This window comes from Ochotona curzoniae, unplaced genomic scaffold, assembly GCF_017591425.1.
Source record: "Ochotona curzoniae isolate NIBS_2020 unplaced genomic scaffold, NIBS_Ocur_1.0 contig_2723, whole genome shotgun sequence".
NCBI classification, from domain to species: Eukaryota; Metazoa; Chordata; class Mammalia; order Lagomorpha; family Ochotonidae; genus Ochotona; species Ochotona curzoniae.
Window position 1 is genome coordinate 17,528,250 of NW_024465573.1, and position 71,762 is coordinate 17,600,011.

Below are 71,762 nucleotides of genomic sequence, written 5' to 3' on the forward strand. Positions count from 1 at the left end.
TATTGAACTGTAAAACAATAGCTTTGCTCCAGCAGCGATTGATAATAAATAAACCAAGATAACCATTTTTTTAATATGGACATGGAACTCACATCCACTTATCACCTGTCCTATACTAAAAAAAAAGTTTACAAAGAATCATATCGGGGTGAATAAACAGCACCAAATATGATGTATTTCACTGACTTGAACCGCAGTCGAGACATACAGTGCTGCCACTTTACTGTTCTAAAGATGTCTGCAAGGAGGGTGTCCAGGCCTGTGGCAGAATAAAACTGTTGAGCTACTGGTAAGAAAGTCAGGTCATTACTATCATGCAGATATATTTTGGCTCAAATTCTCAAAGTGAAAAATACAAGCTTAGCAGTTAAGACACCAGTGTCTTACATTGAAATACTTGGGTTCAATTCTTGGCTCTGACTTCGTGCCTTGAGCTTTGCAACCATCCTGGCGAGCAGCAATGATGATGTAGCCGATTGAGGTCCTGCCCCTCATGCTAGAAACCTCACTTGAGCTTCTGGCTCCTGGTTTTGGTTCTGGTCTAACTGTGGCATGCATTAGGGAAGTAAACCAGTGGTTTGGCATACTCTTCCTCTCTGTCTCTTGAATAAATATCAAGCAAAATCTCATTTACAATCCATAAACCCTTTCCATTTTAAGTCAAAGGTAAATATGTAAAGTTCAGTTTATTATCATTATTAAAAATGTTTGTTGAGCTTATTTAAAGGCAGTTGCAGAGAGAGAGAGGTAGAGAGAGAGAGATTTCTCTTAGCTTGTTAACTTTCCAGGTGGCCTCAACGGCCAGAGCTGGGTCAGTCCAAACCCAGGAGCCTGGAGCTTCTTCCATGTCTCCCATGTAGGTCCAAGGTCTCAAGCATCTGGGACATCTTTTACTGCTTTCTCAGGAATGTTAGCAGGGAACTGGATGGGAAGCAGAGCAACCAGGACTCCAACCAGTGCCTTTATGGGATGTCAGCACTGCAGATGGAAGTTTTGCTTGCTATGCCACAGTGCTGGTCCTTATTCGGTGCATTTTGATTCTCAGCAAAAATTATCATATAAAAAATTATATGGATCCTCCAGTTTCATTCCTATTTTAGTGTATGTGCTGCCAAAGCAAGCACAGGATCTTCCAGTTTCATAACCCAGTTTTACAATCCATTTAGCCCACTTGTACTGTTTGTATTTTAAGGAAGCATCGAAGGTTGGGCTCCTGAGGCTCACTGAGTTAAGTGGCTTAGGCTATCACCTGCATTGCTGGCATCCCATATAGGTACCAATTTGGTTCCCAGATGTTCCACTTCTGATCCACTTCCCTGCTAATGTTCCTGGGAAAATGGTGGAGGATGGCCAAGTGCTTGGACCTCCACAGCCATGTAAGAGACCCAGAAGATGATCCTGGCTGTGGTCTCTGGCCTGGTCCAGCCCCAGTTATTGTGGTCATGTTGGGAGTCAATCAGCAGAAGGAAGACCTCTTTCTCTCTGTAAACTTGACTTTCAAATTAATAAAGTAATCTTAAAAAAAAAAAGAAACTCAATTTTTTTTAAAAAAGGATTGTAATTGTTCATGGAGATCAGACCCTCATCTCCCAGACATTCCCTCTTTAAATAACAAATGTAAAATATGAAAAAGTCGCTTTTCATGATCTCATTGACTCTTCATATTTTCATAGTATACTAATGCCTAATTTCACTTTTACAACAGCAAAGAATACCAGTTTTTATTCTGATAAGAAATTGTATGTTTCAACAGCATATGTTAACATCCAGCACTATCTCTAGGATCAATTTTGCAGTTTTGGAAAAAAAAAATTTCCTGAAGTCTGTGCAGGATTTATCCTCACACAATCATGAATTGCATGTTTTGCTTCAGGAACCTCAAATTCTCTCTTTGAAAACCTACAACTGCAGTGAAAAGTGCCCTTTTTGGAAATGGTGAGTACTCTGTCTGGCAATGTCAGTGTGGTCTTAAAGGAAACCTTCGGCCTGGTAGCGCTGGTCTGAACAGGTGCATTGCAGCAGCTCTGCCGAGTAGGCTTCCTTCCTCTGTGGATCTCATGATTTTGTATTGTTAAAATGTGTGTTTTTCAAAGCTTCTTTCTTCTGCACTGTAAGTGAAGCATTTGTCTAGATGGTTGCTGAACGACACCCCAAACTGGTTAGTGATGTTGCTACAGAACCCCCAAATTAGACTTACTTGCTCAGTGTGGAGGAAGCCAATCACTGGCATCAGGATGGTGAAAGAAGGAAGTTATCTGCCACAAAGCACAGGGCAGGAGCTTGGCTGCCAGCGCTTGCTGTCTACCTTCCCTAGCAGGTAGGGGCAAAGGGTGTAACAGACTGAAACTGGAACTGGGATGTTTAGGATCAGTTCATTCCCAAATTTCCTGTTGGTCAGTTATTTTCATGAAATTCCTTTGATTTGTCAGTGAGGTCATGTCCTTAGCGAATTTGTGTTGGCCAAGTGGGCATTTTCTTGGTCAGCTGCAGACCCCGAATTTTCCTGCATGTACCTGGAATGCCCCTAAACAAACCCCTCTGGACAACACTGGCCAACAAGATTTTGTCTGTTGGAGAAATCAATGACTTAAGTCTTAGGAGTAAAACCTTATAGAACCAGCTGTACAACTTCCTAAATACGGTGAATTCCTTTTGACAAGGGATAGGCGAGGATGCCTTGGGCAGGAGAGGCTAGGTTCTGCTTTTACATTATAGGAATTTGACCTCAGAAAAAAGGTTAACCTACTTTAACAATGGCAAAGACACTTATTTCTGCCCAGTGGAATTTTCCAGAAATAGACTGAGAAGTGAAGCATTTTGCCTTCCTCGATGGCACACAATTTCACTGCCTGAGGTCATACAGAAACCCTGGCTGGTAGATTGGTTCTTTCACCTCCATCATGTTATTTTATCTTGGCAAGTTATAGTTTGGCAGGTTATAAAACATATAGTGTATGTTTTTTAGGTTCTATGTATGTATGTATGTATGTATGTATGTATCTATCTATCTATCTATCTATGTATATTAGGCAGATTTATGGAGAGAAGGCGAGACAGAGAGAGAAAAATCTTCCATCTACTGGTTCTCTCCCCAATTACTGCAAAGGTTGAGGTTGAGCCTGGAGTGTCTTCCAGGCTCCCAAATATATATGTGCACACACAGAAGCACACATCAAGTTTCATTGTTTTTCAATGTTCTTTACTCCCCATCATGAAAATACTTCCAAGGAACCAAAACCCCAGACAATAACTATGCAGCACAACATGGCAAATGGTTTCTTCTTTTAAGCATATGAATGATTAAAAGGGAAACTAAAAGAAGCCATATTTAAGTTACAGAGGAAGGCAAATGCAGTTTCTGAAGGTTCACTCTGTAAGAGACCCCAACAGCCGGAGTTGAGTTGATCCCAAACCAGGAACCAGGAGCTTCTGCCAAGGTTCCCATGCAGGTGCAGAGTCCCAAGGCTTTGAGCCATCCTCTGCTGCTTTCTCAGACCACATGCAGGAAGCTGGATGGGAAGTGGAGCAGCCAGGACGTTTATGGGTACCCATATGGGATCCCGGTACATGCAAGGGAACACTGAGCCATCTCGGGGGCCCTGTTGCTATTTTCTAACCAGTGGGAATGAGTGAGGAAAGCAAGACAATCCCCTCTGTCCCCCACCCAAGGTTTCTGTCTGGTTGCACACATTACTTCCATCTGCAACCAAATAGCAAAGACGGTGCCATGGGGACACATTTAGCAGCTCAAGAAGCCAGGGTTCTGGTTGGTAAACTATGCACTCAGCTGACATTCAGTAAATTCCATTATTAAAAGGAAGGAAGGAGAAAAATTCTGTCTATAACACTCTGGTGCTTTTACCCTTTTCTTCCTGTACTGATAAGATCATAGCTATTGTTGTTTTTCAATCAATTATTTAGATTTCTTCACAGGGCTGCTCATTTTTTTTTCTTATCCTTTCTTCTTGTTTCTTACGCCTCCTTTTTGGGCTCAATTTTACTACTTTTGTTTTAAGGTTTATTTTTTGGGAAGGGGTTGCTGCTAGCATTCCATGTGAGCAAAGGGTTCATGTCCAGCTGCTCCACTTCCGATCCAGCTCTTTGCATATAGTCTGGGAAAGCAGTGAGAGATGGCTCATGTCCTTGCGTCCTCACACCCAAGTGGTAGACCCAGGAGAAACTCCTGGCTTTGGTTCAGTTCAGTTCTGGCTGCTGAACTTTCTTTTCCTATCCTTATCTCTGTCACCCTGCCTTTCAAATAAATAATTTTTTTAGTTTTGTTTATTTGAAAGACAGAGAGAGAGAGAGAGAGACAGAGAGACAGAGACAGACAGAGAGAGTGATGGATCTTTCATTTTCTGATTTGCTGCCCAAATAGTTCAGGACTGGGGCTGGCTGAGGCATGGAGCCTCAAACTCCATCTGTGACTCTCACATAAGTGACAGAGACTCAAGAACTTGAGTTATTTTTGTTGCTTTCTCAGGCACATTAGTAAGAAGCATGATCAAAGTTGGAGGAGCTAGAATTTCAACCAGCATTTTGATATGGTATAGGCAGGTTAAACCCCTTGCACCACAGTGCTGGCCCCTCATTACTTTTTTTTTTTTTTTTAAGATTTACTTATTTTTATTGGAAAGGCAGCTATACAGAGAGGAGGAGAGACCGAGAGGAAGATCTTCCATTGGATTGTTCACTCCCGAAGTGGCCACTATGGCTGGAGCTGAGCCAATCTGAAGCCAGGAGCTCTTCCAGGTCTCCCAGGCAGGTGCAGGGTCCCAAAGCATTGGGCCGTTCTTGACTGCTTTCCCAGGCCACAGGCAGGGAGCTGGATGGGAAGTGGGGCAGCTGCGATTAGAACTGGTGCTCGTATGGGATCCTGGCACATGCAAGTCGAGGACTTCAGAAACTAGACCTACATCTCTTTGCTTAAAAAACAAAACAAAAAAAACAAAACAAAAAAAACAGAAGACCCGGAAAAATCAGACAAAAATCATAAATGCAAAATTACTATTGATGTACCAGGAAAGTTTCTTTTATAATTTGTTTGTTTAAGATTTATTTATCTTTATCGGAAAGGCTGACTCACAGAGATAGACATCTTCCAAAAATGGTTGCAACAATCTGAGCTGGGCTGGTCCTAAGCTAGCAGCTACAAGCTTCCTCTGGGGCCCCTACACGGGTGCTGGGATGCAGCCTCTATTGCTTTCTCAGGCCATTAGCATAAAACTGGATGGGAAGTGGAGCAGGCTGAACTCAAATGGCACCACAGGTGGAGGCTTAGCCTGCTATTCCATGGTGCTGGCCCCACTACAAAGTTTATTTTTTTAATTAAGTAAATAACAGGAAATAATTTGTGCTAATAGATTTTAAAAAGGTAGTTGAAATATGTAATTTTCTAAAAAAAAAAACAACTTGTGAAATAAACTTTTTTTTTTAAGATTTATTTTTGGACCTGGTCTGATAGTGTAGTGGTTAAAGTCCTCACTTTGCACATGCCAGGATCCCATGTGGGCGCTGGTTCTAATCCTGGCAGCCCTGCTTCCCCTCCATCTCCTGGCTTATGGCCTGGGAAAGGAGTCGAGGATGACCCAAGGCCTTGGGACCCTGAAGCCACGTGGGAGACCTGGAAGAAGCTCCTGGCTCCTGGCTTCAGATGAACTCAGACCTGGCCATTGTGGCCACTTGGGGAGTGAATCATCGGACAGAAGATCTTCCTCCCTGTTTCTCCTCCTCTCTGTATACCTGCCTTTCCAATAAAAATAAATAAATCTTTTCTTTAAAAAAGGAAAGGCAGGTATACAGAGAGCAAATGAGACAGAGTGGAAGATTTTTGCTCTGCTGATTCACTCCCCAAGTAGCCGCAATGGCTGGAGCTGAGCCAATCTGAAGCCAGGAGCCTGGAGCTGCTTCTGGGTCTCCCACATGGGTGCAGGGTTCCAAGGCTTTGGAGCATGCTCTGCCTCTTTTGCAGGCCACAAGCAGGAGCTGGGAGGTAAGTGGAGCAACCAGGGTACTAACTGGCACCCATATGGGCAGTGGCGCTTGCACGTGGAGGATTAACCAATTGAACCATTGTGCTAGGCCCCTAGAAAGTAAAATTTTTTTTTTTTTGTTTTTATGGCTTTTAAAAATTATTACTGGTTTAACTCTTTGTTATAATTTTTTTTTGTTTCCTTAATATATCTGATATAGAAGGGGATTTTAAGGGAGAAGCCCCACCCAGTCTCCCACCTACCCCAGATCCTGGGTATGGGGCATGCTCCAAGGGTCTTGCTCAAGCGGTTTTGATAGTTCAACTGTTTTGAATTGTTGCCACTCTCACCACTCCAAGCACGATGAGGTCGTGTTTTTTTTTTTTTTTTAAGATTTATTTACTTATTTTTATTGAAAAGTCAGATATATAAAGAGGAGGAAAAACAGAAAGAAAGATCTTCCATCCACAATGGTTGGTGCTGCTCCAATCCAAAACCAGGAGTCAAGAACTTCCTCCAGGTCTCCCACACGGATGCAGAGTCCCAAAGCATTGGGCCATCCTCGACTGCTTTCCCAGGCCACAAGCAGGGAGCTGGACGGGAAGTGGGGGCACCGGGATAAGAACCACCGCCCATAAGGGATCCCGGCATGTTCAAGGTGAGGACTTCAGCTGCTAGGCCATCGCGCCAGGCCCCCTACACAGTAATTTTAATAAAGAAATAGGAACTGAGCAAATTACCTGACCCAAGGTTTTATTTGCATGCAAAGCTTTAAATGTGGGCTAAAACTGAGAGGTTTACCTGAGATGGGTGGGAGACTGGGTGGGGCTTCTCCCTTTACTTCCCCCTTCATCCCAGACCTGGACAAAAAAAATGTGTGGAAATGATGATCTTACCCACTTTCCTGTAGCCCTTGAACCTTTGTGCCCTAATAACTATGTAAAGATTGTTGAAAATATTACAACAACAACAACAGCAAACCCTGAGAGGTCTGTGGTAGGGAAGGTACCTGCAAAAGGTGTGTGTGCTGGAGAATGACTCCAGAAAGGATTCTTTCTGCACTGAATCCCTCTGGCTGGGTGACAGTCAGCCAAGGGTGAGAAGTACATTCCCAGAGGGGCAGGAAGGCCTGGGGCAGGCCGCCAGCAAAGAGCAAAGTCAGAGGGGCTTTGTGCATCCAAACGGGCAGTTTGTTTAACATCACGGTTGACAAAATGTCGTTCTAATAGTTTCATCAATATCAATCTGATAGTATCAAAATTTTGGTACTATCGGTTTATTGGCAATCTGGGGTATCCTTAGAGTAACAGAAGGTTGTAGACAGCAATAGGACTGAGCAGGCAATTAATTTAAATATCAGTTATATATTTAATTTAAATATAGGAAGGTCAGCAATATCATCAGCTATATTTAAACACCTTGAAGCAGAATGTAATTTCTTGGAATGAGATCTATTTAAATATAATTACATATTTTTTCTCTGTTCATATACATTCTGTTATTTTTTTAAAAAATATTAGTTCCTTTTTAAAAAAAATTTTTATTGGAAAAGCAGATTTTACAAAGAAGGGGAGACAAAGAGAATGATTTTCTGTTTACTGATTGACTACAATAGCTGGAGCTGTCAATCGGAAGCCAGGAGCCTGGAGCTTCTACACCCTCGAGGGGAGAAGGATGGGAAGTAGAGCTGCTTGGATACAAACTGGTGCCCACATGGGATCCTGGCACATGCAAAGTAAGGATATAGCCACTAGGCTATTGTGCTAGGCCCTATACATTCTGTTCTTATTCTTAGACTATATGAATTCTGTGGATTCTTAAGCATCAACGATCGAATACAGAATTGGAAAAACATATATGCTAGTAAAAATGGCAGTTTCTTTTTCTTTTTAGATTTATTTATTTATTTAAAAGGCAGAGTTACAGAGGGAGAGAGAAACAGAAAGGTCTTCCATCTGCTGGTTCATTTCCCATGTGGCCACACTGGTCAGAGCTGGGCCAGTTTGAAGCCAGGAGATTCATCTGGGTCTCTCATGTGGGTGCAGGAGCCCAAGTACTTGGGCCATCCTTAACTGCTTTCCCAAGTACCTTAGCAGGGAGCAGGACTAGAAGTAGAAACAGTCAGGACTTGAAGCAACACCTATATGGGAGACTGGCACCACAGGAGGCAGCTTTGCTGGCTATTCTGCAGTGCTGGCTCCAATAATTTCTTTCCTTTTAAATTGATTTATTTATTTGAAAGTCTCAGTTGTAGAAAGAGAGAGACAGATGGAGAAAGAGAGAAAGAGAGCTTCCACCTGCTGGTTCAACTCCTAGAGGGCTTCAAGAGCCAGGCCCAGCCCAGAAAGAAGCCAGAAGCTTTTTCCATGTCTCTCCTATGGGTGACAAGGGCCCAAGTACCTGGACCATCTTCTGTTGCTTAGGGCAGCCAGGACATGAACAATTACCTATATGGGGAAGAAGCTTTTCCCACTATGCCATGATTCCGGCCCCCAAGAGGAAATACATATATATAGAGATAGCAAGAGCGCATTGTTGTGTCTTATTAACAACTGTGTCTCCAACACAAGCATAATTATTTATACATTTCTAATGTTCGTGTTTATTGATCAAAGGATATCTGCTAACAAGGGTTGTTGTGATAAATACATGAGAAAAAGAAAAACCTGTGGAAGTTCCTAACATGGATCCTGAGAGTATGCTCTGCTCGGGGCCCTGTGCCAGGTGCTGGCAACATTCCTGGGAATGAACAAAACAGTCTCCCTACTCTTTGGAAACTTGAATCTGGAGGAGCTACACACATTTTGTGAGTGAAGACAGAACACATCAGGAGGCTCAGAGTTAGGTGTTCAGTGGATGCTTGATTGTACTTAATACTTGACAAAGCACTTTCACAGACAAAGGCCTTAGGTCACAGTAAAGGATAAGAAGGTCTGTTGGGGTGGTTTCACCATGTGTGACAAAGGTTGCTATAATTTGAATCTTTGGGTCCCTTCCAAAATTCATATTGCAACCTGACTCCCATTGCAACATCATTAAGGGCTGGGGCTTTTAGCAGGTGATGGGGTGGTGAGTATCTCATTGTGGCTTTTATTTGCATTTTCCTGATAATGACCCTTGAGCATTGTTTCTAATGTGTTTGTGGTCATTTGTAATTTTGCCTTTGAAAATGTCTCTTCAAGCTGTGCCTGGGTTGAAACATCTAACAGTAAGAACCAGATGGGGTTGAAGGCCAGTCAGGAAAAGCCACTGTCCCTGCTAGGACAGGAGGAGAACTGAGTAGGGCTGGCTCATGGACCCCCTGGTATGCACGAAATCTGGCACTGGGAGAGTTTCTGATGGAGGAGCCTGGACAACTTCTCTGGCAGGACACAGTCCCTGCAGGTAAGCGCAAGAAGCACAATAGGGAACAACCCAGAACAGGCAATGGAAATTATTCCACTGGCATACAATTGGCAGGGGTCGGGGGCAGACCAGGCTGAACCTATTCACATCACCCACTGGCGAATCTGAGCACCAGAACAGAGTGTGAATCGAGCCAGGTTCAGTTGTGACATATACCAGTACACATTAAGGAATGCCAAGGTGAGATGAGCCATACCAGATGTGGTTGAGGCACCCAAACAGCACATGTGAAAATCAGGGGGAGGAGGCAAAGCTGACAGGGGAATGTGGGCTCCCCTGCTGGACAACTACTTCCATTGGAAAGCCTGAAATGGGATGGGGGCAGATCAGACTAGGCAGGGCTATAACACCTGTGGGCCTCATGTGAGCTGGATAAGGGAAGGGCCACAGAGTGCTGACTGTTCCAACTGGTGCAAGCAAAAATTCAAATGGGTGAGGGGTGTTTGGGCTTAGCCGCAGCATTAGCTGGCAGAGGCTGGCACTGGGAGCTAATTCTGTCAAGTCAAATGCCAGAACAACCTGGAGAGTGCATAATCTGGGAGTGGGAGTGCCTTAGTAGGGAAATAGTGGGCTCCTCCCTCAGGGCTACCACTCTCACTGGAGAGCACAAAAACCAGGTCAGGGGCAGGGGTGGCTAGACAGAAAGGCACCTGCCAGTAGGTGTATGGGCTGGATAATAGGTTGGTTGGGTTGAACTAGGCTTCAATGCGTATTGACATATATGAGAGCTAAATGGGACGTGGGACAGACTGGGCAAGCCTGTGATACATACTGGCAAGCATGGGAACCAGGGTAGGGTGCAGAACTGGTGGGGGTTATGGGGAGTCACCCCAACTAGGCTGCTGCTCCCACTGGTTTGCGTGAGGACTGAGTATGAAGTGGGTAGAACACCCATTGGTTCACGAGGAAGACAGGGCTGGAAACAGAATGGACCCAGCAATCGCAACAACCAGCATGTGCATAAGCTGATTGGGGCCACCGACGGTGCTGTACTAGCAAACTCGCTCAAGAATCAGATCTGGGATCATCTCAGATGAAGTTTCTTTGGAGAGCCCTCCAACTGCACTGCTGATCTTAGAACCCCAATCATGAAGAGACTATTAGCTAGTGGATTCTGAATAGGTTTCATTGCGATTGAAACTGTGAGATTGGCAGCAATCCAGAACTGATGAACTATCAAAACTGTTTGAGCAGGACCCTTGGAGCGCGCCTCATGTTGGGGATCGGGGATGGGTGGGAGGTTGGGTGGGGCTTTTCCCTTTGTTTCTCCCCTGACCCCAGATACAGGGCAAAATGATAATATTAGTGTGGAAACAATGGTATTACCCACTTTCACCCTGTAGCCCTTGACGCTTTGTACCCTAATCAACTAAGATTATTAAAATAAATAAATTTAAAAAAAGAAAGAAAATGTCTCTTCAGACCTTCTGCTCAATTCCTAACTGAATTGTTTTCCTTGTTGTTAAAATTTCTTGAGCTCCTTATATATTCTGGATATTAACCCCTTATCAGATGCATGATTGAGAAGAGTTCTCCCATTGTGATGGCTGTCTCTTCACTGTTGTTTTCTTTGCTGGCCAGAGTCTGGCTTGACGCAATCCCACTTGTCTTTGCTTTCAATGCCCATGCATTTAGGGTCCTATTCAAAGCTCATGGTGCCAATGTCTTGGAGTGTTGCCCTATACTTTTCTCTGGTAGTTTCACAGTTTCAGGTCTTCCCTCTAGATTCTTGATCCATTTTCAATTGATTTTTTGCATAGGATATATGGTTTAAAACTTGCTCATGTGGAAATTCAGTTCTCTCACCACCATTTATGGAGTAGACTGTCCTTTCAACAGCGAATGGTTTCACACATTCATCAAAGGTGCACTCCTTGTAAATGTGTGCATTTATTTCTGAATTTTTATTCTGTTTTATTAAACATGTGTCTTCTTATGCCAGTACCATGTGTTTTGGCTAGAATAGCCCTGTGGTATTTCTTCAGCTGTAGTAGTTTGCAATGCCTTTGAATTTGTTTTTATTGTTTAAGATTGTTTGGGTTATTTGGGGTCTTTTGTAAATATTTGCATGTAAGTTTTATACAATGTTTCCATTGTTCCATATAAATTATTTATAATTATGTGAATATAGTTAGTATCTTGATAAATATATGATTTCTACTTTCTTGAATCTATAAATTGCTTTGGGCAGTATGAGCGTTTCTTCTGAGTCGTTTTTGGCTATCATTCATTACCCTTCCTTTTTTATAGGTAATGAATTCTGATGATCCAATGCAAGTTAACTTGCTAATGTTAATTCACTCACAAATATTTGTCGAGCACTTTATATGGTCAACAGCCTATATCTGATATTGCCAGGGCAAGATGGGCTGTGTCAACAACCACCCTACGCATACAAAGCCAAGTTCTCCTAGTGGGAAGCTCTATGGCAACCAGGTGAAACCGGGATTTGCTAGGAGAGGGCTCTGCATTGAGCTCAGTCATCTGACTTCAGAGACCTCATCTATAAGAAAAGCTAGCAGGGGGTCCGGTGCAGTGGCCTAACGGCTAGAGTTCTTGCCCGGCATGCGTCAGAATCCCATGTGGGTGCCAGTTCTAATCCTGGCGGCCCCACTTCCCATTCAACTCCCTGCTTGTGGCCTGGGAAAACAGTCAAGGATGGCCCAGGGGGCACCTTGGGATCCTATACCTGTGTGGGAGACCTGGAGGAAGCTCCTGGCTCCTGGCTTTGGATGGCTCAGCTTCAGCCCTTGTGGCTACTTGGGGAGTGAATCATTAGACGGAAGATCTTCCTCTCTGTCTATCTGTAGATCTGATTTTCCAATGAAAAAAAAATAAATCTTAAGAAAAAAAAGTTAACACTTCTTGGACCCTTTGCTTTCCAGGATTAACTTCTCAGGGTTTTGTTTGTTTGTTTGTTGTTGTTGGTGTCCTGATTGTTTTTTCTCTTTAAAGGTGTGGCAGTTAGGAGCCTAGTGGCTGCATTCTCTCTGCTGCTGGGTTCAGTGTCATCCGGAGAGACTGGGTGCATGCATTTTGTGTTGGGAAGATTCGGTTTTTTCCTGTGATGAGCGCATGTGCAACCTCCTCTTGTCTGTGCACTTGAGCTGCCTTGTCGGCCCTGCTCAGTGGGAGGCCAGCAGGAGCTGTTGCTCATAGCTCGTGACGCACTTGGTGATGCACTGGCTGGTTTGTGTAACCCTCAGAATGACCCTGAAGCAGGGCCATCTTATCTGCAGGTTGTGGAAATGTGCATCCTCTGGGAATAATTTCTCCAAGGTCTTAAGAGATCATAAGCGGTAGACCTTGGTTCTGAACGCTGTCATTCCTGGCCTTGAAGCGCAGCTTGGACCCACAGCCTATCAACCAAGATAAAGTATATTTTAAAAATCATCTTTCTGGCATTTGTTAAAAGGCCTTTTAGAAATCTTAGCTTATTCAGACATCTTCCAGTAAGTCTCTCAGACTTCATGGATTTAACTAGCAGCTCCCTGCTGGTCAAGGCCTAGGATTACAATCTACCTTCTCCAGCAGCCCTAAATATGTTCATAACTGGGATGACTTACAACTCCGGAGTCGTAATTCTTTTTCTGTCTACAGTATCTGCTGGCAGTCTAAAATTTCCTACCACCCTTGACAATGTCCAGAAATCATCCTTTTGCCGTAATTTGAACACACAGGCGACACATTTATTTTTCCAACAGTGGGGGAGAGTGGGAAGAACAGGACAGAGTGTGTGAGGCACTGGAGGTTGCTCTTCATCTGTCAGATGTTCCGCTATCTTTTAAATTTATTGTCCCTACGTAGCAATTCTGAAAACTCAAGGACCGGGCACCTTGTCACTAGGTAAAGCGAGGAAAAAACTTGGCTCCGCCCCTTTAAAAGCCACCCCGATCCGACGGCGTAGTAGCGGGCCGGGGGTGGGGCTGCGCTCGCGGCGCTCCCGGGTTTATAAGTCACCCGGAAGGCAAGGCTCAGTCCTCGGTGTACCGCTCGGAGCACCGCGTCGCCGGCCGCTCCCGACCCTCCCTCGGCAGCCGTCCGTCGGCGTTCGCGAACCTTCTCGCGGCCGCCGCATCCGGTAGTTACCCGGCCGCGGGCTATGGCCACCGCGGGGTGCGCTCGGCTCCTGCGCGCCGTCTCGGCGCCCCTCGGCGGCCCGGCCCGCCGCTGGCTGCTGCTGGCCGGATCTCGCACGGGAGCCGGCGGCCGGCCGGGGAGCTGGAGGCCGGGGGCCAGCGCCGAGCCGGGCCTGGGCGGCCGGGGCGCGGGAGCGAGGCGGCTCCTCAGCCAGTCGGCGCCGGCGCGGAGCAGGTGAGGCGCGGGTGCCGCGGCGCGTGCGCGGGAGGCTGACGGGGCCCCGGGGCCGGCGGCTGCGGCCGCCCTGGGTGGGCCGTCCCCGGAGCGCCGAGCGCCCGCCTCTCGCTCCGCCTTCCGCGGGCTCTCAGCGGCCGAGCAGGGCCTTCGGGGGCCCCGTTTGTTGACTGCCCGGAGTTGCCTCCCAAAGCCTCGCGTGTCGAGTCGGAGCCTGGAACCCCGGGCCCCGCGTTCCCAGCTTCCCCTCCGGAAGCCGGCGCTTTGCTGCCGCGGGCTCTTGGTGTCCCCTGCCCCGAGCTAACCCTTGCTCTGCCTGCGACACGCAGTGACCTTCAAGAGATGCTCCGTGTTGAAGGCGGGGCCTGACACTCGTGCCAGCCGTTCGTTTCCGGGATATTCTGTGCCCGGTTGTTGTCCACGGGGTGTCCATGTAGCGTGCGAAGAGTAGTGGCAAAGCAGTGTTGTCTTACCTCTTGTTAACAAATCCTGCAAAAACAAATCCTGGTTTCCATTATTTGTCAGCGGAGGATTACAATAGTATAATCTTCATAAGGATTTTTTTTTTCCCCAGGAAAATAAATAATACAGGTGATACAGGGTGTCAGATGGTGAGGGCCCCAAAGCGCGTGTCAGCGGCAGCAACAGCTGAGGCTCCCTGTCCCAAGCAAGGGGCTTGTGTTCAATATTGAAAGAGGTGTGAGGACAAGTTCCCAGCGTGTGGTGAACTTATATTTTCCTGTGCATAGATGTGGACATCTATTATTGTTCTCAGTGAGCTGTGCTCTCACCTGCCATGGATGAGGAGAGATACAGATTGCTGACTTGTTTCAGAGTAGCCCCCTGCAGGAGGTTTGTCATGCAAATCTTTGAACCACGCTTTGACCCCGGATTAGGGTAGCTGGAAGCTAGAGCAGCAGGGCCAGCCTGTGGGGTGGGGGGAGCTGCTTTTCTGTAACGGTTCCAGGAAGCCAGCCTAGAACACACTCATCTTTTGTCTCTTAGTCCTGTTAGGTAGTGGTACTCAGTGGATTTTTCCTTGCCTTATTTCTGAGGGAGATCATGGAGAAGGCAGGCTGGCTTTCTCTGTCCCTGTTTTCTCTGCACGTCCTTGCCTTTTTATCTCTGGTCCTTGTTTTCTACACTGGATGCATTCTTGAAAACTTATGTGTAACGTCAGGATGTCTGTGGAACGTGTTTGTGTTCCTAGCGTGGATGGGAACGTGGGTGCTTTTGTAGAGGGGCTGTAGGTCCCCCGGTGCTGCTGCTCGGATTTGAATAGGTCAGATTGTTTCAAAGGGCAGCACATCTGTAACATTTCTGCTCATTGGCAGGGCGGCCAGTGATGACCTCGTTCTGTGTGTTAAGACCTTCATGCTACCTCTAGGTTTTATAGTTGTTATCAACAATTTGTACTGTCCCAGCACAGTAGCTACTGGTAACATACAGCTGTTGAAGCTTAAGATAAGTATAGTTTAAAAAAAAAAAAGGAAGACTGAGTTTCCAAGTTACAGTAGCCACATTTCAGGTACTCATAGCTGCGTGAGTCTAGGTGAGCTGTGGTATTGGATATTGCAAGTAGAGAATAGCTCCCTTATTATACAGTGAATAATGGACTCGTGCTGCAAGCTGTGGTTCTGAATTTGAAATCTCAACATTTAAACAGCATTTAGATTGAAAAAATACAGGGCACCAGTTTTGTAGGCAGTGGTTTTGCCCTCTATGCCCCAAATGCGAGCTCCCTCTTTTAATTCTTTACATTAAAATTAATTTGGCCTTTAATTTACAGCTTGGAGAAGTCCCTGTTTAGCTCCAAGTTAGCCCTAAGTGGCTCCCCATGATTGTCTGACGAGAGTATGCTAGCGCCCGGCCTGGCATCTGTGTTTTTTGGGATTCTGGGATTCTGTACTCTTTCAACTGTGAAATTACCTTTCCCTTTGCTTCCTCTCCTGTCCCTTAGTACATGTGGTTAACTCTGTGCAGTTCATTAAAATAAGGCTGTATGCCTTTAATATATGGCAGCATGTCAGGCTTCTGGGGAAAAGGGCTTTGAGTTTAAACAAAGGTATTAGGCAATGTTTGTTGAATTTTATGTATCAGTTCTTCTGTGTCCATTGTCAAAAGATAGATGCTGTCTTGGTTTTTTGCCAAAGAAGAGGCTAACATGAAAGAAGTTTCCTATTTCTTTGTGTAGGCTTAGCCCTAGTGTGCTCCAGAACAGTCCTGATGGCTCACGCCTTCAGCAGTGTGTGCAAGCTACAGACCCCTTTCTGTTGTGTTCCCTGCAGCTTTAGCTACCAGGGACTTGGTGAACTCAAAACTCTAGACTTACCTGGTGGTTGGTGGTTGGACTATGGTTCAATCTGGTTTGGGGACATTCTTAGTGTTTCTATTAAATCAAACACGTATAAACTTAAACTTATTCCCCTCTTCCCCAAAACTTCTTGTCCTCTTCCCCTAACCCTAGCCTGAACTTACCAAGCTTAAGTGTCAACATTATTTATTTTCTTTTCCTCCATTTACCTTGTGTAAGTATTTCCCCGTACTGTTGCTTCTGCCTCCCGAGTATGTCTTAAGTCTGTGTCTTGTAGACATGGCTGGCCAGGATCTATCATCTGGTGTTTCCCCTAGTGCATATGAGTTGGAAGTGGAGCTTGATTGCAGTTATCACAAAGGGTGTGTTGGAGCTGATGCAAGGCAATAGCAGGCTAATCCGCTGCCTCCAAGTGCTGGCATCCTATATAGGCACCGGTTTTCGTTTTGGCTGCTCTACTCCTAATCCAGCTGTTTGCTTTTGGCCTTGGAGGGCAGTGGAGGATGGCCATGGTCCTTAGGCCCCTGCACCCATGTTGGAGGCCGGGAAGAATCTCGTGTCTGCCACCTTCAGGTCGGCTGAGCTCTGCAGCCATCTAGGTAGTGAGCCAGTGATTGCAAGATCTCTGTCTTTTTCTATAAAAATATGCCTTTCAAATAAAAATAAATAAGCCTTTAAAACCAACCAACCAACCAACCAACCAGCCAAGTGGTGTCTTAACTGCTGTTGGAAATGCTCATTCCAGGATTTGCTTCCTTTTTTTATCCCCCAATGATTGATTTATTTGAAAGGCAGAATTATAGAGAGTAAGTGAGGGAGAGATAGGGATAGAAGGAAAGAAACAGAGAGAGAGAGATTGATCTGAAATCTGTTGGTTCACTCTCTAAAAGGCTGCAACAGCTGGGTCTCGGTTAGGCAGTGCCAGGCAAAGTCGGGAACATGGAACTCGCATAGGTGGCAAGGGCCCAGACACACCTCTTCTGCTGTGTTCCCAGGGACTTTAGCAGGGAGCGGCATCAGAAGTGAGGTAGCTGGGACTTGAACTCGCAGTTGTATGGGTTGCTCGCATTATAAGTGGCAATTTAGCCCATGTGCCACAATACTGGTCCCAAAATTTGCTTTCTTTTTCTTTCCTTTCTTCTTTTCCCTTTGTCTTCTTTTTCTAAAGATGTATTTATTTTTCTTGGAAAGGCAGACATACAGAGACGGGGAGAGAGAGAAAGATTTTGTGACTGTCTGCTGGCTCATTCCCCAAGTGGCTCAATGGCTGGAGCTGAGCCAGTCCGAAGCCAGGAGTCTGAAACCTCTTCCTGGTGTCCCAGGCAGGTGCAAGGTCCCAAGGCCTTGGGCCGTTCTCAGCTGCTTTCCCAGGCCACAGGCAGGGAGCTGGATGGGAAGTGGAGCTGCCGGGATTAGAACTGGTGTCCACATGGGATCCCAGCCACCACCGTGCTGGGCCCGAGACATTGTTTTTCAGAGGGCTTTCTGAGAGTGAAGTAGACTTAAGGAGCAATGATAATTACAGGATTTGTTTCATGTACCTGTAGCTGCTGGGGTGGTCCCCACTGCACTGTCAGGTGGGCTTTCCAGGTGATAGTTAGCATTTACTTTAAGGTGATAGACGTTACCACCTAGCTGGTATGCAGATTGACATGGCTTTCGTTTGCGGGATCTTCTTCCAAAGCAAGCCGTGGTAAGAAAAGAATTGTAAAAGCATGCTCATGTATATTCCTGCAGGTAAAAATTACTTTAAGTCACGTTTCAAAATCACTGAAAGTACTAAAGGATTGTTTCCTCTTGCAGCTCAGAAGATAAAGTAACAGTTAACTTTATAAACCGTGATGGTGAAACACTAACAGCCAAAGGCAAAGTTGGCGACTCTCTGCTAGATGTTGTCATTGAAAATAATCTAGATATTGATGGTTTTGGTGAGTATGGAACATTGTTTGAAATTCCTGTGAAACTGCTGAATAGTTTTCAGATACTAAAATTCAGAATGTTTTAATGTCAAAATCTTCCTTAACAGAATAATAGAATGACCCTGTTTTCCTAGCTATATTGACTTTCTTTTCATTACTTAATTTGAGAAAAATAGTGTGCATGTTGTCAACTGCAGGTTCAGTCTCCAGATGCCCACAGTGGTCAGTTGGCCCACTGCAGCCTGCTGAGTGTGTGGCGGGAGGCCAGCTGCTTGAGCCGTCACTGCTCATTCCTCAGGTGTGCCTTTGTAGGGGGCCGGAGCAGGAGCCAGGTACTCCAACTGGGCTAGGAGCACCCTGACCGGCATTAGCGGCTAGCCCATCTTCTGCTCCTTTGGACGCCTCGGAAGCCATGTGGCCAGAGATCTGTAGCTTCAGAACTTTCCTGTTTCCCTGTGTGATGCAGAACCTAGTAGGAGTGTAGCTGAAAAACACCAGGTTGGGTATACTAAATGCCTTGTTGCAGGGGGTGTTATTATATCTTGATTATTAACTCACCTGGGAAGGAATGGTAACATACCTTGACTTGAGTATTTTATCCAGAAAGTTTTCATTTTGAGGCTTCCAACCATATTTCTCAAACAAGTGCACAAAGTCTATGTCTCATCAATTAAAAAATTAATTAAAAAATTTAAATTAAAAAACTCAATTTTTTTTACAATTTCTTTTTTTGTTTTTTAATTTTATTATTGATAATATTTACATAGTTGATCAACATGGGAAGGGTCAGGGATCAGGGGAGAGTGGGTGAGACCAATGCTTACACATTTTCCTTTTTTTCTTCTTGTATGCGGGGAAGAGGAGAAACCACTGCATTATCCGGGGGATGGGAAGCTGCTACCTGATGTCATCTCAAGGTCCCCATTGTGGAGCATTTTCTGAGGGTTCTTCCTTTGTGGTTTTGATGGTTCTGATGCTACTGATATCGCCGCTGCAAAGATGAGGAAATCCTTCCCAGGTTGATTGGTTGTCATAGTCCACCTCCAAGTCTCCATTGGCCTAGGAATTTTCATTAAACTTTACTGGGGTAGTTAATTAGTTTGTTTTGTCCTCTGTCCTGAGCAAACCAGTGGGTACTATGGCCCAGCCCAGCCCTGCCCAGTATATACTCAGCCCTTATGCACCACAGGGGGAGTTGCAGCCCAGTCAAAGTGACCCCCCAATAACCTCCACTGGGCCAGCCCCCAGCTCTGGTTTGTTTTCCTACCAGCATGTGCAGTGGACTGGTCTGGTCTGCCACACCTCATTGAGACCTCGTAAACTTCACTGGGCATTGAAGCCTAACTCAGCCCAGCCAACTCCACCCTCCAGAATATATTCTGGACAGTGAGTGCCACCGCCTGTCCAGCCAGGCCTGCCCCCAGTCCTGGTTCCCATGGTCACTAGTGGGAGTTCCTGTCCATCAGAGAGGAGCCCAGAACCTCTCCACTAGACCCACTCCCCCCCGGGATATTGCACTCTCCAGGTGGTTCTGCAGCTTAGCTCAACAGGATTTACCCCTAGTCACAGCACTTGCCAGCTGATGCTGCGGCAAAACCCAACCCGCCTGCCCGTATTCTGGCTCAAGCCTGCATCAGTGGATACAATCAGATACCCCAGCATGGCTCTCCCCCAACCCTGTTCACATGCAGGCCTATAGGTGTTGTAACCCTGCCCAGCCTGGTCTGCCCCTAGTTCCAGCTTTCATGCTTGCCAGCATGAGCAGTGGCCCAGCATTGGAGTCTCCATTACCCCTCTACCAGGCTCACCCCCACCCTGCCCCGGTTTCGTGTGTGCTGGCAGGGGCTGCAGCACAGTCTGGTGTGGCCTGTCTTCACTTTGGCATTTGCTGGCAGGTGCTGTGGCCAGACCCAGCCTGTCCTGCACCCCATCCTGGTTCTAAGATCTGCCAGTGGGTATTATGAATTGGCCCAGCCTGGCATGCCCCCATACCTGAGCCACATGTAGGCTGGCAGGTGTTGTAACCTGGTCTTCTCTGGGGTGCTCCCTGCTTCGATTGTAGCGCTCACCTGCAGGGACTGCACCCTGACAAAGGAGTTCCCTAAGCTCATTTATTGGGGTCTTCTCTCAGTGGCAGATCTTGTGCACACAGGTGGGTCTTTGGCCTGGGCTGACTTAGTCCACCTCCTGTCCTGGCAGAAACAGTAACCTTGCCTAACTGGCTCATACCCAACCTGGTTCTTACTGTTGGGTGTTACAGTTCAGCCACACTTAGTCCACACCTTGGCACAGCTCTCATGTGGCCCAGTGGTAGCGGAAACCTAGCCCAGCCTGTCCTACACCCATTCTGGCTCAAATGAGCACCAGTGGATGCTGCAGTCTACTCCAGTCTGGTGTGTCCCAGACCCTGTCCATGTCCATGCCGAGGGACAATGAAGCAACATCCGGACTACCTCCCCCATTCTGGTTCTTGCTCTCACTGGTGGGAACCACAACCTAACCAGGGCATTTCCTCTTAGCTCCCCAACCAGACCTGTTCCCAGCCCCAGATCTTGTGCATGCCAGTGGTTGTTCTGACCAAGCACTGCATGCTCTGTCTTGACCTTTGCCATCACATGCTGCATCCTGGCCTGACCCGGCCTATCCCCAGTCCCAACTCTCACTGGCGAGTGTTACATCCTGGCCCTGCTCAGTCCACTCCCATCCCTGACTCATGCAAACCAGCAGGTGTGTTGGCCTAGCCTGGCATGCTCTGCATTCCAGCCTGGCTCCTGCACTTGCCAGTGAGCTAAGGTTGGCCTGGCTCTGTCTGGTCTACCCTCTTCCCAAACCTCTACACACACATGCGGACAGGTGGAGCTACCCTGCCTGGTCTGACCTGTACTCAGGCCTGAATCAGACCAGTGAATCTCACCAGTGGGAGCAACAGCCCATCAAGGGAGTTTCTCTAGTTCCCTCACCAGACCCACTCCCAGACCCAGATCTTGTCCATGTCAGTGAGTGCTAGGTCCATACTTGTCATAGGCTACCCGCTCTGTCCTGCATATCTGTGAGTGCTTTTTCTTTCATGCTATTTTTCTTTAAGAAATATCTGTGTGAGCATGTTACAGAAATTAAATGACATAGTTAATGTCTCTCTCTCTTTTTTTTCCTAAAGTTCGTTGAGTCCCAGTTGCAGCTGTAATTGGTTTTATTCAGGGTTAGATTTTTTTTTTTTTAAATATTTATTTTACTTACCTAAGCCAGAGTTACAGAGAATGGGTGAGACACAGAGAGATCTTCCATCTGCTAGTTCACTCTCCAGATGGCCACAACAGCTGGATCTAGGTCATGCTGAAGTCAGGGCCAGGAGCTGCTTCTGGTCTCCCCATGTGGGTGCAGGGACCAAAGCAGTTGGGTCATTTTCTGCCCCTTTCCCAGGGACATTAACGGGGAGCTGGAGCAGGAGTGGAGGAGCGGTGACTTGAACTGCCTGCTATGCCTGTGTGGTATACTGATTGCCACAGCATCAGCCCTGAAAAGCCTTGTGTTTGCAAGTTATTGATTACAGTGGTTAACAATGGAGTATTCCTGCCTGGGTTTGTTTTATAACTTGTCATCTTATCTGTAAAATGGGGTTACTATTACCTCATAGGGTTGCTGTAAAAATGTAATGAGTTAATTCAAGCAAGTGGTAAGTAAATTCTTAGCTATTGGTATAGGTATTTACTTAGATTCATTGTTATGGCAAATTTAGAAATACATTAAAAAAGAAAATTCTCTTTCATAATATTTCAGAAATACAGATAATTTAAAGCCAACACAATCTTTAGTCTGGTAAAAATTCTTTTGGTATCATAGAAGTTCACATGTCAGGGGCTGGCGGCAATGGCTCAACTGACTAATCCTTTGCCTGTAAGTGCTGACATACCATATGGGAGCCAGTTTGTGTCCTAGCTGCTCCATTATATATATAAAAAAATATTTTTCATGATACAGTTCCATAAGCTTAGTGATTTCCCATTCCACCCTCCCCATTGCTCCACTTCTGAGCCAACTCTCTGCTTATGGCCTAGTAAAGCAGTGGAGGATGGTGCAAAACCTTGGTACCCTGCACCTGCATGGGAGACCTGGAAGAAGCTCCTGGCTTCAGATCAGCTCAGCTCTGACTGTTGTGGCCATTTGGGGAGTGAATCAATAAATGGAAGCTCTTCATCACTGTCTCTCTTCTCTGTATACCTGATTTTCCCGAAAGAAATAAAAAATAAATCTTTTAAAAACAAGATGACAGAAATGAAATGTAGAAGTCTGAACAGTTATGATAAAAGTATTCTAGGCAGCTGTATGATGAATTCCTGAAGGCAAATGTAGGAGACCCTTGAAGTACTGCACTTAAGTGTTACTCAGATGAACACTGTGCTACTCCAGATGGGGTTGACCAATTATATTATCTCCTTACATCCTTTCTTTAGGTGGCCTCATCACTTTCATTAACCTTTAATCCTTTCTAGGTGCTGATTAACTTGTCTTTATCTTTCTAGCTCAGACCTTTCCTCTGATCTCCAGACTTAGAGATTGAATTTCCTGTTTTACGTCTCTTGGAAGTCCACAGATTTTTTTTTTAATTTGAATTTTATGATACAATTCCATAGAGTGAAATCCACAGATATTTTAAACTCCAGGTATTTAAGATAGTACCTGCTTCTCCCATTCCTCCCCATGGAGCCAGTCCTTGCTGGAGTCTTCTGTGTCGGTAATGACCACCGCCCAATGAGGACCACCACTGAAGCCTGTGGCTGGGGACTGTCTTTTCCTCCTCTTCCTGTCCCATCACCTGCCTTCCATCCAGCAGTGACTCCTGTCAGTTGTACCTCTAAGTTAGGCCTCCTGTACTTCCTCTGGCCTTGATCTTTAGTTACCGGGGTGCTGCCTGGTACCTGCATGCCAGGAGCTATGATAACCTGCTTCTGGTCTTGAGGCCAGTGGCTGGGCTGATTTGTCCTACAGAAAACACACATGGCAGTCCCTGATGGGAATCCTGCAGACTTCCCTTTGCGCGTAGGGCCATATCCACCTTGCCCCAGCTCAGAAGGCTCTACATCATCTGCCCAGCTGCCGATCTTTCCTTCCCCCAGGTCTTGCCGTTCCCTCTCTGTTTGACCTCAGTGGCCTCTCCTGGAGAGCTTGAACTCACCCCAGATTGCTGTCTTTCAGACTTCATACACAATTCACCCTCTGCTGGGATGCGTCCTGTCCTTCGTTCCCAAAGCTCCTACTTACTGCTTTTTATAAGTTTGGAGGATACTCCCTCGGCAAGGTTTTGCTGGCCTCTTGATTCAAATTCGAGTTTTTCTTGTTACCTTAAACTTATCTTCCATCACAGATCCTATTCCATTTTAAAAAATCTATTTTATTTATCTGAAAGGCAGAGTTGGAGAGGAAAGGATAAGATCTTTTATCCCCTGGTTTACAACCCAGATGGCTGCAGTGGCCAGGGCTGAGCTAGATGAAGTCAGGCGCATCTTCCAGGCTGCCATGTAAATGCAGGGGCCCAAGCACTTGGCTATCCTGTGCTGTTTTCCCAGGAACATGAAGGGGAAACTGGATTGGAAGTGGAGCAGCTGGGACTCAAGTCTGAGTCCATATAGGCTGCTGGCACTGCAGGTGGTGGCTTAACCTACTGTGTCACAATGCCAGCCCTATCCTGTTCATTTTTATTGTGGTAGAATTTGTCACAATCTACTAAGTGTATGTTTCTTTGTTTACTTTTGTGCCTGTTGACTGTGATAAAGATAAAAATCATTCTCATTTTAATTTCTCATTGTGTACGTAAGGTGAAAAAAATGAATGAAAAAATGAGAAGCAGGGACAATTATAATGTAAATTGTAAACATTTTTATTGCTAACTACAATGTTTGTCGCTAGGGGGCAGCCATAGCACATCATCTGTGATCCGGTCTGCCTGGTTTATGATTTCTTCTGTGTTAAGGAGGCTGTTCAAATTGGGAGATCTTGATAATGTTTGTATAAATCTGTAGCTCCATCATGCTTATTGACTTATTAGTATGATGTATTTCTGACTATGCTAGGTTGATCTTCAGAAAGTATATATACAAGTACTTATATTCAACTTATGTATATTATATTTGTATACATACATAAACAACGTTTTAATGCAGACTTTTGAGTAAGTGGTTAGAAGGTGGACAGTCTGGTTTGTCAGTACAGTGCATGCACACAAAACTCTATTATTATTGTGAACTTTTGAATTACATGAATGGAAATGGGGCAATGGTTTGCAAAAAAGTAATTTTTTTCCGAGAATTTTATGGGAACAATTTCTGAGAACTTGCACAAACATGTAGTATCATTATTCCTGTTTTTAAAAACTTCTCAATCAATGAGAACTTTTTTTTTTTAAGATTTATTTTTATTATTTTTTCATTGGAAAGGTGGATATACAGAGAGGAGAGACAGAGAGGAAGATCTTCCATCCGATGATTCACTCCCCAAGTGAGTGCAACGGGTCGATACTATGCCGATCCGAAGCCAGGAGCCTCTTCCTGGTCTCCCACGCGGGTGCAGGTTCCCAAAGCTTTGGGCCGTCCTCGACTGCTTTCCCAGGCCACAGGCAGGGAGCTGGAAGGGAAGCGGGGCTGCTGGGATTAGAACTGGCGCCCATATGGGATCCCGGGCGTGCAAGGCGAGGACCTTAACCACTGCGCCACCGCGCCGGGCCCAAGAACTTTTAATTCCAAACCTTGATGTTAATAACCAAACCTTATTATTTCTAGTGTAATTTAGAAATTATGCAGATTTGAAATTATGCAGAGCAACAATTTTAAGATTATTACTCAAGCAAAGTAAGAAGTGTTGTAAGAACCAAAACTGCTCTCAGGAATTCTGTAATGTCGAGCTGACAGACTGTCTGAATTGTGAATTCTGCATTTGTGATGGATGCCTACCCTCCTTGGTGACGGTCGTGAACCACGTGTCGCATGACCCATGCCGTTCTTGTCATCTCCATTGTCATTGTCCATGGGATCTTGTTGACCATGGTGCTGATACCATTAGAGTCACTTCCAGTCAAACATGAACTGGTGATGTTGAGACAAGACTCTGAAAAGGAGTGATCTTATAGCGAAAGTTAGATAGGATAGAAGTGCTTATGAAGAAAGACAAAAAGTTGTCATGATATGAATTTCTGTTGATTTATGAGAATAATTTTATTAGAATCTTGGCAGAATAAAAGGTGTAGAGTGGATATGCATTTAAATTAATGAGGAGTATTGTGTAAACAGGTGAGGATGGAGATAAAATGTCACCAGTGGCTAATATCAGTGTGACTGTCACATGTCTCTAAGGTTATCATTTCTGCTAAGAAATGAAGTATTAAATTTATTTGTTGGAGCATGTAGTTATTTTTAAGATTATTATTATTTTTTAATGTGAAAGAATCGTAGCGTGCCTGGCACGATAGCATAGCAGTTAAAGTTCTTGCCTTGAATGCACCAGGATCCCATATGGGCGCTGGTTCTAATCCCGGCAGCTCCACTTCCCATCCAGATCCCTGCCTGTGGCCTGGGAAAGCAGTTGAGGACAGCCCAAACCCTTGGGACCCTGCACCCGTGTGGGAGACCTGGAGGAAGCTCCTGGCTCCTGGTTTGGGACTGGCTCAGCCCCAGCCATTGCGCTCACTTGGATGGAGGATCTTCCTCTCTCTCTCTCCTCCTCTCAGTATATCTGCCTTTCCAGTAAAAATAATTAAATCTTAAAAAAAAAATTACACAGAGGAAGAGAGGTAGAAGATCTTCTCTGTACTGGTTCACTCCCCAAATGGCTGCAGTGCTGAAGCTGAGCACCAAGAGCTCCAGTCATGTCTCCCACCTGGGTGCAGAGGCTCAGGCACTGGAGCCGTCTGCTGCTGCCTTCCCAGGTGCATTAACAGAGCTGGATGGGAAGTGGAGCTGCCGGGATTAGAACCAGGGCCTTATGGGATGTCAGCATTCTGGTGGAGGCTTGTCTGGCTACTAAACTGAGCAAATCAAGCTATTTAACATACTATCACTTTTTGATTTTGGTAATGAGATATCTGAAACATTCTGTTATCAATGTCAATATGCATTATTCTTTTAAGAGTTTTTATTTGAAAGGCAGAGTGACAGATTGGTTTTCTGTCTCATGTGCCTGCAGCAGGTGGAGCTGGGTCTGGGCTATAGCCCAAAGCCAGGTGTTCCATCTGGATTTTCGGTTCGGGTGGCAGGAATCCACGGATATAACCTGTTGACATTTTATATCATTGAGAAAACGACTCTTAAAAAGGAAACTTCTAAAATCTTTGAAATCTTTGGGAAGACATTATTCACAAAATATGATCCCTTTATGCACATGTGTATACGTCGGCATGATATGTGTGTGCCAAGGAAGTCTGCTCACACTCATCTTACTTGTTCTCACGTTGAAAATCTCAGCCAATGTGTGAGAGACTGAGGAAGGGTAGAGAGTAAAGGGCATACATGCAAAAAGGAAGAAACAAAGCCAGCTGTTTTTAAATGGCATGCTTTTACATAGAAAAATTGTAAGAAACCCACAAAAAGCTTCTTAAGTGTTGTAAGTGAAGTCAGTGAGGTCCTAGGACTCAGGTAATACACAAAAATCAATAGAATTTTTATATTATTAACAATGAACAGTTGGAAACCAAGATTCAGAATGTGCTGAGATACAATTCACATAGCATACATCCACTTAAGGCCTTCAGTGTTTTGCTTTTAAGTGTTCAGAATTGTGTACATACTCGGTGCTGTGGTATAGTAGGCTAAGCCTCCATCTGCAAGGCCAGTTTGTGTTTTAGCTCTTCACTTCTGATCTAGCTCTCTGCTTATGGCTGGGGAAAGCCACAAGTGGTCCAAGTGGTTAAACCCCTGCACCCATGTGGGAGACCTGGAAGAAGCTCCTGGCTTTGATTCATTTGGCTCCTGCTATTGTGGCCACTGGGGAGTAAATCAGCAAATGGAAGATCTCTTACTATCTCCCTCCAAAACCCACTGTAACTCTGCCTTTCAGATAATAAGAGAAATCTATAAGATTGCGAATATACTCAATTGTAAAATATTTTCATCCCTCCAAGCAAATTCTCTAACCGTTGGCTTTCCTCAACCTTTCATTTCCCAAGTGACCCCTGAATTCCTCCTGTAGCTGCTGATTTGCCTCTTCTAGACATGTCCTAGAAATGAAATCACATAGGGGGTGGTTTTTGTGACACTTCTTTCACTTGGTAAGGTGTTTTCAAGGTTGTGTAAGTTGTACAAACTATCAGCACTTCATCCTTTTTCTGTGACCACATTCTGTCTTACTGATGTGTGGCCTCGTGTTTACTCATCACTTGGCTGTTCTGGCTGTTTCTGCCTCTCGGCTATTACCTGGGGGGTTTTGAGAAAGGTGCAGAGGCAATTAATTACTTAAGAAATGATTTACTTTTCAGTAAATAATGTTAGAGCAACTGGATATTCCTATGGGGTAAAAAAAAGTATGCTGCCCTAAACCTCATATCTAATGCAAAAATTGGCTATTTATTAAAAATAGGCACCTACAGGAAATAGATGCATCCTAAAGACATTGTTGTGAGTGAAAGAAACCAGTTTTAGAATTTTCTGTGCTATGTGAGCTATGTAAATAATTTAGAAAAGGCTGAAGGACAATGATGGGGCCAGAGCAGTGACGGTTAGGGAATCGGGGGAAGGGCGAAAGGGAACCTTTTGAATGCAGGTTATGGTAGATGTTACACACATCACTACATGTGTTAGATTTTTAGAACTTCACCCCAAAAAAGACAAATCAGATGATTATTTGGTGGTTACTTGTAATTATCAAATGAAGAAACTGATAAGTTGAGAATACAACATTAGGAAGTCAGCAGTAACTGGTGAAAACAACAGAAAAGCAGTAACAATTGTGATTTTAAAGAGACTTCTCCTAGTTTTAGGCTGCTTCTGTATCTAAAGCTTAATTGATTTTTCCCCTTCTAACCATCCTTTTCAGATACATGTTTTACTTTTTTGTAGGTTAAATATCAAACTGTAAAACTCAGATTGCCTACTTACTACAACATATTACAGAATTGAATAGTTCTCTGAATAAGTGCTATCCACGGGCTCTTGGAAATCTTTCCTACAAATTTGTTTCTGGAGTAAAACATATAGCCCAGTGTGTGCATAGTGCTTCTCTGGCTCACTGCTGCTTGGCCCTTTCACACGCTTGCAGCGGATTTCATTTTGAGTTTTATAGTTTGTTATATTTGAGTTTCTCTCTAGGCCAAAAAAAAAAAAGTGTCATCTGTTGACAACTTTTTGTGGCAGAAAAAAGTTTGAAAGGGTTGTGAAGTAAGGAGTATGAAGTCATGCATTTGTTTGCAGATGTGGGACTAGAACATGTGGAATATAGCGTGTGGAACCCCAAAGTTAATCTCTGTGTATTTATCTTTTGTCAGATGCTTAATTAGAATACTGTTTTCAGTTCTGGGCAAGGCAACTTAAGATCTGAAAATAATTGGTATGGTTTGTGAGAAGCGCAATGCTAATTATTAGCCAGTAGAAGTAAGAGTTTTGAGTGATGGAAAACAGAACTGAGGTTTCGTGGGGTGGGGGGAGGGGTGAGTATGAAGCCAGTCGAGAGTGGAACAGGAGCGGTAGCTCTCCATTTGACCAGGTGATAGGTGACTGTGTCCTGCATTCCTCAAGGGGACCGTCTTGGCGTCTGAATCTTTCTCTCCATCCCAAGATGACAGAAACTGTGTTGCAGCCCCCTTCTTCCTCCCTTGGCTTTCCCCTCTGCACTTCCATGACATCTCTTTTTTTTTTTTTAGATAATTTTTCCCTTCACTTCCCTTCTCAGTGGATTATCTCCTTGGCCTTCTCTGCTTCTAATGCCCGTATCCTTTTCTTTCCTGTTGACCCCCTTCCCCTTGGTGATATCTTACAACTTTTGCTTCTGTCTTGTTCACCTCAACTGTGTCCTTCATACACTGATTATTGAGGTTTATTCAAAACAAAAGTTGCCACTTTCCAGCTTAAATCCTTTTATCAGCTTCTAGTATGTATAGCAGATATTGACATCCACCAGAGCTGCAGGAGCTGGATCCAGAGGAGAGATGAGTGATAGGTGTGTGTAACCACGTGGCTAATGACTCCTTTGTGACAACTCGCTGTGAAAGACTGGACCCTGAGCATGTGTGTAGCCTTCATACCAATATGTTCTGGATGTCATATTTTTAAAGAGATTTGTTAATTTTCATTTGAAAGGCAGATTTTTACAGAGCAGAGAGAGAGGAGAGACAGAAAGATCTTCCATCTGCTGGTTAACTCCCCAAATGGCTGCATTAGCTGGAGCTGAGCTGCTCAGAAGTTGGGATCCAAAAACTTCAGGTCTCCCACGAAGGTGCAGGGTCCCAAGGACTTGGGCCATCCTCAGCTGCTTTCTAGGCCATAGTCAGAGAACTGGATCGGAAGTGGAGCAGCCGGGACATGGCCTGGCTCCCATATGGGATGCCAGCACTACAGGGCAGAGGATTAGCCTGTGCCATAGTGCCAGCCTGTAGATGTCATATTTTAAGAAAAGCCTAGCCAGATCAAGGGCAATGAATTGAAGCTTTTTTATGTACGAACAATCTAAAAGCTTCTGGGCATGCTCAGGCTGGAAAAAGAATCGTTTCAGGTGCACAAGAAAATTGTACTGTGTAGATTCTACTCTGGTGGGTAAGAGTGGACCAGTAAGTGAGAGTTGCAAAGTGAGTGACAGATTTCAGCTCTGTGATTGGCAACAATGGCTGACTTACTACAGCAACTGCTTTTCTGTCATGAGATGTTTTAAGCAGACAGTGGGTAGCCCTGGGAGAGGGAGGTTGTAGAAGAGTGGGTGGGATGCTTCGGTGGGATGAATTTTTTAGTTATCTTTTTTTCATGGTGCTCAGTACATAGTATGTGCTCAGTAAATAATGAGTTAATATTGGAAGAATTGAAAAACTATTCTTCCCTCATGTAAAACCACACACAGCTAATTTTAAAATGGTTTGTTTGGTTCTGTCCTGAATGTAAGGGGTAACTAAAAGGAAAGGATATTTAACTTGAGACAAGTGTAAGTTTGGTTGTGTTCTAGTTCTCCCCTACGACACAAGTTTCCATAAACTGTATTGTGCTCCCCAGGAAAAGGAAAAAGGAAAAGGTGTATAGTTTGCATAGTTTTGATGCAAAATATTGCCATGTAAGTGTTCAGATGCATAGTTCTGTATGTGCATATATCTCCGCTTATTAACTGATTAACTTTTTGATATTGGGCCTACATATTTTTATGTTTGCTTTCACAAGGTCTAGCCCAGAATCTTTGTGAAATGAGTGCTTTCAAACTCTGTGGGTGGTTTTGAGAGTAGAATAATTGTTCTTAATTTTCATTGTTAGTGAGAGAGAGAGTCCTTTTGTTCTTGTGTTCTGAAATGTCAGAAGGTGTAACTTGAATGAGCTCAGTGTGAACAGTGTTTCCTATAGAGGGGAGCGTGCTCACCAGGTGCTGCTTTTGCAGGTGCGTGTGAGGGAACCCTGGCCTGCTCCACGTGTCACCTCATTTTTGAAGAACACATATATGACAAGTTACAGCCGGTCACTGATGAGGAGAATGACATGCTTGACCTGGCGTATGGACTGACAGACAGGTAAAAGTTGAGCATTGCCTCAGTTGTACTAGCAGCATGGGAGGGTACCTTTTATTACAGTGTGTCGATTTCAAGTTAGCTGCAGGCTTTAGGTGGCAAACATGTGGCGTTTCTCTTTGTTTTTGCTTTCGCACAATTTAGTCCTTATGAAATTTTCTTTTTTACAGAAGTAAAACAAAATTAATTGGAAGTATTATAACTGGAAGTTTTAGATTCTAAAACTTCTTTAGTTTATTTTTACTCTGAGAATTAAAATTTATTATAATTTAATGGATGGAAGTAAGTTTAGTGCTCTTTACAATATTCCTGAAGGATGGATTTGATAATTATAGTTCAAAGTTTTCCTTTTTGAGAGAATAGAATTTTTAAAGAAACTTAATATAGAACAGTAATTATGTTAAAATCAAGAAGGCTTTTTAAAAGTATATTAAAATTAGTCTATTGTTTTTAACTAATAGGTAGAGTTACTCTTAAGTGGTTAAGATTTTACAATAGAAAGTGGCATCTGACATCTCATTGGAGGAGATGATATTCTGCCAGCTCTACTTTCAGACCAAGGATGGTGTCCCAGTGAAACTGTTGAATTTATCTGGACAATAAGATGCTGGACTCTCCGCATGGTCCATGCCCACAATGAAGGAATCATGACTGGATATGATCTGTACTACTGTAACAATATGGAGGAATTCAGTATGTGGGGAGGATTTGGGGAGGGGCTGGGGGAATCCCAGAGCCTATGAAACTATGTCTTAAAATGGTATAAAAAAAAAAAAGGAAATGACATCAAGTGATACCACAGTGCTTTTCAAATTATCTAGACTTTGGTTGGAGTCAAGAAATTTAGCTAACTGGCTTACTGTCTCAAAGAGGAAAGCTAATGAGGGTATGTTATTTAATTAAGGTTATGTTTGTTTAGCTGAAATTTGGTGACCCTATTGAAAAAGAATTTCTTAAAAGCTAAAAGTAGCCATAGGAGTAGCCTTATTCATTTCATGTGTATTATGTAACTACAGTTGTTAGCCACTTTGTCATGTTATCCTCACAGAAATGTTCACGTCATTTGCGTTTATTTACTGATGAAGAATTGTATTTTATGCTTCTCTCTCGGTGGAAGTGAGGCTGGGACCCTGGAAGAGACGCTGGGAAAGACAGTAGACTGTGGCTGTCATTCACTTGTCCCTCCCTTACACCTTCTGTTCGCTCCTCAGTTTCCCCCCAAAGAATAATTCTAGCAAGGGCATTTGGTGATTATTAGTTTGGTTTTGAGAATCTGATTTCTAAATGAGAGTGTGCCCATTCAATGTGATAAAATCTGTAGGTGTATTTACATCCTAACAAAAAAGAAAAAGAAAAGAGGCAGAGCTCCAGATAGAAGAGAAACAGAATCTAAAAGGATGCAAAGGTCCGAAATAAATGTAAAGTAGCCAAGAATATCCCTAAGAAAATTTTCCATTTTTAGAAGGACCTGGAATTTTCCTAGAGAGAGTTGGTAACAAGGGAATAAAATGTGTTTTGTGTAGCACTACAAACACTGGGACGTATTTGGAATGGAATTTTGCTCAAAACAATTACTCACATGTAAATTCCCATTTTTAAGGTACCATATAGTTCCAAAACAAATAAATAGGAAAATTTGGCCATTTAGTTTTTATGGTTATTTTAAAATTAAGTGCTGTTTAGATGTCTTTCAGTTTTAAGTTAAAACACTGTTGCTTCAGTGTTTATCAGCTGTACTTCACCTTGGCCGGATGGGCTGAAAGTGTGTGCTCTCGTATGTCTGTTTCCATACAGGTTACCTCCCTGTTCTGTTGGAGCCGGGCTGGTGTCTCTTTTCTTTTTCTTTTCTCATTTCTGTCTTCCCTTTTCCACTTCCATCTCTGCCTTTTATGCTATTATCCTCTTTCCCATCCATGCATCCAACCTTTGTTTTATTTGAAGGACTGAATTTCAGAGAGAGAAGATAGAGAGATAGGCAGATAGAGGCATATCTTTCATCTGTTGCTTTACTTTCCAGATGGCTGTGTTAGCCAGACAGACTTAGGTCAGGCCGCAGCCAGGAGCCTGGAACTCCATCCCAGGTCTCACATGGGGTGTAGGGGCCTGAGCACTTGGCCATCCTCCATTGCTCTCCCAGGCACATTAGCAGGGAGGTGAATTGGAAATGGAGCAGCTGAGACTTGAACTGGCACCCATATGGGATATCAGCGTTATAGATGGTAACTTAACCCACTGTGCCATAACACTGGCTCCCATGGCTTTTTTTTTTTTAAAGGCAGATTTTACAGAGGAAGAAGAAGAGATACAGAAAGTCTTCCCAAATAGCCACAATGACCAGAGCTGAGCTGTTCTGAAGCCAAGGGCGAGGAGCCAGGAACTTCATCTGCATCTCCCATGTGGGTGCAGGGTCTCAAGACCTTGGGCTATCTTCTGCTTTCCCAGGCCACAAACAGGAAGAGCTGGATTAGAAGTGAACCAGGGCCCGGCTCAGTAGCCTAGTGGCTAACATCCTCCCCTTTGAAGGCGCCAGGATCCCATATGGGTGCTGGTTCTAATCCTGGCCGCCCTGCTTCCCATCCAGCTCCCTGCTTGTGTCCTGGGAAAGCAGTCAAGGACAGCCCAGGGCTTTGGGAACCTGCACCCACATGGGAGACCTGGAGGAGGCTCCGGGTTTCTGACTTCAGATCAGCTCAGCTTTGGCTGTTGCGTTACTTGAGGGGTGACTCATCGGATGGAAAATCTTTCTGTCTCTCCACTCTGTGTATCTGCCTTTCCAATAAAAACAAATCTTAAAAAAAAAAAAAAGTGAAGCAGCTGGAACATGAACTGGCATCCAAAATGGAAGGGTGCCAGTGTTACAGCACAGAGGATTAGCTACTGTGCTAGTCCCAGGACCCCGTATCTTATTTCATCATTGCATCTCAAGTGTCAGATCCACAATAAGAGATCAACAACTATTGTGGAACTAATAGTTGATGGGAGGGATATTTAAGAATTTTCACAAAGTCTTTTAGAAAGATTTATTCGTTTGTAAGGTAGAGTTTTGGAGAGGCAATGAAAGGTCTCTCATCCTCTGGTTCTCTCCCCAAGTAGCTGCAACAGCTGGAGCTAGGCCATTCCAAAACTAGGGGCCAGTGGTTTCTTCCTGGTCATTCATGTGGCTGCAAGGGCCCACACAGTTGGATTATCCTCTGCTGCTTTCCCAGGCCACAAGCAGGGAGCTGGACTGGAAGTGGAGCAGCTGGGACTGAAACCAGTACACAAATGGGATGCTGGTATTGCAGGTATCAGTTTTAAGCACTATGCCACAATGCTGGCCCCGAAGTTCAAGAATTATCTCTGAATCTACTTTTGATTGTTCTTTCTTGCCTGTCAGCTGTTCCCATGAACAGTTTGCACAGAGCCTCCAGTTTGTACTAGAAGATGGTGTTACTAGTACCTTGCACTTAGGGAGGGCTGTGTGAAATGAATGAATACATGGGAAGCTCTTGGAACAGTTCGGTGTTGGATATTCACTAAAACGTACAGACACACAAGGAAAATTGTTTCTAATCTTCAGGATTGGATAGTATTATAACCATCTTATAGGTGGGAAATTAGGTTTCATCGTATGTTTGCTGACAGCACATTTCAGAGGCTGACTTGAATTTAGCTTTCCATTGGGCTCCAAGCCCTTGGTGTTTTACAATTTCAAGCTGTTGCTCTGATTCGAAAACTGAATCTTAGAAGGAAAGTAAATATCCTTTGTGTTTTCCTCTTTCCATGTATTGTGGTAGATGACAAGAGGGACTGATTTGCACAAATGTCAGAATGTTGTGGGAAATGAAGGAAGCCTTGCCTCCTGTCTCCTCCAGAGGTGTAAGGCATTGTCTGTTTTGGCTGAATAGTGGAGTCCAAAAGCATGAAGGAGATAGAGGAAGGAAACAGCTAGCCCTGCACTGCTTCCTCTCGTGGGAGGAGAGAGAGGGCTGCCACCTTTCCTTGTTCCTGTGACACACTTTGTGTTTTTCTGTCGCTACTCTTGCTGCATTTACCTGGTTTCACTGGTGACTGTTTCTTCTTACTAAATTAACAGTTCCTCGAAGAGTAATACTATCTTATTTCTCTTTATGATGTTAAGAGCAAGTTTTCTCTAGGACTAATGAATTTGTCCAAGCTGGTTTGCTGCATTTTCTCTTGCAGACAGAGCTTAATACATAATTGAGTATCTTCAAGTCTGTTTGTAATTCTACAAGGAAGACGTATTGGTGGAAGACAGTGTTGTTTTTTCCTATCAGCAGTCAGTATTTCCTATGGTTGGTCATACACCTTTACTCCAAACTCTCCCTGACCTCTCACTGTTCAGTTACCACCCCTTGACTGGCACTCAGAGCTCCTTGTGTCCCTGACCACCTTTCAAGCCCCGTCATCCTCTCTGTGCTGTACAGCAGTCAGGTTACAATACCCGTGTTGCCTGATAAGTGCCTTCAACTTCCTTGCATAAATGCTCTGTCCATTTGTTTATTTATGTACTGACTTAAATGTTAACCCATCCTGCAGAGCTCCTTCTAGCACCATCTCCTCTGGTCAGAAGTATTACTTCCTCTTGACTTTCACAGTTGGTTTGTTTTCAGTCTCCTAGCTTTGTCAGTCTCAAAAGGTAGTTATCCATGTGCTTTCTTATTTGCATATTCATGTTCCCTTTCTTTATTTGAAAATTAGCTAATCCTCCTAGCAGTCCTGTGAGGACCCTTTTTGTTATCCATCTTGAAAATTAGTTTAGGAAATGAAGAGGAAGTTATCTGTAAGCAAGTTGTAGTAAGTGCTGGGTACTGGACCACTTGCGTGGTTCTAACTGCTGTGCTATCTCTTCTGTGTTAAATGTAGACTGCTGAGTTGAGTTGCTCACTGGAATTTGGTACTGTACTTCTGGGTAATTGAGGAATGTTTTGTGGACACACTGACAAAACCAAGACCTGCTTTTCACATTTCATTAAATCAAGGATAATTTAACTAAAAAACTAACATTTATTTTTATGTGTTAACTAAGAAAAGCACTGCTAATTAATACATGTCACAGTGTCACCTTATTGCTTAATATTTGTGCATATTGAAAGTCATTTAGATGTATTTATAGTTTTTAAATAACAGCTGTTTAAAACAGAAAGTACAAATAAAATAAAATTAGTGGTAGTTCTGTAAGAAAAAAGGAAATGGAATTATGGTCATTGTTCCAATGACAAAAATTAGGTTTGCTAATTTCTGGTTTATACTCTGCTGTGTTTCTGTGTTGCTGTTTGTTTTGCAATCTGTGAACTTACTTGGAAAGGCTTTAACATTCACAGGCGATCTAACATAGTTTCTAGAACCGAGTTGAAGCGACACCTGTGTGAGTTCTGTAGCTGAATTTACAGCTTTAGTGTTCCCCCCGGGGTAGCAGTGACTGTGGGCTGCCATTGATACTCGGATTGTTTTAGCTTCAAAGAGGTTAAAAGAGTGGGAAAAATACTCTTACCATTTCTGACCTATCTCTAGGTGTTTATTCCAAATTTCTTGTTTTTTAGGCCTTTATAATAGTGTAGCTTCTTTTTATAGTCTGTATAGTTGTAGTTATCTGAAAATTGGCTAGTTATTGTCTTGGTCTTACTCCTGGCCTCTTTTCTGCACTGAGTTATACCCTTTGATGATTTCAGTGCTTGCCAGCTCTTTTACCCAGTGGGAACATAGTGAATAGCAGTAGTTTTGGTCGTCAGTGGTAGAAACTGAAGGCTAATGTGAAACTTCAGCACTGTAGGTTTCTTTGTTTTTCATGTTGACTTTCTGTAACCTCTGGTTGACAGGATTGATCATATCTGTTTAGACAAGGAAACGAAAAGTATTAATAAACTGTTTAACTGCTTTGGAATAGGAACTTGTAACAATGTGAATAGTATATGCTTACTACTAAACTATACTTTTTCCCTTTTTGCGCAGATCACGGTTGGGCTGCCAAATCTGTTTGACAAAGTCTATGGACAATATGACTGTTCGAGTACCTGATGCAGTGTCCGATGTCAGACAGTCCCTTGATATGGGCAAGAACTCCTAAGCTGGAATAAAGAGATACATTTTACACAATTTTACCTGTTTTTATAATTACTGTTTCTTAATATAACAATGGATGAGTGGATATATTAATCTGACTAGTTTGGTGCTTAATTTGCCTTATGACTTTCATAGTTCTGAAAATAAGCAGTTTTTATTTTAAAGTACACAGAAATGTCGGTCAAAAGTAAGAAAATAGCCAGCAGGATAGACATGACATCTTTTACTTCTGTATGTGTAGCCACTTGAGCAGAATGTTACCATTTGATCTCTGTTTGCTTATCTGGGAGGAAGTTCGTGAAAGATGAAAGTTTGGTGTGAGTGAAGGCGGAGGTCTGTAGTGGCTTATTCGGGACCTTAGAGCTAAGGGTGGGACTAGACACCTGAATCTAGACCTTGTTACTGCACATCATATGTGCATTGAAACTAGGAAAAGTACAAATGCCTTATTTATAGCCTATAAATAAGAGTTTAAAAATTTGGATTTAATGAGCAGTACAAGTCTGAGGATAGGCCTTAGAACACTGTCAAAGTTTGATCTCCTTTCTGACTCAACTAGAGGAATCAACTAAAATTAGATGCCTTCATTGTTTTCTATTCCCAGCAGAGACGTATATCTTTGTAATCCTTTAAAAAGAAGCTGCTGTCTAACGGGGGGAGCTTGTGCACTGGGTCTCTGCGTCGTGAGGTGGAGAAGGGAGTGAGGCGCCCGCTGTGCAGTGCGTCCCCGAGGTGCCGTTCTCTGAGCCTGGGCCGGAGCTGCACGGGCACTGTCCTGTCCCAGGAGGGAGCACTAGTGAATACCAGGGATGTATGCAAAGCCTTTGTATACTCATTTTCACTACGAATAAATTCATAAAAGGTAAAAAAAAAGTACGTGGTATCCTCTTTGGAAATACACTAAAAATTCTACTAATATAATTGTGAGAGAATGTAAGACAAATTACTAAAAAATGTAAAGTAAATTGGAATTTAGCTTCAAGTTCATAGTGACACTTTAATCATTTGAATTAATACTCATTAAGTGTGTGACTTGACAACATTGTGTTGTCATTGAGAATGGAGAGGTGGATGCGGCAAGGAACCCCCTGAGGGAGCTCACCTGTAGTTAGGAGAAGTGAAAATATGTGTGCACAGGTAATTTGCTCGCACTAAACTGACCAGTTTGCCTAATAGGAATTCAATGGAAGTAGTGTGTGAAGAATGAATAAGAACTTGAGGCATCTCATGTTCATTTGACACCGAATAACTATTGGATGCTTTCTGCCTAGAGTTACTTCACACTTTCAAAGTACCAGAAAGCAACGTATGCTCTTTGCTTGAGATTAACTCAACTCTCCTTTCCAGAGGTACTTGAATGGTAACATTCAGTCCGAACATTCAAATTTGGTCTAAATCATCTTAGATTTAAAATTAGTAAAGTTTAAATTAATGCAGTTTAGTTTTGCTACCCAAATAAAACCTTCTGAATTTATTGAATGGGGTATGTATTCTGTAATTGGTTTGTATAATGGTTTTTCTCCAGTTTGGAAAAAAAAATCCTTTTGGGCCAGGCTCGATAGCGTAGTGGTTAAACTCTTTGCCTTGCACACTCTGGGATCCCATATGGGCGCCAGTTCTAATCCCTGCGGCCCAGCTTCCCATCCAGCTCCCTGCTTGTGTCCTGGGAAAGCACTCAAGGACAGCCCAAAGCCTTGGGACCCTGCACCTGCGTGGGAGACCCGGAAGAGCTCCTGGCTCCTGGCTTCGGATCAGCGCAATACCGGCCATTGCAGTCACTTGGGGAGTGAACCATCAGATGAAAGATCTTCTTTTCTGTCTCTCCTCCTCTCTGTATATCTGCCTTTCCAATAAAAATAAATAAATCTTAAAAAAAATCCTTCTATACGATGAATGTACATTCTAGAGAATTGTTTTATTATTGCAAAATAAATGACCTCATTTGTTAACTTAGAAAAACTGCATCCCTTATTACCTCAGCTTCCTTGGGTTAGAAATTCAGAGCACAGAGCAGGGATGGCTTATCTCTGCTCCATAGTATCTGGGACTGCAAGGCCAGTTGCTTTGATTGCCAGCTGGTCCCTTATGTGACAAGCCACTTATTGGCATCCCACCAGGCATCTTGGAGGGACTGTTGGCTAGAGCACCCACATGTGGCCTAGACTTTGTCACAAGATGCTGGGCTTTTAAGAAAGGCAAGCACCCTAGGAGAGCACCCACATGCCAGAGACTGTATCCATCTTTGAGCAGGTTGCAGAAGCCACGTAATACTATAAGGGGGCCAGCCATATGTGGTGACACAGTGAGTTAAGTTGCTATCCCATATTAGACCTAAGTCCTGTCTGCTCCACTTCCAGTCCAGTTCCCTGCTGATACATCTTGGGAAAGCCGTGGATGATGACACAAATGTCACCCATGTGGGACACTCAGATGACATTCTGGGTATCTGGCTTCTGCCTGGTCCAGTCCTAGCTTTTCTGGCCGTTTAGTGAGTGAATTAGGTGGAAAACGTCTCTATGTATCTCTTGTTCTCTTTGTCACTCTACCTTTCAAATGAATAAATCTCTCTCCCTTTAAAAGAAGGGAGTATGAAGTATTTGGGAATAAATCTAACCAAAAGTGTAGGAGACCTATTCGAAGAAAACTACAAACTATTTAAAAAGGAAATTGAACAAAACCTCAAAAGATGGAATAACATCCCGTGCTCCTGGATAGGCAAAATCAATATCATTAAAATGTCTATACTACCACAAGCAATATACATTTTCAACGCAATTCCAATCAAATTGCCCAAAACATTCTTCACGGAACTGGATACAATGATTCAAAAGTTCATCTGGAAACACAAAAAACCACGAATAGCTAGAACCATCCTGAAAAATAAGAAATTAGCAGGGGGAATCACAATCCCAGACCTCTGGACATACTATAGAGCAGTGGTTATCAAAACAGCCTGGTACTGGCACAAAGACAGAAAGGAAGATCAATGGAATAGAATAGAAGCACCAAAAGGGAATCCACACAGATACAGCCAATTAATCTTTGACAAAAAGACCAATGACAGCTTAAGCAAGTGGGAAGGACTCTTTAGTAAATGTTGTTGGGACAACTGGCTGATAGCCTGTAGAAACAAAAAGATAGACCCACATCTATCACCATACACTAAGATCCAATCTACATGGATAAAAGACCTAAACCTACATCCAGAAACCTTCAAACTCTTGCAAGAAAATGTAGGAAATACCCTGCAAGACCTAGGAGTAGGTCCTGACTTTCTAAGAAGGACACCAAAAGCAATAGCAGTTGAGAACAGAATAAACAAATGGGACCTCATCAAACTAAGAAGCTTCTGTACAGCAAGGGAAACAATCAACAAAGTAAAAAAGCAACCCACAGAGTGGGAGAAGATCTTTGCACACGATATAGGCGATAGGGGGCTAATTCCCAGGATATACAAAGAACTTCAAAACAACCAAAAAACCAAAACAAACAAGCCACTCAAGAAATGGGCACGGGAAATGGGCAAACATTTCACAAAGGAACAAGTCCAAATGGCAAACAAATATATGAAAAAATGTTCCAGCTCCCTAGCAATAAGGGAAATCCAAATTAAAACATCGATGAGGTACCACCTAACACCAGTAAGATTGGCCCACATAAACAAGAACACCAACGACGCTTGCTGGCGAGGATGCGGGGAAAAGGGAACCCTACTCCACTGCTGGTGGAGCTGCAAATTGGTACAGCCTTTATGGAAATCAGTCTGGAGAACACTCAAACAACTCAAAATCTGCATACCATATGACCCAGCAATAGCACTCCTAGGAATATATCCAAAACACCTGTTTTACGACAAACCAACATGCATCCCTATGTTCATTGCAGCACAATCAATAATTGCGAAAACATGGAAGCAACCGAAATGCCCATCAGCAGAAGATTGGATGAGAAAGCTTTGGTTCATCTACTCCATGGAATACTACTCAGCTATTAAAAAAAACAAAATGCAGTTCTTTGTGGCTAAATGGGCACAACTGGAAACTATAATGCTAAGGGAAATGAGCGAATCCCAAAAGATTAGATACCACATGTTTGCCTTGATTTAACTTGTAATTTTTTGTTTGGTTGTTTGTTATTTTTTGAACCTGTCATTGATACTGTCTCAACCCAGATGTTTCGAAGAATGGAACTTGCATTATTTTTAACATATTGTTTACCCAATACTATGTCAATTAATTCCATAATGTTGTATAATGATACTGAGGCCTTGTTGGGGCTTTTAACTGACTAGATCTTTACTCTGTTAGACCTATCTTCAGACCATAGAAGGTCTCCCCAAGAGGCCACTGAACTTATCTGGACAATAAGACGCTGAACTTTATGCTAGGCATGTGTTTGCAAGCAATGAATCTCAACTGAACTTGAACTATGGTTATGCAACAAGGTGGAGGAATCCACCATGGGGGGAGGGGTATGGGAGGGGTGGGGGGGATCCCCAGCGCCTATAAAACTGTACTACATAATATAATGTAAACAACAATAAAAAAAAAAGAAAAAAAAAAAAGAAAGGATCATATCTGGACCATTATTTAAAGGGATGAGTTATGAAAGAATTTAAAGACCCGTTTTAAAGCCTTAAAGATTATGTCTTCTTTATTTTGATGGCTCATTTATTTTATTGTATAACTCCTATTTTTCTCTCTTGAAAGGAAAAAAATGGTGGGTGCCTGTTAAATGAAAAGGAAAAATGGGGGTGGGGGCTCCTGTGTAATGCTATATAATTTTATTTATTTATTTGCCATCAAAAGAGGCATTTTTTTTGTGACAAACAGTATTTCTTGTGTTTGTTGATTATGAGCTAATATTGTATTTGGTTCTCACAAGTAAAACCAAGCTATAATTATATAAGTAATTGAGAACCATTGAATTATTTTATATGTGAACCTTGCTAAGAATTTCTAAAATTCTTGCCTTTTCATTGTAAAAATCTCATTTTTCTGTCTTAAATGGCATGTTTCCTATTTTTCGATAGCTGTTTAAATAACCTAAATGATTTGTGTGGTCTCTATAGTTGGCAATAAGCATTTATTAGAGCACTTGCATTTCCACTGAAAACTTGTTTTCTGGAGTTGGTATTGTGATGTGGCGGGTTGAGCAATTGTCTGTCATGCCAGCATCCTGTATCAGAATGCTGGTTTGAGTCTTGGCTTCTCGGCTTCCAGTTTCTGCTGATGTAATTGAAAAAGCAGAGGAAGATGGCCCAAGCACTTGGGCCACTGCCACCCATTTTGGAGACCTGAGTCCAGTCTCCTGGCTTCGTTCTGACCCAACCCCACCTGTTGTGGTTTTGGGGGGAAGCAATCAGTGGATGGAACATCTGTTTCTCCTCCTCTTCCTGTCACTCTACCCTTCAAACAAATAAATAAAACTTTTGTTTTTTTTTTAAACATTGTTTTCTGAAGGATATAGTCTCTTTATGATGCCCTTTTAAACTGCTTTCCCTGAACTATCTGAGATTTTCTGATGAGTTACATTTATGATCAGCATTTGTTTAAGGGCCTTCTTATTTGTAGGAGAACTGATAGTTCTGCAAATAAAGATAGAAATACTTTCCTAAAAATAGCAAATGAATAAGTATAAATCATAAGATATTAAGAAATTATGATGTTTATTTCTTCTTATATAAGTGAAGAATAGAAATATGATCTTAGTTGAGCAACAAGAATCTTTTAATGTGTCAACATATCACATGATATCAAGTTATTTTTATCAAAGCTTTTGTTTCTAAAAAATGAAAAATTAACCAGCCAGCTGGCAGGAGGAAGGCGTGATCACTAGCAGCCTGAGCCGAGCGGAACTGGGAAGGAAGTTCAAGGGAGCACGTTGCTGGTGGAGCTATAGAGACGTGTGCAATGAGAGGCCTCACTTGTGCAGTAACGGTTAGTAATACTTCTCATAGTTACCCTTTTTTTTGTTTGACTATTATTTGCATATCTAGGATACTTAATTTTTAGATACTTGATAATATAAAATTAAGCATAGCCAGTGAGCCATGCTGGGTCCCCTTGCGAACCAGGCATTTCTGAAGTCAGCACTCAGCCTGATTGTTCAGTAGCAGCTGGGTCCCGAGTGTCTCTGAAGTTTAGGCATTGAAAACTTCGCACCCGGCGCAGCTGTGTTGAAAGGCCCTTTAAGGGGTGGATGGGTAGGGGGGGCTCTGCCCTTGTGAGTGGGTTATTGCCTTCATGGCAGTAGTGGGGTCTTGATAAAAGGAGGAAGAATTTGGCCCTCTTTCCTGCCATCTGTCTTGGCACTCTTTGTACCTCTGTTTTTCACCATGTTAGGATACAGTACAAGAGCCTTAGCAGGTATAGCCCCTCCTTCGGGGACTTCTCAGCCTTTAAAACCAAGCTGCATGTTTCTGGTGTTTGGAATTTAGCCTGCACTGTTGTGCTAGAAGCAGCACAGGATGAGCTGAGTTTGTAGTTCTTGCCTCTGTCTTACATATCGCTGCCTAAAACCATCCCTGCCAGTGTTTATCGGCCACAGTGTTCAGCTCACACTGTATCACTCTTTTGATAGGATAGCGCTTAACTCTTTGATCTCTGTGTTAATGATCTAAGCTGCAGCACCTTTCATAGTTGCTAGTTCAGTAGATATATAATACATGTTCAGATTAGTAAAAGCTATAAGGACTACGCTTTCTGCCTGTGTCTATAGCAGTTATGTTAGGATGAGCCAGTATACTGAGTCTGCGTTCTATTTTTTCTAAGATTTATTTATTTCTATTGCAAAGTCATATATATATGTGTGTGTGTATATGAGAGACAGAGAGGAGATCTTCCATCCGATGGTTCACTCTCCAAGTGACTGCAATGGCCAGTACTGCGCTGATTTGAAGCCAGGAGCCAGGAGCTCTTCTGGGTCTCCTACACAGGTGCAGGTTCCCAAGGCCTTGGGCCATCCTCGACTGCTTTCCAAAGCCACAAGCAGGGAGCTGGAGGGGAAGCAGGGCTGCCGGAATTAGAGCTGATACCTATATGGGATCTGGTGTGTTCAATGCGAGGACTTTAGCTGCTAGGCTACTGTGCCGGACCCTCCACATTCTTTTTCTAACTTATGGGGAGTTAGGATACCTAAGATTCTGAGATATCATATAATTTGCACTATCTCACAAGGGACTCTCGTCAACTCATGACTTCCTTCCCCCTTCAACATTTTTTGGCTGTAACAACTTTTGATAGGTTATAGTGTAGATCTTTCTCCTGGTTTTGATCTTGTAGGTTGGTCAGTAGTGGTCACTCTAGCTCCTCCCTTGTTTTTAAATGTGGCCCCCCTTGGGAAGTATCTGGCATTGTGGTTTCTAACGGTGTTCAGTGGTTTCTCATCCATGGTAGTTGGTCCCAATGAGGATTCCTCAGAACAGGGAGAGGGGACTGTGGTTCACAGAATATTTTCCTCAGGTAAGCAGGCCTAAGGTGGGAATACTGGGAAGTGGCTTTCTTCATGTCTTTTCTGTGTCTTTAAAAAAAAGCTCTATTAATTTTTATTTGAAAGAAAGTTTTAGGAGAAGAGGAGACAGAGATCTTCCATCTGCTGGTTTATTCCCCACATGGTCTGAATGGCTAGTCCAGTCAGAAACCTGGAGCTTACTGCAGCTCCCACACGTGGGGACAGGGGCCCTAGAGTTGGGCCATCCTCTGTTGTGTTTCTAGATATTTATGCAAGGAGCTGGATCTAAGTGGAGCAGCAGGGATTTGAACTGGCCCCTATATGGGATGTTGATGCCACCATGGTGCTGGTCCCTAACCTTTCTTTAGCAGAGGCTTACTTGTTTATTTTCTGATCTCCAAAGACATGAGTGAGACTCAGAGAGCAAAGCTCGTCATTTGGTAGCAGAACATGAGATTTATCATTTGGAGAAGACTCAGGTTCTGTTTAAAAAGTTGTATAAAACTTGGAAGTAAAGGAAAAACATTGGAGCATGTCTCTTCAGAATTGTACCTAAGAGAAATGTCCAGTTGGGTTGCCTAAGGATCATCAGTTACTCTAGGACAGGGCTTGGCAGACTGCTTTGTGGGTCAAATCCAACTCACCTTCTGTATTTTTTTTTTCATTGAAATTTTGTGGGAATATAGCCATGCTCATTAATTCCTTACTACTGATAGCTGCTTTCATCCTACAATACCAAAGTTGAGTTGTGATGGAGACCATATGGCCTATCAAGGTTAAAAAACTTACTTCCTGTCTTATACAGAAAGTGTTTGCTGAGTCCTGCTGCAGAGGAAGGTAACTTTGACTTCCTGTGAAACTCTAAAGTTTCAAAGTTCCTACACTTTGAAACTCTAAAGTTAGATAATACCTTGGAAAGAATTGCAAGTTGTGAAAGTTTTGTATTTCCCAGGCCACAAGCAGGAAGCTGGATGAGAAGTAGAGCAGCTAGGACATGAACTGGTGCCCATATGAGATCCTGGCAATTGCAACATGAGAAATTAGCCACTAGGCAACTGTGCCAGGCCCAAAAATAAGTAGATCTTAAATTTTTTTCCCCCTTCCTTTGTCTACCAGTGTGTAACGGAAGACTTTTGGGATAAAATAGTAGGAGCCTGAGGATGAAAAAATCTTGTGATTAAACATTTGATTAGTAAGTATGATCATGTTAAATGAGTCAGACAAACCTGAAAAAGGAACCCTGAAAGGTTACACTGCCAGTAGGCTTTGAGTTTGAAATCCTAGGTTAGTGAGATTGACTTTCAAGTACTTTAAAGTCTTTATTGCTTTTGCCTGATAACTGAGCCCTTCAGGAGAACCAATTGATTATTTTAAGAATACTTACAGAATTTACAAGAATGAAAGTGAAGTGTTTATGTCCATGCAGAGTGTCTGGACACACTTTGATGTGGCATGCCCTGTTAGGGCCTGCTCATGTGCTTGAGGGGTAGTACTGGGGCGGCCATGCCTTTAGCATGCAGAAAGTTCTTGTGGAAGACAAAGTTCCTTTGGGCACTTTCTTGACATTTCCTTCTTTTCATCAGGGACTAAAACATTTTGTGTCTATCACTCTTCCTGAACTTAACCAACTGGTATGGTAATCATGCACAAAAGTGACTTGAACAAGATGCTGGGAGCTCTCCAGAAACTCTGTGGTGCTCCATTCTATGGAAGAATATGGTCTCAAGTTGAAGCAGTTAACATGTACACCTCAAAATCTTAATACTTGGGCCTGGCGTGGTAACCTAGCAGCTGAAATCCTTGCATTGATCGCGTCAGGATTCCATATGGGCATCAGTTCTAATCCCGGTGGCACCACTTCCATTCAGCTCCCTGCCTGTGGCCTGGGAAAGCAGTCGAAGAAGGCCCAAAACCTTGGGGACCTGCACCCATGTGGGAGACCTAAAAGAAGGTCCTGGCTCCTGGCTTTGGATTGGCTCAGCTCCAGCCATTGTGGCCACTTGGGGAGTGAATGATCGGATGGAAGATCTTCCTGTCCTTCTCCTTGAATATCTGACTTTCCCAATAAGAAAATAAATACATCTTTAAAAAAAAATCTTAATACTCAGAAGTTAGGTGAAGAGGAGGACAACAGAGCTAATCACAAGGCATTAGATTATGAAACCACCTGTTGGCATGCGCGTGGCCCAATGATTACCCAACTTTTTTAATGCCACAAATCCAATTTTGTGGATTGACTGCAGCCTACCAAGCCAAGAGTTACTTGGAGCGAGAGCAAAGGAAAAACCAAACAGGAAACAAGTAAGCCAGCCATCATCACCTAATGGAAGTACATAGGAAAGTTGAAAATATTTTAAGTGTTTTTAAAATGTTTGTAGATATCAAAGAGCCAAACCATCTGGGCGAAACATTTCATCACTGTTATTTCTTTTGTAGGGTTATTAATTTTGAACTGGAAAAAGCATACCCTTGCCCAAGTTAACATACTTTGCACTTAACACCTCATTCAAAACTCCCAAGCATGTTCAGTTCTAATTAGTAGTGCAATGCAGAAGTGCATAGCTATTAATACTTTTAGAAAAATATTTATCCATGGGGCTTGAGAATGAGAGGAATCCGCCCCCATCCCTTTTTTATTGTTGTTGTTAGTACTCTGTGCAGCATCCTCAGGCTTCTGGATCTGATTCTGTGGGAGATGTCTACTGCATCCCTCGCTTGACTTTTTTTTTCTGTCTTTTCCTTTGTATTGTGCATAGCTCCTCCTTTCCCAAGGGATCTTCCATGCCTGGGCAATGGAATAAATATGGAATAGTGGAATAAATAAAGGGCACCAAGTAATATGTAGGGGAGAGAGTATTGGGAAGACCCATTTTGAAAGCACTTATTTTAGGTAGCACTTTCTGAAAGAATTTTTGAATTTGGTCCCCTGATAAGACCATACCAAAGACATGGGGAGGGAAGCAGGGGGATGGGGGAGTGGGGTTGGGTGGGGCGAAGAGGGTTGGTGGAGGTTAGGGAGAAATTGGGAGAGGGAGTTACTGCATAAGAACTCCCAAGAATGTTTGCGGTCAGTTTTTGAAAACTTGCAAATGGGGTCCTGCCTCACCTGGGAGGTGGATGGGAGGGTCCCAGCAACTGCTGTCTCCGTCTAGCTGGCTGCTGTCACTAAATCCAAAAGAAGGACCCCATTTTTAGAGGTTTTTTTTATTATTTTTTTTATTGGAAAGGCTGATATACAGAGAGGAGAGACAGAGAGGAAGATATTCCGTCCGATGATTCACTCCCCAAGTGAGCACAACGGCCGATACTATGCCGATCCAAAGCCAGGAGCCTCTTCTGGGTCTCCCACGCGGTTGCAGGGTCCCAAAGCTTTGGGTCGTCCTGGACTGCTTTCCTGGGCCACAGGCAGGGAGCTGGATGGGAAGCGGGGCTGCTGGGATAGAACCGGCGCCCATATGGGATCGTGGGCGTGCAAGGCGAGGACCTTAACCACTTGCGCCACCGCGCCGGGCCCGGTTTTTTTTTTTTTTTTTTTTTTAAAGAAAAGCTGGAACCCAACATTTCCTGTGGAATGTTCTGATTCTTGTATGTTTGCAAGAATTTTACATTGTTTGTTTTTAATATTTTGGAAATAAACAGTGGTGGATGGGTATAGTAGCTGCCAAAGTTCCAAAGATTGGGTTTAGAGATTCCCTGAGAAGTCAGCCGTATTCAGAAGGCTCTGACGTGTTAGTAGGGTTTCTCAGTGAATTTCCTGTCCAAGGAACCTCCACGTTGATTCATCTGCTGAAGGGCTTCTCTGGTGTTTGGAGGCTGGCTAGCCTGCAGTGAACCTGTAGGGTAACCGTGGACTGGAACACATCACCCAGCCTCCACAGAGACTGTGCTTGATTCCAGGGTGGCCTTCAGGTTGTGTGGGTTCCTGCTGGCCCGTGGAAAGAGCTGGGTATATTCCCTAAGCTGTAGCCAGGGGATTCCCTCTTACTGAAAATCATTTTAAGTAATCTCCACATGTCTTGTTTCGACAGGCCTTCCTAATGTTTTAATAAGTCTGGATTGAAATCACCGTCCAGTAAGATGATCAATCCAAAAACAAGTTGAGTTACTTGACTTTACGCAAGTCCAGCCTTTGGGGAGCTGCTTCTCTTAGATTCCAGTAACAACCCCTCATGGCTCACTGAATGCATTGTGCTGTTTCATAACCCTGAAACAGCATGAAACCCTGTTTTATAACCTCCAGAGCCCTGGTGCTGCTCTGGAGTCCTTTCCTGCCCCTTCTGGGCCTCACTAACTTTACTTTATCCTTCAAAATGTCTCTGGAAAGCCTCTGAATTTGCAGAGTGGGTTAAGTGCCTCTATCCTTTCCTTTGGAACTCATAGGATGTGATTCCATCTTGGCAGTCACCATTTTGTAATATATTGAGATTGGTTGTTGGAGTTTGTCTTTCATTAAGCTGTTAACACATACTGTGTCCTATAGTTGCTGGAGCATGGAGCCTGACACACAGTAGTCAGGCAGTAAATATTGTACTGAATGTTGGAAAGTAGAAAGTGGATGCTTTCGTGCTACAGGGTCCTAGGGGAGAGAGGAGGGGAAAAAAGAAACAAAATCCTAGAGCTCACAAACTCAGGAAGGATTTGAAATGCGTTAGAGGTCACAGCAGCATTATGCATCCCTAGTTTGGACATGCTCTTTGTCTTGGAGCCTTGGTAATGTGTTTCATAGTGCTGGCAGTCCCAGTTTTCCTCATCTTTTTTGTGCTTTGTAAGTGTAGGATCTTTTGCTTGAGTAAGAGGCTTATGACCTTGGAGGAGTTTAGAAGGAAAGAAGGAAGGAAAAGAAAGGAAGAAAGAAGATGGTAACCACATACTCATGTAACAGATTGGTGAACATTTTCCAGGTGTTGGGGATTTGGAACAAAAAACAAATAAACCTCCATCCTCACAGTTTACTTTCCTGTGTGAAGAGAAAATAAAAAGTTAATGTGTAAGTGTTTTAGTTGGTGCTAAGTGCTATGCAGCTCAGTAAGGCAGTGGGGAGGGATGGGAGTGGGAGAAGAGGAAGAAGCTGTCATATCCAACATGGTGGTCTCAGGCAGATGGCACAGGAATGTGGGCAGGTGTTGGCAGAGCATGGAATGGGGAGAGGTAGGGAGTGATAGGAGGGTGATCAGGAAGGTCAGTGTTGGGGACCAAGTTTCCAGACAGTAAAGGCCCTGTAGGTCAGAGTCTGGCCTCATTTGATGGGGCCTTGCTGGAAGGTTTTGAGAAAAGAAATGGCTGCTCTGATTTGCTGTAGACCAGTGCAAGCTACCTCACTGAATCTTGCAGTAGACTCTGCAAGGCATGGTGTGGTCATCAACCTACAGGTGAGGATTAACACAGAGCTTCCGTGAGGAGCATCAAGCACCCGGAAAAGTGCTTGGGAAACTCAGAAAATGTTAATTTCCTTCTTTGTTGCATAGTGACTTACACACACACAGAAACAACTTCGAGTCAGCACTGTGGACAACCCAAGGCAGGCACATGCAGGCACTTAGGGAGTTCTCACCTCCTACGCTCTGCTTTTCTGTTTCCTTGTTTGCATGTTGAGCGCGCTGGGCTGCTCTCCAGGGCCATTTCCAAGGTCTTCATTGATTCTACATTGTCTTAGATGCTTGTTACATGCTTTGCTGATCAGCTCATGCAGGATTATATACACAGCGGGAACTCCATCAATTCTTGGTGAGTGACTTGAGAGGTGTGGCGACATGACGGTCACATTAAATGCCAATGTCCTGAGTTTGATTAGCTCTTGCCAAAGGGGCATGGCTAAGTGCCCAAGGAAGGTCTTAGAGTTTCTGACAATGAATGCAAAATTCAAAATGTCACTGCTTCCCAAGCGATGCTGGAGTGATTTTGCCTCTTGCACGTCATCCTTATTACTTTATAATTACCTTCTGACCTTCACTGTCTCTGACAGTTGTGAGTCTTTAAAGAAAGGCTTCAAGAATATTACCATTATGCAGTTGCCTGGAAACGGGGCCTAAAATACATCTGGCTTTAATAGAAGAGCTAAAATGAGTTTTCATTTTTTGGCTTTGTAACTTTTCCTTCTTTCTCCACTCTACCCTTCCCCCTTCCTATATATATATTTTGTATCTACCATGAATTGCAATAGGATTTCACACTAATCCTTTCTGAACTGTCCGAAGCCAAGAGAGCCAACACAGAGTGCATTTTTCCATCACGGGCAGCTTTAGCAACAACAGCCTGCTATGATGAAATTTAATCCCAGCCCCCATACACACTACATGTATAGAATCTGTGTTGGCAGATCACTCAGCACTCTCTGGAAGGAAGCTTTCACCAGTATTTTTTTTTAAAGATTTATTTTATTTTTTATTGCAAAGTCAGATATACAGAGGAGGAGAGACAGAAAGGAAGATCTTCCATCCAATGATTCACTTTCCAAGTGACTGCAGTGACTGGAACTGAGCCAATCTAAAGCCAGGAGCCAGGAGCCTCCTCCAGGTCTCCCATACAGGTGCAGGGTCCCAAGGCTTTGGGCCATCCTCAACTGCTTTCTCAGGCTACAAGCAGGGAGCTGGATGGGAAGCAGGGCTGCCGGGATTAGAACCAGCGCCCATATGGGATCCCGGCCTGTGCAAGGTTAGGACTTTAGCTGCTGGGCCACCTCGCCGGGCCTACCAGTATTCTTAAGAATACTTGCAGGAAGAGCCTCTGTGTATCTCTCCATCAAGGCATATCTTACTACAGTTTGCCAAATGGCTACAAATATGGTCTTCTGATCCATAAAAAATTTCTTTTCACTACCATATCCCTCTCCCCAGATATGTCTTCTTCAACCCCTGTCATTTCAGTGTTGGGTCAGTCCATGGCTAGTACCTTGCAATTTAAGCCCTTATAGTCTAATAGAAAGAAAAGGGAAAAAAGTGAAAAGGAAGAAGGCCTATTCTATGTTACTCTAGGTTTGCTCTTTCTCAGTCTAAGTATACTGATTGGCAGAGGTGCTCCCGGCAGCAAAGGTCATATACAGGTTCCTAGCCATGAGTTCTGGGAATCTGCAGGCCAGGTCAGCATGCCAGCCTGTGCTGCAAAGAGAGGCTTCTGGAGGTTCAGGCCGTGGAGATCTGCAAGGCCAGGGTTATCCTGAGTGTCTGGGACACATAGGTGAGAACTGGTCCAGAATGAGTTCCTTGCTTGACTTCATTTCCAGATTTTCTTCTAAACTTGCCTAATGGGAAGAAGCACCTGAGGGCTTATCCAAAACCCCCGACGCGAAACCTCTGCTGCAGGTTTTGATGCAGGAGGTTTAGGGTGGCACTTGGAAAACAGCTTTTAACGAGCACTCTGGTGATACTTGCCAAGCAAGTTCAGGAAAGACACAGGCCAGCAGAGTCCAGGCGTGTCTCAGCTGCAGGCAGGATTCTCTGTGATTTGGCCTCAGATCCTCCTGCTAGCTACAGCTGTCCCGCAGAGTTGTGGCACCCTGCTGCCTGAATCCAGGTCTGTGCTGCTTGCTCTGCACGCAGGCCGTGCTTGCCAGGTGTTCCTGGGCCTTCATGCTCGGCTCCGGTGTCTTCCTTGTGTTCTGAAACACCGTGCTCTCCTAACAAAGGAATGACACCTAGTAAAATTCACTCAGTGTCAGTTTACCCGTGCTGTCTCATTCCCTGTTTATTAACAGGACTTTCAGTACTTAATGCTCCCCAGTTTTTTGTTTTATATATTTTATTTGAAAGCCAGAGTTACCAGAAAGGACAGAGAAAGAGATCTTCTACCTTTTGGTTCTCTCCCCAAATTGCTACAATGGCTGTGGCTGGGCCAAGCTGAACCAAGAGCCTGCAAGTCCAGATATTTGGGCCATCTTCAGCTGGTTTCCCAGGTGCATTAGCAAGGAGCTGGGTTGGAAGTGCAACAGCCAGGACTTGAATCAGTATTCAGATTGGATACCTGCATCAGAGGTGGTGGCTTAACAGTTCCATCTTGTCACATACCCGTGTATCCAATTTCATCATGTTTCAATGCTGACCCCTCTGGTTTTCCTCATAATGAAAGCTTTGGGGAAGGAACCTGGGTTGTGTTCATGTATGCCCCATTCCAAACTCCTGCGTGTGTAAGCAGTGGGTGTCCCATTGGTAACCTGTCAGGGAGCCTCTTTTGCAATACTAAAATGTGAACTCCTCCTCTTTGCTGGCCAGGCACGGGGTGGCTGATGAGCCACTTTTAATACTTGCCTTCAGAACCAGGCTGTGTCCACTTAGGTCTTTTAGGGGAGGGGAAGAGAGGAGAAATTAGGCAAATGTAATCTGAAAAGATAAACAGCCCAGTGAAGGGAACTACAGAAACCTGTGAAAGAGTAGAGGCAAGAAGCAGAGAATTGTGGGAACCAGGAGAAGTGGTCTTAGGGGTAACAGACATGAGACAGGGGAAGAATGCTGGTTACTAGCTCAGCACTCCAAGGCAGCTCTGGCGTGACCTGGAGCCAGTCCACAGCTTTTCACCCCTTGAAGGCGCTCTGCTCAGAGCTTGGCACCAAGAGGGCCGTGGTCCATATGGCCCTCAAGAGACATCCCAGGTGTCCTTCATGAGGCTTAACTGAGTGAGGCCGAGGCCAGAGGTAATGTCCGGACATAGTCCCTGCTGAGCTTGCTGGGGAGCCGGAAGCCTCGCTGTCTTTCTTCTCAGTTCACCTCGGCCTGTGGCCAGAGCCCAGTGGGCTCAGCGGGGAGCTCAGAAATGCCATTCTGAGACTGGAAGGTAAGAATGCAGCAATGGGCTAGGCACTCGACTGTGTGCCTTGTCCGGAACCATGTGTGTTTATGTGGATGATAAGGCTTCCAGAGACAGCACAGATGTAGAATATATTGACAGATGAACTGCTTTTTCTAGAAACCTGGGGCTTGCTTAAAGCAGTCAGGGAATCAGGAGAGGTTATGAAATGAAGCAGTGATCTCTAGGAGTGGAGTCTGTTTGAAACTGGGTAATGGGTACATGGAGATGAGATTCTTACCCAATGGTTGGGTGGACCATTTGGGTCAGTAGGTACAAACACTCAGCAGGTAGAAGGTGATCGGATACACTTGACCCAGAGAAGGTAAGTAGATTACTGAGGGGGAAGGAGGAGGTGGTACAGACCTGTCTAATCTGCAGGCTGTTTGCTCTGATTCCCAAGCTGTTAACCACATTTGGTATGGGTTGTCATATCTTGTGATTACCACAGCCCTGGGATGCAGGTCCTTTTAGGAGGGTCATTGATGGAGAAGGAGCCCCAACACTGAGGATTTAAATAGTTTTCCCAAGAGAAAGAAAAACAAAAACCTCAGTCGGGTGGAGCCAGGAATACAGCCATGGTGCTGACTTGAGGGCATGCCCTCAGCTGGGACTGGGCCCAGCATCATCACAGGCCTCGGGCTCATGCTGATAAACCTAATCAAGGACACCTGGGATGCCTCAAGGCCAGTAGGACCGACTGTCCCTGTTGCAGCCTGGCCCCAGGCCTAGCTCTGTGCAAGTAGCACACTGTGCAACTGCCCAGCAGACCCCAGAGCGCTTCTCCAGACGTCCTAAGGCACCCAGGTCTCCTCCAAGTAACAGCTTGGCAGCTGCATGGGCAGGCCTATCACCTCGGGCCATCATTTATGCTGACTTGTCCAAAATTCTTAGCATTCCAAGTCTGCAGTAATTTTGTATTGCCTGGGCTCCATGGTGAGCTGAACACCATGCTGGAGATTTGTTCTCTGTCTTCACCTGGATGCCTGCCATGGTGACACTCATGGGCTACTAAAAGCTCCTGTCCTGGGTGGGCATTTGGTGTAGCAGTTATGCCCCCACTTGAGCTGCTGCTGTTTCATGTTGGAGGGCTTGGATTTGAGTCCTGGTTCTGCTGGTAATGAATGTACACACTGGGAGGCAACAGGTAATGCTTGAGTGCCTGCCGTCTACATGGGAGAGCTGGACTGAGTTCCAGGGTTTTGGTTTCAGTCTGACCCAAGCCTGTTGTGGGCATTTGGAGAGTGAATCAGGAGATGGAAGCCCTCTTTCTCTCTCTGCCTTTTTATAAACTAAAATAATAAAATTTAGTAAAATTAAAAGTTTTGAAGTTCCTTTGCCTTTTCTCTCAGAGCTCACTTTGCTACTTAAGCAATTGACTCTAAATAGGTTGTATCAAAATACAGATAAATAAATAGTCCTCATACAAAAGGAAATACAGCTGTACTGGCACTTCCTAGTTTTCTCTGTAGATAATATTTGTTCTTACAGGGGATTCCAATACCAATGTAGTTACCTAGAAGATTCCTTGTGATTGTTCCAAGGTTAAGTCTCAGGAGATTTGGTGTTAGAGAGCTTTGTGGGTTTATTGATGTGGGGGAAGGGCTGCCAGTGCTCCTCCATCTTCACTCTGTATTATCTGGTTGCAGAGAGTATTATTGAGCCAGGGCATCAGATCAAACCACCTCTGGCATCCCAGAAATTGCCTCTCTCCCCCTACCCACCCCGCCCATGACAATGAGCTGCAGAGTGTATGAGCAGGCCAGTACCCCTCGACTTTGTCCTGGCGCAGCACGCTGCTAAGTCTCCCCCTTGGCATGGATTGGGAATCCACCCTCCTCCAAAGGAAAGCCCACTTACTGGGGCTCTGCTGCAGGGCGTGCAGAGGTGTCCCCATGTCCGGTCCACACCCCAAAGCCCTGTAAGGCTGGGGATCATGTGAAGACTGGTTGCTGAAATTCCTGTTTCACGAAACCCTTTGATTTATCCCTGAAAGGTTGCCTCCTGCTGCCTTTGATCACGGTGTGCTGAGACATGTCTGTAAGCTCAGTGTATCAGTTAAAAGGCAGGCAAAGGAGAAGCCTTGTGACTGAAGGTGCTGATCCTCCACTAGGGTGGCTCTCAACTGCAAGAAGATGCTTGACCATGCTCATTGACGTAATGAGCAGTTGGCTGCCCTCATCATGGACAAAAGCCTCAGTGATTAAGCACAAAGGTCTACTTCCATTTATGTTAAGTCCACTGTGGGTTTGGCTGCAAACCTCGATTCTATGACAAGCCATTTGGGTCACAGGCCTCCGAGATCTGCTTCAGGGAAAAAAACGTGGAGGGGGCACTTGGCTCCTAACCCGTTAGCCAGAAATAGATACGTGATCCCAGCCTGACTTCGAGAAGGGTTGGAAAATAGGACTTCTCTGCCACAGTAACTGTTCCAGTGCCACAGTTTTCTGTGTCTGCTAGCAAGTCACTAATAGAAATGTTGACTAAGTGAAAGCCAGGACAAGTGCTCTGAATACCCCATCAAGTATGCTCTTTCAGGCTTTTTTTAAAAAAAGATTTTTAATTGAAAGGCAGAGTTACAGAGGGACACAGAGACACACACTGAGACCTGAGAGAGAGAGAGAGGCCTCTGAAACCAGGAGCCAGGAGCTTTTTTCAGGTCTCCCATGTGGGTGCAGAGCTCCAAGGACTTAAGTCATTCTCCATTGCTTTTCCAGCTCATAGCAGGGAGCTGGATCTGAAGTGGAGCCTCTGGTACTCAAGCTGGTGCCCATAAGGGATGCCAGTGCCACAGGTGGATCCTTAGCTTACTACACCACTGCGCTGGCTGACCCTTTTTGTTTTTTTCAGAAAGAACCACTATCCATGTTCCAGTTATTGATTTATTTTTATTTGCAAGGCAGGGTTACACAGGAGGAGAGAAAGTGAGTCCTTCCACTGTGACGTAAGCGGTCAAGATAACAGGGCTGTTACGGTGGAAGCAGGAACCTGGAACTCTCTCCAGGCCTCCCATGTGGGTACAGGCACCAAAGCACTTGAGCCATCTGCTGCTGCTTTCCCAGGCACATTAACAAAGAGCTGAATCAGAAGTGGAGTAGCTGGGACTCGAGCTAGCGTTCAAATGAGATGTTTTTTTTTTTTTCAACCATCAGCTTAACCTGATCTACACAACACCTGCCCCAAGGAGGTTATTCTGCACAGCGTTTACAACAAGAGGCAGGCTTTTCTTTTGTCAGTAACTGGGAACATTACTAGAAACAAGAACCATAAAAATAATTGAAGAGTTCTCTCCCTCTCTCCTTCTTTTCCTGTGTCCCTTCTCTTCCTTCTTCCCTTCCTTCTTTCCTTCCTTCTCCCTCCTTCCCTTCCTTCTTTCCTTTTCTTCTTTCTTTCATGGCTATAGTTTATTTGTTCAGTTCTTTCTTCTGTTGAGATACAGTTTAAGTGCCAGAGAAGGGGTGCATGTTGCTTTCCTGTTTTATTGCCTTTCAATAAAAAAGAGACATAGAGAGCTTCTATCTGCTGGATCACACCCCAAATGTTTGCTATGGCCAGAGTTGGGCTAGTCTGAAACTGGGTGTCAGGAGCTTCTTCCAGGTCTTCCATGTTTGTGATGGACCCATGGATTTGGGCCATCCTCCATTGCCTGCAGGGAGTTGGATTGGAAGAGGATTAGCTTGCAATGTCATGGTGCTGGTCTCTGGAGCACTTATATTTAAACAGGAGGATAGGAAAACAGAAGCAGTGGGAGAGGGAGGAAAGAGAAAGAAGAAGAGAGAAAGCAGAAAGAAAAAAAGCAAACAGGAAAGGAGACCAAGACTTTCCTAACTCAGAGTTGGCTGCCTTCCAAAGCTGGGTAGATTATAAGCTGATTGAGTACATGTGGATCATTAATTGCTAGAAAAATGAGTTGGAATCCAAAGTCATTGAGCCTTGTATTCTGTGGAATATGATGAGTAGGTTTTTGAAGTTATTTTTTGTTTTGATCTGATCCCACTAAATATAAGGGGACATATCCGAGGTGGCTTCTATGGGAGACAGACTTCTGTGACTCAGGTGTAATCAGATGCCTTTTAGCTTCTGCAATCTAGATAGTATCTTTCTTGAACCATCAATTCCACTGCCAAAATTTCACTAAATTCTTAGGGACTCATTTTCCTGTAAGCTTTCCGCTATTTGTCCCACACAACTTGTGCTGGAACTTAATATGCTGATTGAAATATGAAATTTGTCATTTTTCATGCTTTTAAAACAAATATACAATCCCGACATGCTTATCAGCATGCATCCATGACTGTGACTTTGCTGAGGAACTAGGATTGCAGTGAGTACGCACGAAGAAACATTTAAAAAATCCGTTTTACGGATTTTTGTCCCAATTCCATGGATTAAGAGACTCAATATTGTTAAGAGGGAAGTTGTTCCTTAATATATTCATGGATTCAACACCTTTCCAGTCAAAATTTCTGGTTTCTTTGTAGCAGTTGATGAATTTATTCTGTAAACACATGGAAATGCACAGAATTTAGAATAACCCAAACAATGTGAAGAAGAATAAAGCTTGAGGATGGTTAGTACCTTAGGTTAAGGTTACTATGGGGTCTGGCACAATGGCTCAGTGACTAAATGCTTGCCTAATATGCACCAGGATCTCATATGGGCACAAGTTTGGGTCCCAGCTGCTCTATTTCCCACCCAGCTCCCTGCTTGAAGCCTGGGAAAGCAGTGGAGGACTGCCCAAAGTCTTGGGACCCTGCACCCTTGTGGGAAACTTGAAGAGGCTCCTGGCTCCTGATTTTGGATCAGCTCAGATCCAGCCATTGTGGCTACCTGTGAAGTAAACTAGCAGAATGAAGTTCTGTCTCTCCTTCTCTATAGATCTGTCTTTCCTATTTTAAAAAAAGGAAAGACTTATTATGAATCTAAAATAATCAATACAATGTGGGGTGGCATTGTGGCACAGCAGATTAAGCTGTTTCTTATGGCTGCCCTTTTAAATCCTGGCTACTCCACTTCCCATGCAACTGCGCACTAATGCATCTGGGAATGTTGTGGAAAATGGCCCAAGTCTTGACTGGTCTTTGCCACCCTTGAAGGAGAATCAGATGAAACTCCAGGCTCCTGGCTTCAGTGTTGCCCAGCCCAAGCCATTGTGGCCACTTGAAGAGTGATCAGCAGATGGGGGATTGCTCTATCTCTCTGCATGAGTGTGTGGGTCTCCCTTTTTTCTCTGTAAACTTACCTTTTAAATGAATCATTTTTTAAAAAAAGTGTTATTGATATAGAAATAAGTGTATGGAGTTCAGAGATAGAATTAGACATGTAAAAGCAATTTATTTTGAAAAAATTACAAAGGCAACTGAGTGGGAGGATGATAGTTTTTCAACAAATGGTGCTGGAACAGTTGTACTCCATGTGCAAAAACATAACTTTTGATGTACGATCGGCTGATGTGCAAAAATATAGTTAAACCTGAATCAGACCTAAACATAAAATCTATAACACCAGAAAGAAAAGAAAGAGGTGGTGTTTATGCTCTTGAGTTACGTTAAGATTTTTGAGCTATGACACCGAAAGCAGAATTTGTAAAAGAAAAAAAAATTGGTACATTGGACTCCATCTTTTCACAGCACACTGAAAAAGAATGAAAAGTCAAACAACAGATGTTTGCAAGGAGGTATTTGCATATTACATATCTGAACTTGTATCTAAATATACTAACTCAAAATGCAATACGCAAAAATGTGAAAAAAATTTTCATGCACACTTCATCAAGAAAGACATATGGATGGTAAATAATTGTGCAAGAAGATGCTAGACATCATTTGTCACTAAGAACATGTAAATTAAAAATCAGTACAATGCTGCTAAATGTCTAAAAGTGATAAGGAGAAATGCAAGTGTTGGTGAGGACATGGAGCAGCTAGGATGAGCATTGTGGGAAACAGTGTCTTAAGAAGGAGGTTGTTGGGCCCAGCGTGATAGCATAGTGGTTAAAGTCCTTGCCTTGTACAGGCCGGGATCCCATATGTGTGCCGGTTCTATTCCCGGCAGCTCCACTTCCCATCCAGCTCCCTGCCTGTGGTCTGGGAAAGCAGTCGCGCGAGGATGGTCCAAAGCGATAGGACCCTGCACGTATGTGGGAGACCCAGAGGAGGCTCCTGTCTTCTGGCTTTAGATTGGCTCAGCCCCAGTCATTGCAGTCACTTGGGGAGTGAACCATTGGATGGAAGATCTTCCTCTCTGTCTCCCTTCCTCCTTTCCAATAAAAATAAATAAATCTAAAAAAAAAAAAAGAGTGAGGTTGTTGGGCGCTGAGGCTGACATCTGTGCCCAGGTCTGAAAGCCCAGGTTCTTGTCTCCTGTTGTTATAGGAAAGAGGAAGGTGGCTGCAGTTCCTGTCTGATTTTCATGCACAGACAGGGACAGTGAAGAAAACAATTTTTTCAATGGGAATTTTCTTGCCATATCAGTCAGAAGGAACACTAGAGAAACTTGCCAGTTTTGGGTCTTTGATGTACAACTTGGAGAGGAGCAGAATAGCAGCTAAAAATCAGAGGGCTGGGACAAACCCCAGAGGGCCAGAACTGTAATTCTGTCTACTCTGTTCTGTGATAAAACCAAAAACCCATCAGAAAGGGTGGGATTGTTAGAAACTTCCACAGCAGCTTCTGGGGAGGAATAGGCATTGTTGTCTTAAAGGGACCCTGCCAGTGTTCTCATTCCAACAGGTTTTGAACCACACCGTTAGCCCATCTACCTCCTCACAGTGTAGGTCGGCTGCAGTTTCCTGTGAATGCAAGCCCTGTGGAGAAATGCTCACGATGGTGGCTTACATGACTGAACTCCTGCCGCCCACAGGAGGGACTTGAATTAAATCCACGGCTCCTGTTTCTGGCCCAGTCGCCTGGTCTCAAATGTTAAATACAGCAGGGAGCGAAGCAAGTCAATGACTGGAAGGGCCCTCTTCCTTTTCCTCCCTGCCGCTCAAATGAATGTGTTGTTTTTCTTTTTTAAAATTGAAATGTAAATGTAAACTTGGAAAATACTTCAAAAGTTTGTGGGAAATGGGGTTAAAAGATCAGTGTACTTAGAAGGAGAAAAATTGAAAAAAAAATTTTTTTTTTGTCCCTGAATTCTGATCTTTAGTCTCCAGCTCAGACTTGGGCCCCACCAGCCGTTCTTGAATCAGACATCTTTTGGAGTCAAGATTGCACACATTCCAAAGCTCTGCCTGGTCACATTCTAGCTTGGACAAACCACTTAGCGTCTCTCCACTTAGGTTTCCTTATCTGTAAATGGGTGGGTGGTGTTAAACATGGGGAGTTCTTTGGGGATCACATTTGCTGTTAATTATGCAATACGGGTTAGCTGCTAGTACTGTTTCTATGACAGCTTCTTTCTGAGAAGGATTTATGACCTTGGCAAAGGCTTCAAGTAAATGTTATGAACCATCCACTTAGCATAATGCCATATGTCTTTTTTTTTTTTTAAGATTTCCTTCACATTTTTTTTAAGATTTATTTTTATTATTTTTTTTTTTATTGGAAAGGCGGATATACAGAGAGGAGAGACAGAGAGGAAGATCTTCCATCTGATGATTCACTTCCCAAGTGAGCACAACGGGCCGATACTATGCCGATCCGAAGCCAGGAGACTCTTCCGGGTCTCCCACGCGGGTGCAGGGTCCCAAAGCTTTGGGCCGTCCTCAACTGCTTTCCTGGGCCACAGGCAGGGAGCTGGAAGGGAAGCGGGGCTGCCGGGATTAGAACCGGCGCCCATATGGGATCCCGGGCGTGCAAGGCGAGGACCTTAACCACTGCGCCACCGCGCCGGGCCCACCTTCACTTTTTTTTTTTTTAAAGATTTATTTATTTATTGGAAAGTCAGATATACAGAGAGGAGGAGAGACAGAGAGGAAGATTTTCCGTCTGATGATTCACTCCCCAGTTGAGCACAATGGCCGATGCTGCACCAATCTGAAGCCAGGAGCCAGGAACTTCCTTCTGGGTCTCCCACACAAGTGCAGGGTCCCAATGCTCTGGGCCATCCTCAGCTGCTTTCCCAGACCACAAGCAGGGAGCTGGATGGGAAGTGGAGCTGCTGGGATTAGAATTTGCACGCATATGGGATCCTGGTGCATTCAAGGCGAGGACTTTAGCCACTAGGCCATGCCGCTGGGCCCCATAATGCTATATATCTTAAAAAAGCTGATGCTTCCTATGTTTATAATATTTTGGAGAAATGTTTTGGTGAAAATAAAACCACACATGATTCCTTCTCAATTACACTCAAAAGTCTAAACAAAAATAATGTACAGAAACTGAAGGGAATTGTACCAAAATGCTAACAGTGTTTATTGTTGTTGTTTTTCAAAGATTTTTGTATTTGAGAGTCAGAGTTCAGAGAGAGGGAGAGACTGGTTTAGCTGATGGTTCATCCCCCAAAGATCCACAAGTGTTGGGGCTGGACCAAACTGAAGCCATCCAGTTCCCCCATGCAAGCAGCAGGGGCTCCAGCACTTTGGCTATCCTCTGCTGCTGCTTTCCCAGCCAAATGAGTGTGGAACTTGATGGAAAGTGGAGCAGTTAGGATGGAAACCAGTGTCCACAGGGGAATGCATGTATGACAGGCAGTGGCTTAACCCACTGCATCACAATGCCAGCCCCTTGTTAACTTTCATAAGGAAAAAAGTCGTACCTCCTTACCAACAGTCTTCTAATTCCTAGTACATTCCTCTGCAGGGCAGCCGTGCACTTTATCTGTTTTTGTTAGTTAACCTCTTGCCTGGCCTAGCCTTTAGCAAGAGACGCACAGCACAATCCAGGGTGAAGGAGTATGTTTGCAGGGGAGAGGAGATAAAAGAGGAGATAAAAGAGGAGGAGGATGCTGTTAGGAATATGGGAAATGCCAAGGAGAATGTTGCTTTCTCATTGTACCCAGAGCCAGGCTCATTCGCACCCTTGCTCCAGCACATCACTATGGTGCCACTTGATGCAGAGGCCCCGAAGGGGGAAGCCCAGTTAGGTCTATGGTGGCTGCTCACACATTTCCCTTTGGCCTGAGGCCTGTGCTCATGGGGAAGGCTGTAGCTCATTCGGGATGGTAACTGCTCGTGATGGAATTCCTGTGTGCTGTGCCAGTCATCTCCTGTTCTTCCCTCTGAAGCAGAAATTCAGTTCTCATCATTTGGACAATATTTTGATGCTGGTTCCTGCTTTATTTATGCATTTTTAGTTGCAGGGAAAAGACACCCTTCTTCTTTCCTGATCTTCTCATACTCTGCCTTTGGTAGTGAGTCGTTTATTTGGCTAGTCACATGTGCCTCACGGGATGAAGCAATGCAAGGAGATGTCTTGGTTCTCGGGCACTTGATTCTTGTCAGCTGATACTTTGTTGTCTGGAGGGGCTGGGGATTATAGTTGGACATGTCTTACTCATCCTAATTCGGTCCTCAGCCCTGAGGTTGAATTCAGCTGGGGACTGCATAGCCAACTCGTGTGCCTCCAAGGCTAGGGCACTGGAGCCAGTCCCAAAGTCTGCAGTTCTCTTTTTCACTTTTCCTCAAGCAATCAAGAAAATGGAGCGACCGATAGATAGACTGCCATGTTGGAAATGTGGACCTCATCCTTCTAATGGGACGGCTGATAAAGGGTATTTGGGACATCTCCACAGGACAGCCTGCCTGGAAACTGCTCAAAGAACACTTACAGCCTGCCTGGGATGCACCTGCCTGTCTGCCCATGGCAGCTCAGGCCCAGCTGCAGGAGGACAGTGTTCCCAGTCATCTCACCAGGACATCTGAGAATATGTGTTTTTATTTTTTTAAAGATTCACGTATTGAAGTTTTACAGAGAGGGAGAAAGAGAAGGAGAGGGAGAGTGACAGATAGGTCTTCATTTTCTGGTTCACTCCCTAAATAGCCATAATGACTGTGACTGGGCCAGGCTGAAGCCAGTGGCCAGGAGCTCCACCTAGATGTTCCATGTTTGGGTAATAGGGGCCCAAACAGTTTGGACATCTTCCTCTGCTTTCCCAGGTGCATTAGCAGGGAGCTGGATTGGAAGCAGTGCAGCCAGGCATTCTACAATGCAAAATTGCAATGGCTCTACTTAGCAACCTCTGGCAGAATCACCACACTGGTTCTAGAAACCATGGTGAGAAAGGTCAACTGGAAGCCAATAGAGCTGCCTTTACCTAGGGCAAAGTAAATAAAAAGCCAGACTGTATTTCTGATGGGATGGCAGAGAAATAATGCCAGCATCCAGGACTTGAAAAGATACAGGGGTGCTGATTTCTACCACAAACCCCATCAACTCTTGTATGTGGTCTCTCCAGAGACATCTGGACACCGGAGAAGGACAGCAGGTTATTGTAAGCCTGACCAAGTGATGATGATTCTGGTTGCAGCTGCTATTCCATATGTGGCTTCATTGCTTGAATCCATTTATACATGTTTCAGTAACCCATATGCTGCTATTGGTCTGGCAGATGTCTTCTTTTTGCCTGTCCATAGAGCACACCAAAGTTGTTTGCTTTCAGCTGCCAAGGCCAGAAGTGCATCTTCCCTGTCCTGTACATCAGGGGAATATCACCTTTCCAGCCCTATGTCACACTTTAGTTCTTAGGGATATTAATCAACTTTCCCTTTCATAAGACAGTGTGCTGGTCCATTGCATAGGTGGCACTGCATCGACAGGATCTAGTGAGGGTGGAGTAAGAGCCACCTGGACTCACTGGTAAAATATTTGCATTTCAGAGGGGGTGAAATAGATCTGATTAAATTTCAGCAACTTTCCCCCCTTGAGTGAGATTCCTAGGAGTGTAGAGATGTGGGTGTGGGGAGATATCCTTTCCGAGGCAAAGAAGTTATTACAGCTGGCTCCTACTACAGCCAGGAAACACCCACAGTGCCTCCTGGCCTGTGAATTTTGCAAGCAGCATATTCTTCCTCCAAGTGTGCTACCCCAGTTCACTTACTGGGTGAATGGAAGAGCTGCTTGCCAGCCCCGAGTGGGGCTCAGAGCAGGAGGAGGCTCTGCCATGCACCCAGGCTGTCCTGTAAGCTATTCTGCATCTTGGGCCCTGTGATCTTGCAGGTAGTTGAGAAACTGAAGATTGTTAGCACATGAATGGTGCTTCCGTAGAATGATGAGCTGTAAAAACAGAAGACATCAGTAAGTACTCTTACCAGCAGCAGTGCCATGCATTTGCTTTACTTGCAAATAATTTCTTAAATTGCTGCTTTTTTTTTTTTTTAAAGATTTTAAGAACTTTTTCTTGAAAGTCAGAGAAAGTGTTCGAGGTCTTCCCTCCACTGGTTCCAGTGACTTCAACAGCCAGAGCTTAGCCAGTCTGAAGCTGAGAGCCAGAAACTTCTTTTGAGTTGCCCATGTGGATGCAGGGGTCCAAGTAATTGGACTATCTTTTGCTGCTTCCTGAGGCTGTAGGCAAGATGCTAGAATGGAAGTGGAGCAGCTGAGGCTAGAACTGTGGTCCCTTTGTGACACCAGCACTGTAGGTGGAGAACTAGCCTGATAAGCTGGTCCTAAGGATAATTTCTTTAACTCAGAAATACTGCGCCAGATTCTAGGGCTTGTCTGTGGCCAGGTTCTCAGCTTTCAGCCTTGAACTGCGAGTTCTGCCAGCAGTTTCCTGCTTCTGAGGTTTGCACTGAGCCTTGCTGCTGGTGTCCCAGGTGATTTGGTGTGGGACTTGTCAGCCACCATAATCACGTGAGCTCATCCACTAGTAAGTAAGTTTAGCCAAATAGGTGTCCTATTGGCTCCCTTTCTGGAGACTCTGATCAAGTGCTGATCTGCTCTTAGTACACTCTAAGTCTCCAAGCAGAAAGGCATGAGTATAGGCCCCTCTTGCTGGTAACAGGTGCTGCCTTCTCCGCTCTGGAATGAAGAGCGACAGGCCTACGCCACAAGGGAGGGCCTGCTCATGACTGGGCTGTGTGAAGAGCAGGAGGGAAATGCCAGGACCATTTCTGCCAGTTACTCACTTTCATCCATAGATGTCCTCAATCCCTCCTGGATGTCCTCAGCCTCCCCAGCATCTGCCTGTGTGGCACGGCCCTTGAAATTAGAGTTCCTGAAAGGGAAATGCCAGGGATACCTGCTTTGGCATTCAGAAGCAACCAGCAAACCTTAAAAGGGCAAGTTTTCACTTCAAATACACATTTCAAACTTGCCCAGTGCCTTTGTAGCAGCTTGCATCTTAGCCAGACACTTCAAAGATTGCATTTCCAACTCAGAAGAGAATTTTCTCAACATCAGAAAAGCTGGAAAGAGCTATTGCCAAGGCAACCAATAGGATCCATATTATTTGGCTTCATCCACTTTAACCATGCCCTAGTTAGTTTGGGGGGGTGTTGGAAGGGGGCTGGGAGTAAGCCTTTCCAAGTAGCTAACCTCTGCTCCCCCCAGCCACTTTCTCTCAGCTCCTCAGGCAGACACCATTTAGTACAACTGACAGCTGCCTCTGCAGCTGGGGCACAAACAGGCCACTTCTTTCATCTCAGAGTCCGTGACTGCTCCCTCATTAAATACACTTTACAGATTCAGAGAAATGGAGTTTTCAAATAGGCTTTCAGGGAAGTCATGAGAAATCAGTCCTTCCCATCAGCCCTTCCTAGATAATGGTTATCACCTCCTACCTGGCTGTCCCATTCCAGCTTTGGCTTTGGCAGGGCAGGTTCTGCACAACACAGCTGGAGGAATCCTTGGAAAACTGTAAGCCTGCCGTGATACCCACCCGTCCCTTTCATTTCCTTTAGTGATGGTTTTCATTTTGATGAGGATGAAAATCCACCCCCCCCACCTCCCAGGGCGGAGGTTCAGCTCCCAGTTTTCCTCTCCCCTCCCCACCAATCTACTCTTGCATGTTTCTTGCATCCGAGGTTGGATTTCCTCTCGTGCTTCCCAGCTCCATCCCTCTGAGTTCTGGTGTTACTGTTTGGCGCTGACTTTCCTCCAGGCATATTGACTGTCGAGCCCATTCTGCTACTTCCATGGGAAAGCCCAACATGAACAACTCTGCTTAAGTCTGAAAGATGGATTTGAAACCTAAACTCACTATTGCATTAGTTGGAAAGATGGGAAGAGAGAAGATGCAGGGAGAGAGAAAATGGGAGGCTTTGAGGAGAGAAGACTGTATAAATTGGTGGCACAAAAGCTATGAGGGGATTTACTGAGTAATATCGCTGTGAGATTTATCCTATATAGGAATGACATACCATTAATTCTGTATTGACAGCGACGAACAGAGGAGCTACACTGTAACCTCTACAGCAATCACTTCATCATACTCTTCTACATATGTGGCACGGGCTCAAGCACATTAGCATGGAACTGCATCAAAAGTGAGTAGCTGGGACTTGAATTGGCACTCTGATATACAATGCCAGCGTTAAAGTGGTGGTTTAACCTGTTGTACCACAATGCCAATATGTGTATGGCATATATTTTAAATATAAAGACACAATTAAAATAATGGCAAAACTATGTACTGTGTAAATTGGTATGCTACATAGTAATAAAATTGGGCTTTAATATAAGGATTGTGACTAAAGTTAAAGATTGTTATTCCATAATTTAAAAAAAAGTCAAAAGAGGTGGAAATCAGGAAAACTGGTAGCTGTGATTTGGTTTGAGATTTTGCTATTCCTCTCTTGGCAAATGATAGAAGAGATAGAACAAAAAATCTATAATGATATGGAAGATTTGAACACCATTACATCTTATTTATTATACATAAGACATTATACTCAACAACTAAAGCACCACATTCTTTTTTTAAAATTTGATTTCATTTTATGACATAGTTTCATAGGCTCTGGGATTCCCCCATCCCTTCCTCATACCCTCTCCCCATGGTGGATTCTTCCACTTTGTTGCAGTAGTACAGTTCATATCCAGTCATGGTTCTTTCATTGCAAGCATGTACCATGTGTAGAGTCCAGCATCTTAGTGTCCAAATAAATTCAACAGTTTCCTTAGGAGACCATCCCTGGTGTGAAAGTAGAGCTGGCAGAATATCATCCCATCTAATGAAAAGCCATAATATAACAACAACAATTTACAACATTATGGAGTTAATTGACATGGTATTGAGTGACCAATATGTTAAAAAATATAAGTTCTTAACCACATCCTGTGACTACTTCATTGACATTTCAACTTTAGTTTATACACAACCAGCTGCTATAAGCCTTAAAATGGCTTTAGGGTACTATCCAGCTGTCTCATGTCTATTTTCATTTTTATATTTAGCTGAAACACCACATTCTTTTTATGTTCATATAAGTCATTTCAGACCTGGGCCATGAAACAAGTTTTTTTTTGTTTTAATATGAATTTTTGATGGCCAATAAGATACAACAGTTTTGTCCTAGTATTATTTGTAAAATTGTATTTTTGTGTCTTTTTCTCAGACACCATTGGGTTCAAGCTGAATCAGTTATTTGGGTTCATCATTTAGTCTTTCTGAATCTTTTTCTCTAAACATCTATGTGATAATACATTCCTCTATTTAACTACAAAATATCCACCAAATTCCAATGCATGTCAAACACCATTCTTGGTGTTGGAAAAGAATGAATAGTAGGTAAAAACTTTTGTACTCATGAAGTTAATTTTCTCATAGGAAGAATTACACTATCTACCTTACTACAATTTGGAATTAAGTGGGTACTTCAAAAAGCTCATGTAAGTGGAATTAAAAGATGCCCTAATTATGGTGCAAATTTTTTTATATCTATACATAGTTTTTTTTTCACAATATGTATTTTTGCGAACTTTTGAAGAACCCTCACATGCATAATTTCAAAAGATGTTTGCACCAAAATAAGTGTTCTATACACATGAAAACATTAAACACTGAAGAAAAAATATATGAGTGGTTATGATTGTTACTGTATTTTCTAACTACCATATTGTTTGGAAGATATTGAAACCTTTCTGATACCTCCATAAAAGCATCCTCAGGGTGGTCCTGCCTTGGACCTGTGTTACTCATTATTATTATTATTATTATTTTGCTAAAGCATTTTATCTAAGAATAGTAACAAAAATTCATTGTAATTCCTGGTTCATCAGGTGAACCAATTACCTAGTAGGACCCTATAAGAACTAGGTACCTATATCGTCAAGGCAGTTAGAAAAGACAAGACTGGGAAATTTCTAGTGACAACCAAGTGAAAATTGAGGCAATGCCAATGTCCTATGCTAAGAGCTGGTTGGATAGCAGAAGAAAAGTCAGGAGTCTTTATATTTTAAAATTCTGTAGCCTCCAGTACATTCCTCAGTTAGTATACAGGCTCAATGAAAGTGGGAAATGAGACAGAATCAGGTGTATCACTCTCTTCCCAGCACCAACCACAGTGCCAGGCAATATTTAAGGCATCACTTGACAGCTTCTACTCCAGGTGTTGCTCAGAATAAGGATTCTTGTGGAGAGATCATCAGAGAAACTAACCCAGGCTTCCAGGATGGTGGGAGTTTGAAGTGGCGCTAGGAGGACTAATAATAAAATGACTGGGCAGGTATGTGTTTGGGTGGGGCCAGTGTTAGTGTGTAGGGAAGTGCAGTGCACAGTCCCTCAGTCTTGGGAGGTAAAGTGAGGAGGTGGCACAGAGACAGGCTCGAAGTCATGAATAGTAGACAGTATCACAGGCACAGTGTCGGAGTAGCTTTGGAAAGCAAGTAGTGGAAAATAAGGGATAACTGTGTCATGAGATTTTTCATTATTATGCAACGTTGTTGGCACTGGGCCTACTATTGTCAGCACTGATATAGTTGTTCTTGAATCTGAGTGCTCAGCTTCCCACACACAGCCTGTGGTCTACAGGGACTCCGTCATTTTGCACAAGCCCAATGTGATTTTTGAAGAGTTTGGTCTGAAACTCTTGGTTCAAGCATATTTTCTCTTTTCAGTTTCATTAGCTGTGTCTGTATATTACACTGCGAGAGATCATAGTAAATTCAACGTTATCCAAGCAAGGAGCTTAGCATATGACTTTGGGGTCTCTGCTTATAGCAACACGAAGAGCTGAGACTTTCACCCAAGCACAGTCCAGGCACGAAGTGTCTGATTTAGTACAGATCCAAAATTCAATAATGCCTCAATTTCACTAAGCGGAGAATGTTGGCAGGGTCCAATTGAAAATGCAATTGAAGCAGAGGATTCAATTTACACGGCACATTTCTACTCTGCGTTATACTCCCCAACAGCAGTTATGGAATTTGGATAAGACCAACCAGCGGTAAACCTCAATCAACCAGTGACAGTTGATGATTAGATCATGAGTGAGCTGGTGGTGGTGATTCAAGCCAAACAAGGCCTTGGACTTCGGTACAGTGGTCGGAGGATAGTTGTGGGATGTGGAATGACCTTGCCATAGCTGTTTTGCTGAGATGTGGGGAGTGAGGAGGACAATGTTCAAAACGGGCAGAATTGAAAGAATCAAAATAAATAGCATGAGGACCTGATCAAAGCATTTTTGACATTCACACATGTGTTAACCATGACTTTTCATCTATTATTTAATGTATATTATTTTCTTACATAATACAAGGAAGTTGGGTTTGCCTTGGGTTTTTTTCTGGTTAGCTTTTAAAAATATTTATTTATTTGAAAGGCTGAGTGACAGAGAGAGGGAGACACACACACAAACATACACACAGAGTGAGAAAGATGGAAAGACAGAGAAAGAAACATCTTCCATCCATTGGTTCACTTTGCAAATACCCACAATAGCCAGGCTAAGCCAGGCTAAAACTAGAAAGCAAAAAATCCATCTGGCTTTCCCACATGGGTATCTTATTTGTATCAAGCAATTAAAGTAGAATAGAGAGTGAAATTTGAAGATTCCTTTGTCCTCTTTGTCAATCTCACTCTGCTTCTCAGAGTTAAAAACACAAACCAGTTCACATGAGGGCCAGGACTGGGGGCCAGCTGGGTTGGGCTAGGCTGTAACCCCTACCAGCTTGGGCTGGAATTGGGGGTGGGCCAGGCTATAGCAAATGCTGAGGCGAGGTGGGCCATACCAGATTGGGCTGCAGCACCCAACCAGCACACATGAAACTCAGGGGGTAAGAGGATGAAGCCAGTAGACGGACTGTGTGGGGCTCCCCTGCTGAACCACCACTCTCACTGGAGAACATGAGTTGAGATGTGGGCAGACCAGACTGGGCAGGGCTACAACATCTATTGGCCTTACGTTAGATAGATCACGGGAAAAACCAGGCTGGGTTGACTGTTCCTGCTGGTGCAAGCATAGGTCAGAGTAGGTGAGGGTTGGTTGGGCTTTGCTTTTGCATCAGCTGGCAGATGCTGGCAAGGGGGGCAAATTCTGTCAAGCTAAACCACAGAACCACCTGGAGAATGCATGATCTGGGAGTGGGTCCAGAGGAGAAATACTGGACACCTCCCTCTTGGGTTACCACTCTTACTGGAGAGCATGAGAACCAGGACTGGGGCAGGCGTGGCTAGACAGAGTGGCACCCACTGGCATTTGTGTGAGCTGAATACAGGGGCTGGCTGGGTTGAACTAGGCTTCAGTGCCCATCGACATATATGAGTGCTGAATGGGACGTGGGACAGACTGGTCCATACTGGCAAGCATGGGAACATGTATGGGCAGGGGGCAGGTCTCGGGGGGGGGGGTAATTGCAGGCTGCTCTGACTAGGCTGCGGCTCCCACTAGTTTGTGTGAGGGCCGAATGTGTGGTGGGCAGAATTAGGCTGGAATGCAACACCCATTGGTTTGTGTGGAAGACATGCCTGGAAACAGAACTGACCCAGACTGTGCCAGACCCTGTACTGGCATGCACATACAAGAATTAGGTCTGGGATCACCTCAGACAAACTTTCTCTGGGGATCCCCTCAACTGAATTGCTGATCTCAGAACCCCAACCATGAAGAGAAGTGCAGGTTCCATGGTCTGACCATGGAGTGCATGTGTCAAAGCTGAGCATTCTCAGGCTCAGATGGAGTAGTGGTCAGCTTATCCAGGTGCACATGGAGGATATGGCAATCCATCAAATCCTGCAGAGGACACCTGGTACCACAACAGAGGACAGAACAAATCAATCAACTGCCCCAGCCATGTTTTGGCAGTGAAAATCTGGGTAAACAGAGACTCTAAGGCAGCCTATGTTAGCCAGTGGATTCTGAATAGATTTCATTGTGCTTGGAATGGTGAGATTGACAGCAATTCAAAACCTTTGAACTATCAAAACCACTTGAGCAGGACCCTTGGACCATGCCCCACATTAGGGACCCTGGGATGGGTGGGAGGCTGGATGGGGCTTCTCCCCTTATGTCCCCCCTTACCCCAGATACAGAAACACAAATATGGAAACAATGGTTTTACTCACTTTCTTGTAGTTCTTGACCCTTTGTGGCCTAATCAACTATGTAAAGATTATCAAAATAAAATAATAATTTAAAAAACCCAGATAACTGATTCCTGTGTGTTCTTGTTAATTTCCTGCACATTTACATTCTTCTGCTCCATTGCTTATCATCCCAACTACTTTTAATCCAAGATTTGTAATCTGTTAGTGCTATCTTCCTGTGCTTGCCCAGAGGTTCCTTGTAAGAAAACAAATTATCAGGTAGTGCCCAGTGCAGTAGCCACTGGCTGATGTCCTTGCCTTGCACATGCCGGGGATCTTATGTAGGCTCTGGTTCATGTCCTGGCTGTCCCACTTCCTATCCAGCTCCCTGCTTGTGGCCTGAGAAAGCAGTCAATGACAGCCCAAAGCCTTGGGACCCTGCACCTGTGTGGGAGACCCAGGGGGAGGTTCTAGGCCCTTGGCTTCAGATAAATTCAGCTCCGGCCGTTGGGGCCATTTGGGGA

General features: G+C 44.1%; 1 protein-coding gene across 1 annotated transcript; it reads left to right on the forward strand.

The window, feature by feature from the left end:
* Positions 1 to 13,352: 13,352 nt before the first annotated feature.
* On the forward strand, positions 13,353 to 36,696 carry FDX1 (ferredoxin 1). The gene is made up of 4 exons (XM_040976910.1): positions 13,353 to 13,691; positions 17,809 to 17,933; positions 30,474 to 30,603; positions 36,553 to 36,696. The coding sequence occupies exons 1-4, from the start codon at positions 13,480 to 13,482 to the stop codon at positions 36,665 to 36,667; spliced, it is 582 nt and encodes a 193-aa protein (XP_040832844.1). The 5' UTR covers positions 13,353 to 13,479; the 3' UTR covers positions 36,668 to 36,696.
* The last annotated feature ends 35,066 nt before the right edge of the window (positions 36,697 to 71,762 follow it).

What these genes read in the sequence shown, in the direction of transcription:
- FDX1 (XM_040976910.1), top strand. Translation starts at nt 13,480, where the DNA reads ATGGCCACCGCGGGGTGCGCTCGGCTCCTGCGCGCCGTCTCGGCGCCC. An exon ending in TCGGCGCCGGCGCGGAGCAG is followed by an intron (nt 13,692 to 17,808) that starts GTGAGGCGCGGG and finishes TTCCTCTTGCAG; the next exon opens with CTCAGAAGATAAAGTAACAG. An exon ending in GCGTATGGACTGACAGACAG is followed by an intron (nt 30,604 to 36,552) that starts GTAAAAGTTGAG and finishes CTTTTTGCGCAG; the next exon opens with ATCACGGTTGGGCTGCCAAA.